We start from the raw sequence: 72,089 nt of genomic DNA on the forward strand, positions 1-72,089 counted from the left end.
TCCTAAATTACCTGAAAAGGAACAAGGATAAATTCCTGGTATATGGTGGTTCAGAAAAATTAGTTGTTGAAGGTTATACCGACACAAGCTTTCAGACAGACAGAGACGATTTCGAATCGCAATCTAGATATGTGTTATGTCTGAATGGAGGAGCGTTCAGTTGGAAAAGTGCCAAGTAGAGTACAACTGCAGATTCTACGACCGAAGTCGAGTACTTAGCAGCTGCTGAAGCGGCTAAGGAGGCTCTTTGGATTCATTAGTTCATTGGTGAACTTGATGTTGTACCCTCCATAAAGGTCCAACAGCTCTCTATTGTGACAACAATGGAGCTATTTCTCAGGCCAGGGAGCTAAGGGAACATCAGATAGTCAAACATGTCAAATAGCGGTTTCACATGATTCGAGAATGGAAATCAGAAGGTGACTTCAGAATTTACAAAGTTGGAATGGATGACAACGTAGCCGATCCACTTACTAAAGCTTTGCCTTAAGTGAAGCATAACAAGCACGTTGAGGCAATGGGAATTAGGCATGTAGGAGACTGGATTTGATTTCCCTGTTTAGTGTTTTAGTTAAATTTTGAACTCTTAATGTATGACACTACGAAAAATCATTCAAGTTTTGGAGTAATTTAAATTTCATGCAATATTTTATTACTCCGTCTGCTATTTAATTGTGGTTTATGATTAAATAATGAGTTCATTCGATTCTTGGAATATTCAAAATAGGGTATCAAGACCAGTCTTGATAAGGAAACACCTATTAAGTGAACATTAAATATTATAATCAAAAATTTTCCCTAATTGAGGTCATTTAAACGATGGACGATTAATGACCAATTGAGATTAGTGTGTAGTTTGATTTATAACCCTGTTTCTTGTGCTACGAGGAAATGATTGTCATAAATAATTTGCACATGTATTGGTTTAGAACCATACCGGATCGACCTATGAGAATACTTTAAGAGATTAAAAATCGTCATAAGTATAATTCTCATTATGGCTATCGGAACCTATTTCCTTAACCATGAGTATTGTGAGTTCTCTTGTTTTAGTACTAGTCCGTTTTGATGTTGTCAAACGTCTGCCGTAATAGGAGATTATAACAGCAACACTCGGGCGGCTAGGTACTATCTGTAAAAGGAGCTACATTACAAGACTGGGAATGTCCCCCTACTTAAATAGGGAAGATGTCTTTGTTATATACAAGGCCTCTCGTAGAGCGAGACTGTAAAATGCATGGTCGTGCTGGAATGGATTTTAGAAATCATCTGTTTATTGAAAGTCGGACATGTAATAGAGAAACACTTCTGGACGTAATAAGGATGACATAATAATCTTACCTTATAATTCATGAAGAGACATTAAGCGACAAAGGAAAAAGGTTGTACACTAAATGCACACTTGTCCGGAAGGACAAGTGGGAGATTTAAAGGAATGGTGTCCTTCAAACAAGTGTATTATTCTCCTGGTGGAGATCGTCCAACACATCATGTCACCTTTCCAGGGTAATAAACTTCAGATAAGGTTTCACAAAAGCTTTTTTGAATAACTCCCCGTTCTCCATCTCGAACCACGCCGCTCTCTTTTTCATCAACCAACTCTCTTTCGAATCAGCTGGGAGCAATCCGTCTCTCAGATAGGAAATAATTCCATCCATCCAGGTTGAGCTTCTATCAATGGTCCGTACTGGCTCGGCATCATTGCTCCTCTTTTCCTTACTTCTCAAAACAGTTATCTAAGAGTATCACATGATGCCGAGGATGCTAAATTGGAGAGGGCGTCCGCTTGATTATTAGACGAACAGGGAACTTGTTGCAGAGTAAAGTGCTCTAGGTTCTCGATCTCTTCTTTAACCATGTTCAAATACTTCATCATAGCCGGCTCCTTAGCCTCATAGTCACCATTCACTTGGCTGACTATTAGCTGGGAATTCGAGCTCATATCATTCTTTGTTGCTCCTGTCGCCTTACACATTCTAAGATCGGCCATGAGAGATTCATACTCCTCCTCGTTGTTAGAGGCTTGAAATTGAAATCTCAACGCATACTCAAACTTGTCTCCTTCGGGAGACTGACAAAGAAATCCAACACCGCATCTGGTCACTGTTGCGCTTCCGTCCACATAAACCATCCATATTTGATCCTCGGCGGGCACGCATCCCATTTGCGGGGGTGCGCCACATGCTGCACGGGCGTGCCTCCTTGCCCGCGCGGGCGCACCTCTCTGGGTATTTGTCTTGCTCGGTTTTTGTTCGCGCCTCATTTATATATCTTTGTAATCCAATTTTTAGGGATGTTTTGAGAGGAAGTTTCATTTTAGATTTAGATCATAATTTTAGCTTAGTTAGGAGCTTCTCTCTCTAGTTTTTAAGGTTAGTTTTGAAGTAGATTTTAGAGAGAGAAAGTGAGTAATTTCAATGGTGATTGAGAGATTGAAGATTCAATGGTGATAATAGTGTTGAAGATCTTCTCTATTATCAATGAGCATTTTTAACTCTATCTCATTTTATTGCTTTGTTTAATATCCTTGTTAGTTTGGATTGATTTTGATGTTTGATGCTTCATTAGTGTAGTTGTTCTTCATATATTGTTGATTCTTGATTTCTTTAGTTGTTTGTGACTAGATGATGATGTTTGAGTAGTTGTTTGGCTAGGGATAGGGTGAAACTTGTTTAATTGATTGGTTGTGCTTAATTTGGGGATTGTGTTGATTAATTGTTGAGATTAAATTGATAAATGGAAATTTGCATGTGTGTAATTCGGTTAGGCCTTGAGAATTATGCTAGATTGCATTGTGGTTTCTAATGACACAGACTTTTGATTTAGGAATTACAATTGTCGATTGAGCTTGATTAGTGATGCTCCTAGTTAGAGTCTCTCGTAGTTGGCGCTAGTTTGACCTCTAGGAGATAGCTTGTTGACTCTTGTGATTGAGCTTGCCATTATTCTTTACAAGGTTTGACTTGCATATATTTTTGAGTTGCTACAATTGTTATAATTACTTGTTGATCCCCGTTCCTAGTGTTTTATTTGTTTGGTTCTTCGTTTTGTTAGTTGGTTGTTGTTTACCTTTAATCTTAGACTTCGACCTAGCTTAGGCGCATAATTGAGAGCGCTTGAACATTACCGTTCCTTTGGGTTTGACCCTTGACTTGCCTCTATACTAGTATTTAGGTTGGTTAAGTGTTTATAAATTTAGTTTGACCGAGGGAGGATTAGTTTCAACGACCTAGTTCACCCCTCATCAAAATGGCGCCCTTGCTTGAGTCTAGGTCTTTATTATACTTTTAATGTTTGAGTGTTTTTGATTGCTTGAGTCTAGGTCTTTATTATAGTTTTGTTTTATTTGAATTGATTTTTGTTTGTTTTGTATTAAAATGAGAAATACCTCGTTTCCTTAATTTAAGAATGAGCCATTTTGGGTGTACTTTAATATACAAGAGAAATTAATTAGTTACCATGGTTATGATCTTTGGGAGGCTTGTGGGCTTTGTTATCATAATTTGAATAAGAAAACTAGAGACATTGTTGAAAGCAGTTTAATGGTAGATTTCGGGCATTGTCAATTGATGATGCTTGGGACTTTTATGTATGGTTTGCTAGAGATAGTTATGATCGTGGTCATGGTTATTCAAATGCTTCTATTGATGATTGTTATGGTCCATGTTCCATGAATAATGAATCTTTCAAGCCTTCTTGTGCCCCCATTCCCCATTTTGATGATGCCACTCATATCTCTAATGTTGATCCTCGCATGCTTGCACATAATTCTTTCCCCCATGATGCTCCTCAATGCTCTTCATCTTTCCAATCTTTAGGGTCTAGATTTTGTTTTCCTCATAATCAAATTCGTGGTTCATTGAGAGAATGAGAGATGAATTTTAATTTGGAACCAATTGAGATGAGACTTTCAGAGATTATGAGAAACCAAATGGAATTATTGGAAATGTTGGAAGAGAGTAATGAGGGTGTTCTTAGGAAGGATAAGGATATGGAGAGTAAATTGTCATCGATGTTGAATGTAAATGAAGTTTCTACCACTTTGGTAGATATGGAAGATGATGATGATGATTGTTTTGAGAGCACCAAGGTGTGCGAGGAGGATGTTAGAGAGCCTATGAGAGAGGAAAAGGGTATGCAGATGGATGTTCCAAAAGAGAGTTTGCACTTTTAACCTCCTTCCAAATTTGAATTTCGTTCCATTGATCCTTTAGATGGAGTTTAAGAGAAACTAAAAATGTTTGCTCCTCGTAATTTTGAGGAAACGTTAATTCAAGTTAAGAAGGATGAGACATTGCAATTTTTGAAGCGTGGAGAGGTTGTGAGGATGAGAAGGATGAAGTAGTTTACTTGGGAGATTAAATGTTTGAGGGTGATGAGGACCAGGAAGTTTTGGGTGTTGAAAAACCAATTGATAAGTCAATTCCCATATCCACCTCCCTTCATTGTTATCTCATTCCTCCATTCTATCTTTAATTTTGAAAACCAATCTTCTTTCACCCCATCTCCTTTGAATGATGACCATGGTTGCTTTGAGGGTGAGGCCTTGAGCATAGATGATTTTGATGAAGAACAGGTTCCATATGATAAGGTTGAGGAGGTAGAGCTTACTTTTGAAGATTATGAAGATGAGAGTGAAGTGTTTGGTGAGGTTGAGTCTACAACTCCTATCTCAAATCTTAAACCATTGCCTTCATCTTTCACCTTTAATGATCCCTTCTCTTCTACAATTTCTATCATTGAGAATGGTGAGGCCTTTGTAGAGGGAGATTGTACTTGTCGTGTTTATTTTGAGCTACCTCCCAAGTTTGAGCCTCAAGCCTTAGATGAGATTCCTTTGAACCTTAATGATGATTTAAAGCTTTTGAGAGCTCATTTAGGGTGTGAAGTTTATGAGGAGGGTGTGATTGAGAATAAGCTAAATTTGAATATTGACAAGTTGGAGGAGAGCCCTTTGGAAGTGAGTTCATTGAATTAGAGAGCTTGTGTTTCAATGGATAGTGATGTAAGTGAGCAAACAATTCCCATTTCTTCACCTTACACCTCATTTTCAAGAGAGCTTGATCTTGTTCCCTCATATCTCATGTTTGTAGGGAATATTTCAAGCATTATCCCTAGCTTGAACCCCACTTTGATCATACACTAAATTACGGTGGCGTCCAAAGGGAAAGAAGATAGAGAAAAAGAGTCGCAAACAAGTTTTAGGAACTTGTAAACCGTTCACGAGGTGAAGGTTACACCCCTTAACGATCCAGGAGATCGTCAACTCCAATAGGTCTGGAACCATGACTGGTAGTTCGGGGATGAAGGTACAAATTAAACCTAAAAGAGATTAAACCCGCCCTAATAATAGGCCTCTAATTTATTCTGATCGCATTCATGTGCGCTTTCTGACTAACATGCAATCAATAGAATTAACCCTAAACCTATTTAATTTATGTTGGTTGAATATTAAATGCACAAATAAATCTATTATTGGCGATCACTTGAATTCTAATAAAACTAACCCTAAAGAAGATTATTAATTATCTTATTAAGCGTGATTACAAGTACAAATTCCCTTTAAACATGCATAAAAGGCGTGATCAAGCAAAAAAAAAAAAAAATCAAGCAACATAATAAAAATCAAAACAATTATAATAATCATAACAATAATAATTAAAATAATCATAATCATGTTAAATCATAATAATAGCAAGACCCTAGCCATGATACTAACAAGATTAATAACAAACTCTAGCATGTTACTAAGCAATAAAAATCAAAGCCTTAACCCTAACATGATACTAACATGAATATTAAGAAGAGAATAGTGATAGGTTGTTATAAACCTGTCAAAAATAAATTCCTAACAAAACCAACTAACAATGTAGTAGGGTAAGTAGGGTCGAATCCATAGAGAGATGGTTATTCAATCTAACTTCAAAGGTATGGAGATATAAAATATATCACGAAATTGGGATAGAAAAGTAGTCTAAATTAAAATAGAAATAAAACAATTAATAAAGATACCTAGGGTTATGGTTCACCATGTTTATAGCTCTAAATCTATCAAATATCAATAACTCAATCAATCAATTATCTAGAGCAATTGCTAAGCCTACTGTCGGGTCTTAACTCTCTCAATTCAACATATGCAGTAGGGTCGCTAACATAATTAGAATTGCTAATTGTAAGGAAGCCTCTAAAAGTAAGATCTTTCGATTCAAACTCTTATTAACATGAATTAATCAAACAATTGATCAGGTTGCAAGATTAACAATATAACACTATCAGTTAGAGAAATGAATAATCAAAATATTAAAAAATACCAATCAAGATTTATCATATAATCATGGATTCCCAAACCCTAGAAATAAACTACTCAAACAGGGAAGAAATAATTAAAACTAGATCTAAGGAATAAAACATAATTAAAAACAAGAAATAGAAATAAAATACTTCTTTCAATTCTTTTGGCTTTTTCAACGAATTACCTATAAACAAGCTTTTTTTTTCTCTTTTTTTTCTTTGCACCTTCAAGTAACACTTCTCAACTATAAATACAACTTTTTTTTTCAATCTTTACTCCATCATGTTTTGCATAAATTGAAGCTTGACACACAAACGACACCACATCAATAAGCTCCCCAAGCTAGATAAACTTGGGAATAGTAACCAATGGGGCTAAAGAGGCTTGTAATGTAGCTATATATCAATAAAAGGGAAAGGCAACAACATGGGTGAGCAAAGGGAACAAATATATCTAAATATCATTCGAAGGCTACCTAAAAAAATGGCCTTTATCATATGCGGCATGCGTGAATCATAATCAAATTACTAATAAAACTCAAGCCAAAATCATTGAAATAACAAATTGCATCAATCACAAAAACACAAAGTAAGGTGACCTAAGAAGAGAATTGGCTAGCTATACTTGATATGAGACAACCAATCTTTCCACAAACCATTCAAACACAATGTCAAGTAGTTAGCAATGTATAGCACAGACCGAGTAAATTTTAGAATGATAACTAAGATCAAAAGAAGCTCAAGAGAGTCAAATCAAATCTGTACACGGTTCGAAGTCAAAATATGAAAAATAGACACAAGTATGCACTATCAAAAAAACTAAAAAAAACTAAGAAAGCAATACATTGTTTTTTGTTGTATGTAAACTCCCACTCCTAATCAATGGTACAAACCATACAACACTAAAAACCAATAAAAACTAAACTAAAACACAACTAACATGCACAAAGTGATGATTATAATCATCCTCCCCCAAGCTAAACATCACATTGTCCTCAATGTGAACAAAGAGGAACTAATGAATAAATAAGGGAGAGGTACAACTCACAAAGGGGTGGGTAAGCGAAGGGAGCGTCAAATGTATAGACATCTCCACCACAATTGGTAGTTGTAATTAGGTAGCCGACGTAGCCAAGGAGCTTGTTATGTCTTTACCTAGCAATAAAGTTCAGATAATCACTTGAACACACATTAGCATTTTTATTTAAATAACCAAAAAAAAAGAAATAAAAATAGGAAATAGAAAAAACAAAAAAAACCAAAAAGAAAATTGGGTTGCCTTCCAATTAGTGCTGGTTTTTAAGGTCCCGCACGACCCTACTCAATTCGTCAATCGGAAGAATTCAATGCCTTGAGTAACTTATTATACGCCCCTGCAAACATATCATTGAGCACCACATATGGCTTGAATATAGGCACACCAATCTTGAAATACAGGGGGTTAGAAAAATCAGAAGAAAATTAAAAGAAAAAGAAGAGTAAGAAGAGGAGGAATAATCAAAAATAAAAAGAAAAGGGAAATAATTTACAACTTCTCTCTACTTGCTCTTTGGGCAATGTAAACCTCTTTGAATGAACATCAAGGTCCACTTTTCCACTATCATGCAATGGAGATATTTTGATAAAGTTAGAGCAATAAAGCATAGAGGATGAATTCACAAGTTTAAGACTCTCTACACATGGGACAGAAAGGGAAGGTAGGATTGGCTCAACATCCATGAATTTACCATTATTAATAGAACCCTCTTCCATAAGCATATCTACACAAGAGTCTGTAGCTTGAATTTTCATAACTAATGGTTTCTCAACTGCAAATTCATCATATAACAGTTCATCATTCTCAAAAATATCTAGCACATCCACTTCGTTCTCATCTTGAACATCTATTAAATCATAAACGCTCTCTTGAAAATTTTTTATTCTTAATCCACCCTTCATTATAATCATAAATGTATGGTAAAGCATTAGATTTTACAATCGAATGCACTTCAACCTTGGGAGAGGGATTTGGAACATGCATGAAAGAGTTATTGTAAGAACAAGAAGAGGCATCATGATCATATGAATGGCAATGGGGACAATAGCAAGGGGATGGAGTATTGGTCAAATTAGTGAAAGAAGAGAAATTTTCTAGAGTTGGCTTAGCATACAATATCATCTCCCACTCATATGTATCTCTAGCTAACCACTCAATAAAATCCCAACCAAAAGATTCTTCACCACACATAGACTACATTATAAACCTAGTTTCTTCATTTAGACCCTCATAAATCACTAAGCACATATCTCATTCCTCAAGTCCATGATTAGGACCAATAAAGTCACTTAGCCTATAATAATATCTCCAAAACACCTCATTCTCAAATTGTGGAAAATAAATAATAGCCATTGAAATAAATCCACAAAACAACAAGGGAACTTGCAAACACAAGAATATGTAGAGAAAATAGTCTCACTAAATAAGAAGCTAAATAAAATTAAGCCGTTTCCCCGGCAACGGCGCCAAAATTTGATAGGTTGTCGTAAACCTGTCGAAAATAAATTCCTAACAAAACCAACTAACAATGTAGTAGGGTAAGTAGGGTCGAATCCATAGAGAGATGGTTATTCAATCTAACTTATATAGTATGGAGAAACTAAACCATATCACGAAATTGGGATAGAAAAATTGCCTAAATAAAAATAGAAATAAAACACTTAATAAAAAAACCTAGGGTTATGGTTCACCATGTTTATACCTCTAAATATATCAAATATCAATAATAATTAAATCAATCAATTATCTAGAGCAATTGCTAAGCCTACGGTCGGGTCTTAAAGCTCTCAATTAAACATATGCAGTACGGTCGCTAACATAATCAGAATTACTAATTGTAGGGAAACATCTAAAAGTAAGATATTTCGATTCAAAATCTTATTAACATGAATTAATCAAACAATTGATCAGGTTGCAAGATTAACAATATAACACTATCAATTATACAATTGAATAATAAAAATATAAAAAATACCAATCGAGATTCATCATATAATCATGGATTCCTAAACCCTAGAAATAAATTACTCAAACATGAAAGAAATAATTAAAACTAGATCTAAGGATTAAAACATAATTAAAAACAAGAAATAGAAATAAATTACCTCAATAAATTGAAATGATAAACCCAAGAATCATCCACAGATGAATCCATGGAGATGCCTCGAGAAACTAGGGTTCAAGAGAAAACTAAAAAGAATGTAAAATAATAAAAGATATAAAAGGTATAAGGGAAAAATAATATCCCTTGGAGTATTTATATTATCCTAAAACTAATCTAAAGATAAATAAATAAAATAAAATCAGAAAAATTGCAATTACATATGTCGTGATATGATTGGTCGCCGAATAAAAGAGTCATAGTTGATGTAGGTTGCCTCGGTGTCATGGGCGCACAACCCATCGCCCGATGGGTGGTCGCTGGTCGAGGGCTGTAATAAAGATGAAGCTCGAACATTGCTCGATGGTTTTCCAAAGGCCTGATCAGTTTCGAAGGCTGGTGTGCGTCGCAACATGGCTGGTCACTGGACTGGCAGATTTGCATGACCAACTTCAAATGGTTGTAGCTCATTTTATATGAATCTTATGGAGAATTGCAACCTATCATTGGAAAGATATTCAAGTCTAGTTTCCAATTCAACTTGAATAACCTCAATACAATTTGTAGAAATCAAGTTATGATCATAAGAGTGGACAAAGGTCAGTTTTACCACTTTGTAAAATATCGTTTAACTTCGTTTCCAACTCAAATTCGATTCCGAAAAGTGCATAACGATCATTGTGGATGCTTAAATCATTCCTCATGCATATAAATCTTAAAATCAACATTCACAAACATGGTATCTTTGATTAATTAACTTGATTTGTCGTCTTTTCATCCTTTCATTGTCCGATTCTTTTAAAACCACTTCGAAAGCGTTCAAATATCTTTAGAAACTACATGAAACATTAAGAAAACACAAACAAAGCATAATAGAATACAAAATGGACAACTTACGCAATTGCGACCTAAAAAGCGACAAAAGACTCAAAAAGTAACTTTAAAACAAGCATAAACGTGCCTATAAACTCTATATAAATATGATTTATCAAATAGGAAGCATCGCAGGAATCACAATTGTCATATTTGATATTAGAAATTATAGTAGTTACCCTAAACATGATACTAGGAAGATCAAAACGCCCTAACATGACATTAGGAATCAAAATAACAACCTAAACATGATTTCTATATCATAATATCAATAAATCAATTAAAGCAATTACATGGATGCCTCGTATTTCTTTCTAATAACAAAATACACGCGTTAGTAACTTAAAGGAAAATATAAAATCACAGAATTAAATTAAATAATCAAAATAAGGAATTAAAGAAAGTTTAGACTAGATTTGGGACCAAACCCTTGAAAATCAAACCTTTCACGTCTAGGGCGAAGGCAACTTTGAATTATGTTAGGTGTGTCTAGAGCTAATGTATGAGGAATTGTGTTTGTAAAAGGCTAGGCTTAGAAAAGAGAGAGAAAATCAAGATAATCTTGAAGAGAGTTGGTGATAGAAGGAATTAGAGAGAATAAGAAATTATGAGAATTGATGATTAAAAATGGAGGTTTTAGGAGGCTATTTATAGAGAAAATCAGCCAAACGCATAGAAAAACAAATCAGAGTTTCGACGAGAATAAAACACTATTGGCGCCAGACGCTAGACATTATCACTAGGCGCTGAAGGTTAGCGCCAGGCGCTAATAGCCGTTTTCACACGTTTTCTTAATTTTGATAAAATTTAGCCGTACAGAAGGGAAAAATTGTATTTTCCTTAAAAACACTTCTTTTATTCTGATTAAAACTCTAAAAAGTCATCTAAATTCAATTTATCAATGCTAATTGAATTAGGAATGAAAAGAACCTTCTAGAACAATCTAGAAGACTAAAATCAATTCTAATTGCATTAGGAATGACAAATCATATTAGGCCCTCCTCTAGATCATTGGACCGCATATAAAGATTAAACCCGGCCCAGTTTAGTAATTTGGCCATAACTTCCTCATTATTCATCGGAATTGGGCTTATAATATATCGTTGGAAAGCTCTTTTCAAGCCCCATCCAACTACACCATTATTGGACCCTTTCCATGGACCAAAAAAAACTGTATTGGATGTTTTCTTAAAAAGGTTTTCAATACAGAGAGAAAGAAAAGAATTAAAAGCTAAATCGCAACACTAGACTTTCCACACTTTAACTTCATTCGATTATGATTCGACGTGAAAGGTACTCATCACTGGGCATGGTTTTGGGGTGACACAAATGGGTGTCCGCAGAACCCCCCACTTTGACTGAGTTTGGAGAAACGCAAGTTTCGAAAACAAAAGTCAAAGTAGCGATATGGACGGAGAATGATTCAGAACGTTCTGCGATCCTAAATCATTCTTGTAACGCCAATACTTGCAAACTAGTGTTAGTAAAACAAATAAGAGAGCTAAGAAACACGTATCTTGCACCGTCGAGCACACGTCCCTAGAAGTAACTGATTTGTTGTTGTTGCAATGATGTTGTTGTGACAACCTTCCACAAGCCAGGGAACGCTATCTTGATTTTTTGATGTTCACTCGTCTATGAACAATAGAGCTTTTTTTTTATATGTCCACGTGTCTCTGAACAAAGAGCTTCTTTATCTTGAATCATAGCGACAACCTTCCCAATCATAGCAAAAGTCGCCGAAGAACACCTCATCACGAATCGCCCTTCTCAAACTCGATGAAAACCTCCATAATCTTAGAGAATGTCGTTGAAGACCGCCCATCTCGTGCCATCTTCTCGAATCTTGGTGACAACCTCCACAATCTTAGCGAATGTCGTCGAAGACCGCCCATGTCGTGCTAACTTCCCAAATCTTTGTGACAACCTCCACAATCTTAGCGAATGCTATCTAAAATAACCTCTCCACAATCTTAGCGAATGCCGTGGAAGACCGCCCATGTCGTGCTAACTTCCCAAATCTTTGTGAAAACCTCCACAATCTTAGCGAATGCTATCTAAAATAACCTCTCTTGAAGTCATCCTCAATTGTTGCGATAATATTCCGAAGAAAACTACTGAATACCAACGCTTGCCGATCCTTAAAGCTCGCTTGAAATTTGCTTTAGCCGGTGCGTCGGTGCTTTTGCTACTCGTAAACCACTATGTCGGTGTCTTGGATTGTGAGCCTGTATGTCGGTGCATCTCAACCAGTATGTCCGTGTTTTGAATTGTATGAACCATTATGTTGGTGCCTTTGCTGCTTATCAACCACTACGTCGGTTCTTTTTGATGAGCCAATGCTCAGGCGCTTTAAGCTAAGTGAGACGATCATTCATCAGGTCAATCACTTATTGCGATTGTAATCAAGCCGACTACTTAATCATGTTAAATTGCTTATAGGGGCTAACTGGCATACCAAGGAACCTGAAATTGCATAAAGAGGTTGAAATAATTGCTCTGAGTTGTTGACCGTTGCTGTCGCCGGTGCAATGCCTCTGGCGCTGCGATTTGGCTCTGTCGCAAGACGCTGGGATCTAGCGCCATGTGCTGAAATCTGTTTCCAGACGCTAGATGTTGTCGTCTGGCGCTGGAGTAGGGTCTTCCCTATTCTGCTCTTGCTCCCGCTGGGATGCACCTGTATTTATCTTTGATTATAGAACTTTGTTAATCTCTTAATTATTTTAAAGTTGACCTAAGTTTTAATGTCGCTTGACTCATTGACTTGACACAACTCAAGGTATAAACTTGACTCGCTGTGATTGACTCAAGGTTGACTTTACTCGAAGTGAAATGACACATATGACTCGCGACCCATGTGTGCATTGTATTGTGATCGTGCAACTCAAAAATTCAAAAAAGTAAAAATTTTCCGTCATCTTTGTGGAGGGTACCAACTTTCTCCCTAAAAAGAAAGCCGCAAAGTTTTTGAAGGTTCATGTTGAATGAGCTTACTCCGTTAACGTTGTCTCTCATAGTACAAGGGTTGTAACATCTTAGACTATCTTAGTTAACTCGATAATGAAAGTATTTAGGTAACTTAGGCGCAGAGGCTAAGTACTTCATACTTTGTGATGCAATCATGATTGATGAGTGATATGCCAAGGCATGCTTCAACGTTATGTTAAGATTTCATGACAAAGGGTTCCTAAGGGAAAGTATATTTGGTCATGTATCGGTGCGGTGTGTGAAAGTGATACTAAAGTTACGCCGTAAGGGTTAAGTGTGTGGGAAAATATTACTTCAAGAAGAGTCAAATTATGGTGACCCTTTAGGCTAGTTAAGCTAATGATGTAAGGATCAAGCCCCCTAGTCTATCTCTAATTAGATAGGGATGAGCATAGGAGATCCCTAGATATGATCAATTATGAGTGTAAAAATTAATGCATTTTTATTGTGGACGCACCTCGATATGAGGTTGCCTACGTATCCGTTAGGAATCAGGCCGAACGTAGCTCTAGCCAAACGTCGCACAAGTGTGTGTATACCTCAAAAAGGTCTTTTTAAGGGTTGTAACGTGGTTAGGCTAAAGGTTGAAGAAGAAGGGGATAAAAGGCTCAAGACCCTAGATAAGCCCCCAAGGTGTGCAACCTTGCTTTTGAATCTTTATACTTTTATGCTTGAGGCTTTTGACTCATTTTTAACTCTCTTTCTCTTTTGCTTTAGAATTTATTTTATTTTTTAAGTGTGGGCAATCCCGATCATGCGGTCTATCACTCACTTGGCATTCATGTTTCTCAGGCACGGTACCGAGAACTCGATAAGAGACACAATCTGAGACGTGTTCATATCAAAGACATGTTCATGTCAAAGACATTGGAACACTTACCCTTTTATACACTTTTATTATTATTATTTTTTATTATTTGCTATTTTAGTCACTCAAGCTTTTTGAAATTGCATAAATTGCACACCATCCCATTCCAAGGTTAGGTAGATGTAGGTTGAAAACTAAAAGGTCCATCGTTAGACGAGGCTCAAAGTGGTTTATGAAGAAAGGATTGTAAATTAGAAAGGTTAAAGGCAACATGATGTGGCTACAAGGGGTGCCTCAAATCATTGGTATACCTTGTGCTTAGTTTGACATGGATTCTTTTTATTATTATTATTTTTTTTTTTTGATGCAATAATCATATGTAAGGAAATAAATGATCCTTTAATTAGAAGGAAAAAGGAAAAAATTATACAAAATGAATCTAAGTAAATAAAGGTGCCTATGCTAGACTTATTGGGGAAAGGGTAAATAAAGGAAATAGGAAAAGAAGAGGTCACGAAATCTCGTCGTTGAAGCTCGCCTCTTATCTTGTGTCGTTTGCTTTATCATCACTCGCTCTTCTTACTAGCTGGAGGCATGGGAAGCTTATTATTTTCGATCAAATGTTGAATAGCCTCCTTTAGCGTCCAACAACTCTTAGTAATATGACCCCTTGCTTGGTGATATTTGCAATGTGCATCTGGATTCCAACTAGGCAATCTCTTTTGAGGGGCAGGATCTTGAATAGGTCCAATGGGAGTAATGAGTCCCTTGGCATGGAGTCGATCGAAGGTAGTATCGTAGCTTATCCCAATGGGGGTGAAGTCTTTCCTTAGTTGCTTCTTAGGTCCTTGGTTATCCATGGCTAAAACTTCACTGAGATCATAGATACTAACATTGTTACTAGAGTGGGCGTTTTCGGAAGAAGAAGGATTGTTGTTCTTCTTTCCTTTCCAGCCACTGTGGTTACTATTGTTAGTAGCTTTTTGCTTTGTGAGGTCATCTTCGATCTCGATTCCGATGTCATAAACGACCTTGAAAGTATTCAAATTATGTTGATATTTTAAATTCTTCTTGAGTTGCCATTATCTTCTTTGCTTTCCTCTTTTGACGAATCGGTTCATCGAAAAGTAAGTCTTGAACAAAGGTGTTGTCCTTCATTAATCGCCCTTCTCTCCTTGACTAAGTATTGTGGAAAGGGAAATAAGGGTTATTGACTGTTAATTATTTGACTCAAACTCTACTCAACATGCAATGGATCGAAGAAGGTAGAAAGAATGAAAGTTGTGATATGGAGAAAGATGATGTATATGGAGAGATATGAAAAATTAGGAGTTGAATGTACCCCAACTCAAATGACCGAAAAAAAAAACCGACTCATACATGAACCTAAGACATGTTCATGGTGATATATACTCAAAGTGTGTGCTAAGACTAACGAGTGTCATTAGTGTAGGTGACATAATAAGACTCTTGTGTAAGACCATGTGGCTAGCCTATGTGACTAGAATAAATTAAGGACTTAACGAGGTATTATTATTAATCGAATTGTTTAGAAAACTGTTCAATTAGACTTAAGGTGATGACTCAAGAAAAATGCCGAACTGTCGCCAAAACGACAGGACTGGCGCCGTACTATGTAATGTAGCGCCAGACGACAGAGCTGTCGCCAGGCTCTACACTCCACAGAGTGGCGCTGGAGTCCAAATCTCGGCGCCATTGCTGGAACGTTGATTCGAGACTGCTTTCGGTATCATTACTCTACAGGGTATGCCTAATGTTGTACTAAGTCAACTCTGATTAAATTATTAGACTTTAATTACTCAAATTAGTTAGGAAAAGTTTTTTTAGTCATTAATCAATTTATTTAGTCTTAACACAAGTCAAACAAACGGTTAGGAAAAAAAAACGCATAAAGTATGCACAACAAATAATGCACAGTTAGTCAAGTAGGCACGATATGATGCAATGAATTTGCAACCTAACCATGGCTCTAGTTCTCTAAAGTTCGGGATATGGGTTAGTCAAAGAGGGTTCATGGTTAATTGTCCAGATGCAAAGCGCGGAAGCCTAACCGTGAAGGGTTGGTGCGAGTGGATGGGACACCGCGAGTTAAGAAAAACTCGCTTCCATGGTTTGGAGAAATCAACATTCTCGGATGTACCCTTTGTTGCACAGAGCGTTCAATAAGATAGATGGAGCATGATTTCCTAAAGGGTTATGTCCATATGTAGAACACATATGGGTTTTAGAAAAGTGAGAAAAACTTAATCAGGAAGTAGGATCGAGCAAACAGTGCTAAAAACTGGTCAAAATTAGAACGCATATTTCTGGCACGGTATTGGAAGAACTTGGCGCCAACCAACAGAGAGACCGGCGCTAACGATTTGGCTTTGGCACCTGGCGACAGAAGCTGTCGCCTGGCGCCAGAGTCAAACTAGTGGCGCTAGACTCTGTTTTCTGACGCTAGTTCCTACATGCCTCAGCAGCTTTCTGTGCTCGATAAAATTTTCCATTTTTGCGCAGCGTTATTTTGGTCATGGTTGTGAAAGATATTCCTCAAATTTCCTACTTGTAAAAATCATATGATTTAACTCATTACAGATGGTCTTACCAACGAGATCTTTTTTATTCATATGACAAAAATATTAATGAAAATTACGCACATGAAATACTTAGAACTTTTCGAGTCTCATCCACTCATTCTAAATCATTGCCGATATAAATTTCAGGAATTAAAATATAAATCCTTCCTAGTGGAGTCGCCAAAAACTGTAGGGAATATTTCAAGCATTATCCCTAGCTTAAACCCCACTGTGATCATACACTAAAGTACGGTGGCGTCCAACAGGAAAGAAGATAGAGTAAAAGAGTCTCGAACAAGTTTTAGAAACTTGTAAACCGTTCACGAGGTGAAGGTTACACCCCTTAACGATCCAGGAGATCGTCAACTCCAATAGGTTTGAAACCATGACTGGTATTTCGGGGATGAAGGTACAAATCCAACCTAAAAGAGATTGAACCTGCTCTAATAATAGGACTCTACTTTATTCTGATCGCATTCATGTGCGCTTTCTGACTAACATGCAATTAATAGGATTAACCCTAAACCTGTTTAATATATGTTTGTTGAATATTAAATGCACAAATAAATCTATTATTGGCGATCAGTTGAATTTTAATAAAATTAACCCTAAACAATATTGTTAATTATCTTATTAAGCGTGATTACAAGTACAAGTTCCCATTAAACATGCATAAAAGGCGTGATCAAGGAATAAAAAATAAATAATAATCAAGCAACATAATAAAAATCAAAAAAAATTATAACAATCATAATAATAATAATTAAAATAATCATAATCATTTTAAATCATAATAATAGCAAGATCCTAGGCATGATACTAACAAGATTAATAGAAAACCCTAGCATGTCACTAAACAATAATAATCAGAGCTTTAACCCTAACATGATACTAACATAAATATTAGGAAAATAATAGTAAGCATCGCAGGAATCATAATTGTCATATTTGATATTAGAAATTATAGTTGTTACCCTAAACATGATACTAGGAAGATTAAAATGCCCTAACATGACATTAGGAATCAAAATAACAACCTAGACATGATTTCTATATCATAATATCAATAAATAAATTAAAGAAATTACTTGGATGTCTCATATCTCTTTCTAATAACAAAATACACGCGTTAGTAACTTCAAGGAAAATATTAAATCAAAAAATTAAATAATCGAAATAAGGAATTAAAGAAAGTTTAGACTAGATTTGTGACCAAACCCTTAGAAATCAAACCTTTCACGTCTAGGGCAAAGGCAACTTTGAATTATTCTTGGTGTGTCTAGAGCTAATGTATGAGTCATTGTGTTTGTGAAAGGCTAGACTTAGAAAAGAGAGAGAAAATCAAGAGAATCTTGAAGAGAGTTGGTGATAGAGAGAATTAGAGAGAATAAGAATTGATGATTAAAAACGGAGGTTTTAGGAGGCTATTTATATAGAAAAACAACCAAATGGATAGAAAAATGAATTAGAGTTTCGGCGAGAATAAAACACTATTGCGCCAGACGCTAGACATTAGCGCCTGGCGCTGAAGGTTAGCACCAGATGCCAAGCCTTAGCGTCAGGCGCTAATAACTGGCATCAAGCGCTAATAGCCGTTTTCAGGAGTTTTCTTAATTTTGATAAAATTTAGTCGTACAAAAGGGAAAAATCGTATTTTCCTTAAAAACACTTATTTTATTCTGATTAAAACTCTAAAAAGTCAAGTAAAGTGAATTGATCAATGCTAATTGAATTAGGAATGAAAAGAACCTTCTAGAAGAATCTAGAAAACAAAAATCAATTCTAATTCCATTGGGAATGACAAATCATATTAGGCCCTCCTCTAGGTCATTGGGCCGCATATAAAGATCAAACCGGACCAGTTTAGTAATTTGGCCATAAATTCCTCATTATTCATCGGAACTGGGCTTATAACATATCGTTGGAAAGCTCTTTTCAAGCTCCATCCAACTACAACATTATTGGACCCTTTCCATGGACCAAACTAAACTGGATTGGCTGTTTTCTTAAAATAGGTTTTCAAAACAGAGAGAAAGAAAAGAATTAAAAGCTAAACAGCAACACTAGACTTTCCACACTTTCACTTCATTCGATTATTTTGACGTGAAAGGTACTCATCAATGGGTTTGGTTTTGGGGAGACACAAATGGGTGTCTACAATGTCATTATCTTCTTTTCTCATATCCCCTCCTCTTGAAGGACCTTTAGTCCCCCAAGTTCCTCATTTGATGACTTTTGAGGACAATGGTGGGATTTCCAACCAAAAATATTTTGTTAAGAAGAGTATGCCTTCTTCTTTTTCTTTTATTTCTCTTCCTTTTTCTTATATTCTTTTTTTCCCTTCTCCTTTTCTTCTTCTTGGCATTCCTCTTCTCAACCTCGTAGGTGTGCACTAAGCTTTTTTCATGGCACATTTTCATGTGCATACTTGCTTTCATATGAAATGTGTAGTAGTGCATTTGACAATCTCTTGCAATCGTTGCAATATTATTTACTAGAGCGGTCAATATTGCATTCATTATATTTTCTTGGGAAGTAACCCGTGTTTTATTGCATTCATTATATTTTATTTTTAGAATAGATTTTCTCTCATGGAAATGTTTGTGTGCCTTTTTCTAGGTACATGACTTGATATACTTTGGTGCTTCGATTTGGATCAAGAATCAAGGAAGTTTAATCCTATTTTTGCTGCATATGTAAGCAAGGTACAATTCTTGAGGAAATTAGCTTTAAAAGGTTTAATTGGGTCATTTGCGCGTATTTACACCCACATAATATCCGGTAATATCATTCCTTTGTCTTTCTCAAGTGGATGATGACTTGTTGGATATATGTTGGTTTGTTGGATTGATCTTCTTGTTTCCCCTCCCATGGTTTCTATGATTTATGTTTAAGTGTACTGTCTCATTCAAGCTTGGGGGAGGGTATTCTATCATGTTTGATGGGATGTTGATTCATATGTGCTATGCCCCTTTGTATATGTATTTCCATGTTCTATATTTTGAAAAACTCCAAAAAGATTTTTGTTTCTTTCAAGGAAAATATGCAATGTGTTTCGTTTTAGTCTTGTTTTGGACATAATACTTTTGGACTTGTATAGTTGAATTCTTTTCTTCTTAAATGGTAACGGTGTGCACGATTTGAGAGTATGTTTGGATGATTCTAGGATAGAGTATGCTAAGGTAGTCGTTTAGAACTATTGGGACCTTGAAGCCAGATTCTATTTGTGTTTGAAAATTTACAATTTCTCCCTTTTATTGAATTTGAAGCTAATAAAGTTTTTTGCTACAACCATGTGAGGTTTCATTGTTTTCAAGCCTTCTACATATTTTTCATGAGCCGCATGGATCCTTGACTATTGCGGACCTAATCTTGAATCTTGACTCAAATTCTCAAACACAAGACCGGACCGTCTAGGGAGGACAAAGGCATCTTTTCGAGGTGGTAATTTTTCTTTTCTAGGATAATCTTCTTTATCTTTAGTTCATTAGGGTTTACATTTTCCTTCCTGCTAACCATTTGAGCCATTTCCCTTTTTTCAAGCCACATCTTTAGAACTTTGAGCCTTTTGTTTCTTTTTGTTCCATTTTTGGTTTTTGTGAAGTAAAAGATCATGTTCTTGGAGTTTGTGGTATATATGTATGGATATTGGTTCCTTTTGTAAGCAAGCTTGTGTTTTGTGTATATTTTGTGAATAATGGAAAATGAATGATGGAAAAAGCGGTCCAAAGTTTAAAAAGGCAAGGACATAATAAATGCAAAGTTGTAAAAGCCGTCCATAGTCAAAAAAGGCGAGGAAAATTGCTTTGAAAATATGACAACAACAATAAAAAAAATAAGTGAAAATGAGAAAATACAAAAATATTTTGATGTGAATTATTCTCCCTTTCTAAGCATTGAGGACAATGCCTCCTTTAAGCTTGGGGAAGAAGCGTTTACGCTTTTTGTATATATGTTTGTGAGTATATCTTTGAATAAGCTTGGGGGTTTTTGTTTGTTTTTGTTTGGTGACTACTTGATTGTGACTCTAAGAAAGGGCCCGTTCTTTGCTTTATTATTAGGGATACCACCAAAATTTTAAATTCCAGCCTACCCTCACCCTTTTTCCCTTACGTTACAACCTTTGGGAAAGCCCTTTTTACCTAGAGGTTGAGTCACATATCGGGGGAGGGCATTATGAGTTAAAGCCTAAGAAGAGGGGATGCAAAGTAAAGATGTCGAGAAACCTCAAATATATTTGTTTTTCCGGTTCCTTCAGGAACTATAGAGACGCTCACTAAAAAGTAGATTTGAAGATAATTGGGAGAATATGCTAACATGTTTTGAGATGAAGGTGAATTGCGTTTCATTAATTCTCTATGCTTAGCATGTCCTATGTTTCAATCAACCTTAGATATCTTAGAACGTGCACTCCTTTACTTGTTTAAAAAGATTTTCATTCATTTATGCTTGTACATTTGCAAAAAGTCCTTTCATGAATATTTGTTTGGGTTTCTTATATTTTGGTTTCTTTTTCATGCTTTGCCTTATTTGTATTTTTACGAGAGTTATAGGTTAATCTCTTAGGAAACCTTTACGAGAACATCACTCGTCCTCTAGGGCAATCTAGGGGTTTAAATGGCTTGTCTTTAGTTGCTAAAATTTACCGTGATTCCTTCGAAAGTGAGTTAGTGTATATTCTTATCTCTTCTCTTCTTTTTGTTTATTTGAATAAGATAATCATTTCTCCCTTGGTTTTGTTTGCTCGACGACGAGTAAAGGTAAGCTTGGGAGTATTTGATGGGTGTCATAAATGACACCCATTTGATGAGCAATTAAGTTGTTTTCTTCCTCTTTTCATAGCTTTCATGCTCAATAAATGCCTAGTTTTATGCATTTGGTCTTGGTTTTACCTTTCCTCTCTTATTTTGAAGCTTTTGTATTTTGTTGGTTTTTCAACTCTTTTCTCCTTTATTTGCTCTATTTTCATGGTTGAAGGTATTGTACGAGGTCCGGGTCTTGATAATGGTGATTTAACAAGGTGGAAGATGCTTGTAACACCCTAGAAATTCCTTTCTTTTAAAATACATGTTTTGCCCTATTTAAAAATTTAAATAGGAATATCTAAGATATTACCGCCACCGTGAAAACGGCTAAGGCAACCATCAAAGGCACACAACGGAAGACTAATTTTAAAACCATTCAATACAAGTCAACTAATGAAAGTAAAGTCAAAACCAAAGTCAAACGAAGTAAAATAAAACAATCCTACAACTTGGAACCATTATAGGCCCTTATTAAAACCAAACTAACTTTAAAACTTTTGCGTTAGTCATGCATGATAATATTATCATAAATAATTAAAGCACTAAACACATCATATACTTATAGGAAATAGCATGATTCGCTCTTCACTCATGCCCATTCATGAATATGCTTCATCACCTGAAAACCTCCCCTCTACTTGTCCCCACTACTCACCATTAGAAAATGGGTCGTCGTGGGACCAAAGTAAAGACATGGCCAAACAAACAAACACACACAATCAGCAAAGCTGAGTACATAAGCGTAATTAAACACACTAACATGCTTTCACCTATCAACACACACTTACCTCATTGCACCCGTTTACAAGCACACACAACAATCAACAAGACAGATTAACTAGACACTAAATAATTCAATTAGCGTTGAATACACATCGAACGGGTTTCCAACTATCCTCCCCCAAATAAATTGAGGTTAACTGACACGGGAGCTAACCGTGCCAGCGACAAAACCACTCAAAGGTGGCGGAATTCCTGCGCATAATAATAAATAAAAAGGAATGTACAACGTCCTGTACTCCATTAGAAGTTATGGTTAAATATAAAACTCCATAACTCCCCCCATTGTTCATACTCAAGGTATATACGTTCCAAGAGTTTTGGTGCGTAATCTCTTTCACTTTACGTTATTTACGCGTTATTGGACTTGGTGATAACTCTCAAAGCATAATAAATCAATCAACAATAATTATTCAATCAATCAAACACACCAATTTAATTCTTGAATAATTAGTTACCACACATATTATTTAATGTTGAACCCCTTTTAATTCTACCTCAGTGTCAAAGACACCTTAAACGCATAAAGCGCCAAAAATCCTATCCCTCGGTGTTAAAAACACCTTAAGTGCACAAAGGCACCAACATACAATTTATTCCTCGTGTACATAGACACTTATATAGCTCCTTCCTCATGCTTAAGGCATCAATAAAAATTATTTGAACCATAATAAAATTCATTTTCAATATTCCTAACATAATTAAACATGTAGTTTAATTAATCATGCATTCTAACATTCCATAAATAAAAGTGTGGTTCAAACACAACATGCTCAAAATATAATTTTCCAATCCATAGACCATCACAAATAATTCATGCATCACAATTCAATCACCAACACCATTAATTCACAATTCCATACATAAACCTTAGCATGATACTACTTGTAATTGGTTGAAATCAAGCCTAGCATGATTCTATATCATCAAAATATGCTAAGTACACAAACGTACCTCAAATAAGCTCTTAAAATATCGAGTACTCTACAACAATTCTCGAACCAAGTCTCCATCATAAAGGGACAATAATACTATATTAATTACCCTTGTATACACAATTTTCAGCAACTTAAACTCACTTTAAATAACTTCTAATAATCTGAAAATTATTTTAAAACCCCTAATTAAACTCCTTTTTAATGGATAATCACACCCTTTTTTAAAAAATCACAATTATACTACTTTAAATAAAATTCCAACATTTTAAATTAATCAAAAATCCTTTAAAAATTCATCAAAATACATCTTTATACTTAAATTATCCATAGAAACATTAAATTATCTCTTACCCTTTAAACTCAAGGATAAAATTTAAAGCATAAAAAAAAACTTCGTAAAAAATTAAAAACTGCTCGAAAATCGTATTTAGAGGCTGAATTTGGCCACGAGATGGTGGTTCTCACTACAAAAGTAGTGAGTCTTTCTTAAAACGTTGTTTCCACACGAAAAACACTAAATTTTTCTCTCAATCGGAGGAGTTCAGAACCTGATCGGGATTAAAACATGATTAATATTAACGTACGAAAATCTAATAATTAAAACATGAATTTACGTGTTCAAAATAATCTGGAATTAAGTTAAACTAATAAGTAGTTATAATAACCAAAATTTCAAAACATCATAACTATAAAAGACCTAAATAAATTATTCATAAAAACTCTAAAATCATGATTTTCAATAATTAAAGAACCCTAGGTTATAAAATTTACAAAATCTGAAAGTTATAAAGTTTAATCATCAAAATACAATTTGATAATAATTAAATTAATTTCAAACAATAAAATCATAACCCATAAATCAATAATTATAATTACACAAATTAATAAAACAAAGGAGAGAGAAAATAAGACTAACCTTTTTGTGTGGGAAATTTTTGGAGATTCATGGGGTATTTATAGAGTAGAGATTGTAGGGTTAAATTTGAGCTTATAAAAATTTGGGCTTGAGTTATGGGATAGGGCTTAAGTTATGGGTTTTGGAATGGCTTCAGAGTATGTAGGAATAATTTACATTGCCCAATAATTAATAAACGTTTGGCCCAAAACTTATTTTTATTTTATAAAACTTTATATTTAAAATACTTAACCCTTTAAAATATTTAATTAAAATACTTGAGCCCTTGACAATACATTTTATTAATACTTAAATACTTTATAAAAATACATACAAATACGGGGTATTATAGTCTACCCCCTTAAAAGAAGCTTCGTCCTCGAAACTTAGGTACTAAAACATTAAAAACTCGTTTAAAGGAAATAAATACTTAAAATCTCAAAAACTTTTCTTAATACTTTTAGTTGCTGTACTTTTGTGATACTTGCTTTCTACCTCATCTATTCATTCACACACAAACTAGTGTGTAAAGTAACCAACTTGCTGACCTACTTACACAAAATAATGTGTAAGATAACAACTTTACTAACAAACTTACACAAAATAATGTGTAAACTATTAGACTATCTTACAAACTCACACTAGCATTAGTGAAAGAATCAACTTTGGTAATAAACTTACACATCTTAGTGTGTAAAATAATCAAACTTATCAACTAAATCAGTGTAAAACAGATGGAAAAGCACTTTAAAATGCCAAAATTATGGAAAAAGCGAGTAATTCTATCGCACTGTACCCCCTAAAAGAAAACGAGTTACGCCCCCGTAACTCCACTTAACTCAACTTTAGAATCATGTTGATCTTTTCTCATTCCATCCTTGGTAAGATCATAACACTTCTCTGTATGCATTCTTTGTTGGAACCAAAATTCTTAGTAATTCCTTACTCATTATACCAAAAATAATCAAATTTCCATCTATACTATCTTTCACCCATCCTCTAGTCAAAGTATGAAGCACTTTGATATTCGAACCTTTGATTTGTCTAGCTTGTTCATGATCAAATTGGCTGAACTCAATAGATCTCTTTGCAACTAGATACATCAAAGAGAAAATGGTGGCTTATAACCTCCAAATTAAGGCTGAAATAAAATCAGAATTAAGAGAGTGTAACTCCCCTTAATTCACGCCCATCCAAGCAGCAAGTTGGAGATGTATTTCCTCTAATATTCACGCCCAAATTCAAACAGCAAAGAAGTGTAACTCCTCCTTGGTTCAAGCCTTGAAATTAGCTTGAATGTATGTGGACAAGGGTGTACTTGGACACCCTTTAGTTGCTCTAAAAGCTGACTGAATTAAACAGCCAATTGAAGGCTGGAATTAAGGCTTAAGATGCTCCAATGTTGACTGATATCAACGGCCACTTGAAGGCTGAAGTTAAGGCTTGTAACGGCTTGTAATTCCTCTTTAAAAACTGATTGTAACTCCCAAGTCAAAGCTTTGAAATTCCTTGTAAAATAATTTCGGATTCGAAGCTTAAATGGCTGCCATTTTGATGTATCTTTGCACTTGTACTTTTGTGTGAATGTGACAATATTTTTCGAACTAAAATCAGCAAAAAATAACTAAGAAAAAAATATAACTAATTTGCAAACTTAAAATGACTAAAGTTTACAATTTATTCAAAGCATAAAAAGAACTAGAATAAACTAGTTAATAAGAACAACAAGAAATTCAAGGGGTTGAATATCTTGCTGCCCAAGGATAGAATGCATAGTACCAATACATGATGCTACATCTTGAACCGAAGAAATGTCCATAACCAAGTTGTTAGGCTTGGCTACAACATTCCCCGCTTCTTGAAAAGAGTTTGCCCTCAAACTCGGCAACTCTTCAAACTCATCATAGTAAGGTAATAAATCAGCCACATTAAAGGTGCTAGAAACACCATAATCTCCGGGCAACTCAACTTTGTAAGCATTATCATTCACCTTTTTAACAATAGCAAATGGACCATCACTACGAGGACTAACCTTGGACCGCCTTTTGGAAGGAAATCTTTCCTTTCGAAGATGAATCCAAACTAAGTCACCGGGCTGAAAACGGACCTTCTTTCTTTTCTTGTCATAGTATGCCATGAGGGTACTAAAATTCTGCACAAATCTTCTATAGAAAGAAGCAAGTCCATGAAAGCTTCGAACTTGTTGAATGGTTTGTGGCGTGGGCCACTCACGAATTGCAGCAACTTTCTTTTCATCAACTTCAATGCCTTGTGATGAGACTTTAAAGCCAAGAAAAATAACTTGGGAAGTGAAGAAATGACACTTCTCTAAGTTCCATACAATTTCTCACGTTCAAGGGCTTCAAAAACCTGTTGCAAGTGCATAGAATGCTCTTCTTCCTCCCTACTATACACCAAAATATCATCAAAATAAACTACAAAAAATTTACCCATGAAAGGTTGCATAACCTGATTCACGAGGCGCATAAATGTAGATGGTGCATTACACAAACCAAATGGAATCACAAGCCACTCATAGAGGCCCTCCTTTGTCTTGAAAGCGATCTTCCATTCATCTCCTTCGAAAATTCGAATTTGATGATAGCCACTTCTCAAATCAATTTTAGAGAACACTTTAGAACCATGCAAATCATCAAGTAAATCATTCAACCTTGGAATAGGAAACCGGTACTTGATAGTGATTTTATTGATTGACCTACTATCAACACACATTCTCCATTATCCATTCTTCTTAGGCACAATCAAAGTAGGACAAGCACATGGACTAAGAGACTTACGAATAAGACCCTTGGATAGTAATTCTTCCACTTGCCTCCTAATCTCTTCGGTTTCTTTTGGAGTGGTTCTATAGGCTGGTTTGTTTGGGAGCATTGATCTGGGAACAAGATCAATTTTGTGTTGTATGTCACGTTTTGGGGGTAGGCCATGGGGAATGTCTTCGGGGAAAACATGGGAAAAGGTTTAGAGAAGAGGGGTGAGGAGTGGGTGTAGTTCTTTTTGTGTCGGTGGGGAAGGGGTATCAAGTTGGCTTAAAATGAATTGTTTGTGAGCTTTATACTCATGCAATTTTGATTTTATGAGAGTGGTAAGGGAAGTGGGGGGTGTGGATATGGGGTGGCCGTTTTTTAGGTTTAGAGGGGTAAGGAGTATTTTCTGTCCATCCTTAGTGAAAGAATATGTGTTTTTATACCCGTCATTCATCACACGCCTATCAAATAGCCAAGGTCTACCAAGTAAAATATGATATGCATCCATAGGCATAACATCACACCATAATTCTTCCTCATAAGTTTTACCAATGCTAAATGATAACAAGACTTGTTGTGTTACTTGAATCCCTTTACCATGATTTAGCCATTGAATCACATAAGGATTAGGGTGAGGGACGGTTTTTATTTTCAGCTTGTCTATCATTACTCGTGAAGCTACATTGGTACAACTACCTCCATCAATAATCAAGGTACATACCTTACCACCAATGGTGCAACGAGTGTGAAAGATTGCCTCACGTTGCAAACTCCCTTCTTTGCCAATCAGATTGCTTAGTGTACGTCGAACCACCAAGCATTCTCCTTCATCCGGTCCAAGACACGCATACTCATCATTCTCCTCAAGGTTGCTGTCCACTTCAATTTCTAATTCATCCTCCTCTTCATGCTCAATCAAAGTGACAATCCTTTTATTTGGACAATCACTAGCCAAATGTCCAAGGCCTTGACACCGAAAACATCTTCTTGGGGCTGGTTTTGGGTTGGAATTTTGGGTGTTTTGTGAAGGTGGTTTAGAAGTAGGCTGATTGGATGTGGGTTTGAAAGGTGGAAAATTGGATGTTTGCTTTTTTTGGGGTAATGAGGTCTGAGGTGCAAAACGTGATGATTCACTTTTGCCTCTTGCTTTTTGTTGCTGCTCAATCTTATGTGCTAAGATAATGAGCTCTTCCAGGGTGGTGTAAGGGTGTAGTTCAGCCAGATTGGCTATTTTTGGGTCAAGTTCTCCCAAAAAGCGCACCAATGTTTGAGGTTCATCTTCCTCTACTCCACACTTCATGACAAATCCTTCAAATTTCCTAGCATATTCTTCTACTAATTTTGTACCTTGTTTGAGGTTGTGGAACTTGGAAAAGTTTTCTTGCACATAGTATGTGGGAAGAAACTTTTTTTTCAGCATCTTTTTCATCTTGGTCCACGATCTCACTTTCTCTTTGTCGTGCCTTTCCCTTTTGGCACACACACTAGCCCACCAAGTTGAGGCATATTTTCTTAACTTCAAGGCTACAATCTTCACCTTTTTTTCTTCCGGTGTTTGCTTGTAATCAAACACTCTCCACCGTTCTAAGCCATTCTACAAACTCATCAGCATCGAGTTTGCCATCATACGCCGGGATGTCAGCCTTAATGTCATTATTAGGCCGTAACCTTTCTCTTTCATGAAAAGGTCTATCATTGTGATTGAAATTAGATTCACTCAATTCTTCATCACTATGATTGGGTGAACCCTCTTTTTTATGGCGCAACTTAGTAGAAAAATCTTTTAACTGATCTTGCAAATATTGCATTCGTTGCTCCATATCTTCTTTCTCTTGTGCAACCGTATTGACATATTCTTGCCAATTAGGGGGTGGGATGTTGGACATGGTTTGTGTTTGGGGTATGTGTTTGGGTATCTGTTTGGGGTATGTGTTTGGGTATTTGTTTTGCTAGATCTTCCTCCTTCTAGCGCCAAATGTTGTATATTTGGAGTAACACTCGAAATACACAAGGGATAAACCAAGGGATAGATAAGGCTAAAGAACCAAAGGCTTCTTGGATAAAGTCACACCACTAAGAAACGTTTTGGATTCCTAAGATCACAAGACAACTAGTAGCCTAAACTAGCTAACTAAGCAAAGGAAACAAAATTCCAAATCCAAGAATTTCAGGTTTTTGTTTCTAATCCAAGAAACGAATGTAGGACAAGTTTTTTGTTTGAATAATCTGATTTTTTCATTCACATTTGCTTGCTATTTATAGTAAACAAGCATCCTTAAGTACAAGCTAACTAAAGTGGCTGTTCAGCTCACTTGTTACACACCTAAGCTAAAGCTAAGTACAAATCAGCTTTTGTTGTCTAGATACATTAATAAAAGAAGCCTTATTTAACTAGATACATTAAAGAGAAAATGGTGGCTTATAACCTCCAAATTAAGGCTGAAATAAAATCAGAATTAAGAGAGTGTAACTCCCCTTAATTCACGCCCATCCAAGCAGCAAGTTGGAGATGTATTTCCTCCAATATTCACGCCCAAATTCAAACAGCAAAGAAGTGTAACTCCTCCTTGGTTCAAGCCTTGAAATTAGCTTGAATGTATGTGGACAAGGGTGTACTTGGACGCCCTTTAGTTGCTCAAAAAGCTGACTGAATTAAACAACCAATTGAAGGCTGGAATTAAGGCTTAAGATGCTCCAATGTTGACTGATATCAACGGCCACTTGAAGGCTGAAGTTAAGGCTTGTAATGGCTTGTAATTCCTCTTTGAAAACTGATTGTAACTCCCAATTCAAAGCTTTGAAATTCCTTGTAAAAGAATTTCGGATTCCAACCTTAAATGGCTGCCATTTTGATGTATTTTTGCACTTGTACTTTTCTGTGAATGTGACAATATTTTTCGAACTAAAATCAGCTAAAAAGAACTAAGAAAAAATATAACTAATTTGCAAACTTAAAATGACTAAAGTTTACAATTTATTCAAAGCATAAAAAGAACTAGAATAAACTAGTTAATAAGAACAACAAGAAATTCAAGGGGTTGAATATCTTGCTGCCCAAGGATAGAATGCATAGCACCAATACATGATGCTACATCTTGAACCAAAGAAATGTCCATAACCAAGTTGTTAGGCTTGGCTACAACACAACTCATACCTTTAGTTAATGTTCTTTCACAATGACTTATGAAAATTGTCTTATACTTTACCAAGGTCCGATAATATGCCAAGTTATTTGCCACTTTACCAATTCTATGCAAATTCATATATATTTCTATATATTTTGGCTCAAATTTTCTTTCTTATCAAAATTCATCTTTTGTCTTATGGGTTACACTTTCAATAACACTTGTGGCTTGTCCGTTGTTTAACTTGCACTACTCAGATCAAATCCATTCATGTATACTTTTCTTGCTTCGGTCACTAATGTTCCCGAACATAGTGAGCTTTCATGGTTCTTTTATTCCAACCTCAAAATGTTGCCATACCAATGCTGGCTTGTATGGTGACTTTGTTACATCCTTTTCTGAAATTGAATACGCTTGTTTTCTGCATAAATTCCCCTATCAAATATTATTTCGCTATTATACCAATAAGTGGAGGTTGTAATCGTCTCAAATGTATTACCAAAGTTCTCCAGTATACCTCCTTCTAGGATTTTGAAAGAAACAAGGAATTTTTATCTGACATGATATTTTCAGGAACTCCATGTAATCTCACAACGAATTTGATGTAATCCTTCGCAAGTTGCTTAATCTTCGAAGTCTCCTTCATCGGGTTTTAAACATGCGGACTTAGACAATCTATCCACCAGAATCCGAATAAATTAATCACTCTAAACCCTCAATACACCTTTACCAAATCATTTTTGCAGCTTGTCCTTTCCTGGTTGTATTTCACTTTCCTCCCGTTATATTTCCTTTAAAATTCTTACTCTTACAAAGTATACTCAAGCTTTTATCTCCATGAATATTAAATTGACATATCCTCTTACAAATTTGATCAAATTCACACTCTCTACTTGATTTTTTTTTCGTTATTTCCTCGAATATTGTTGGTCTCATGCTGTAGTTACCCTAACATTTTTTTAACTTTCCTTTTCCAACATTTTTGAGGAGATTAATTTCCTTATTCTCCCTTAACTTTAACATTATTAGCAATGTATTTACCCAATACATTGCTTCCCTTTCAATGACATTGAATGTCTCTTCCACGGTCCTTTATCAACTCCAATAATTTCTTGTTACATATTTAAATCCTTATGTGTGAGAGTCTATCTCAAACTTTAAACTTTAAAATTCTTTCACAATTAATCATTAATTAGCAAAGTTATTTCACACTTATTACTTTCCATGAACTTCCAATTATTCTTCGCCAGGGCATTCACTTGTTAATAATCCTTTTGAATCAATCAAAATCTTCCACACCGTTGTCCAACTTAAACCTCAACAACAATTGTTTTGGCCCGGAGTCCATTATTCACCGCTTCAATCCCTGTTACATCAACATTTCCTCTTATAGCAAGGTTTCCCAAAATGGTCCTTTCTCAATCACAACTCGCACTCGGGAAAAACTTGCATGCATTTACTTCTCTCTAAGCATCAACACATTTTATTACAGATGTTCACATCGTCCTTTCCTTCCCATTCTTAGAATTCAACAAAATACCTTCAATGAAAATACTGAATTCCATAAGTCCATGGAAATTTTAGGTGATTCATTATCCCAGAAGGCAAAAATGAAAACTCGAATCGTCCAAACCTTGTCATAAGCGCCAAATTCTAAATATCCTCTTTCGAATATTTTTACTTAGTAGTTATATCCTCAAGTCAAATCTCGAAATTATATTTGCTCCTTTCATTTGATCAAACAAATCGTTGCTTTAAATCAAAGGATAATTATACTTTTTTGTCACATTGATCAATCCCCCATAGGAACTTTACAGACACTTCCATTCCTTTCTTTAACAATTACATGCGCTCTCCAAGGTGATGTAACCTTCTTTCAATGACTTCAATAGTATCTTTCAACTCCCGTTACGCAATGCAACATTAACCCTTTCTATACACGCAAATATGTCCATATAATACCTCCAACTTCACTTAACCTTTATATCCTTGCTTATATTTCCCATGCTTACATCTTTCCTCCAATTAAATCCATAATCTTTCTTCTAGAAACCCTTGAATAAATCTCGTGACCCCTAAATAATCTCAACTTCAATCACCTCATATACAATCCTTACTCAAGTTACTTCAACACATCTCAATCAAATTCATAAATCTTGTCATAAACTCTTTCTCCTTTATGATATTTTTACATCCATATTTCAATATTCTCAACACTTTCAAGTATACATCGTCTTTCATAATTCAAATTTCCTTAAGTTTCAAGAGTTTTTAAAATTTTTTATCATATCCAAAATATTCCTTAAAATCTCTTTAGCCATTTTGTTGAACTTTCGCCTACCTTCTTTCTTGATTTGAATCCTTATCTTTATTTTTTATCTCACCTTTCTTTTAGCTAATATATGAATTGATTATTTATAATTCAATTCAATCAAACTCCCAAAGACTTTATGTCTTGAAAACCACCCTTAAACTCATAGTTCGCCATCTTTCAACTCATTCCCTTAAGTTTAAAGAAATATTATTTTCTTGAATACCGAGAGATCTTAACAACTTGGAGTACTTCTCGAAACCAAGTAATCTTTTCATTTCCACTTAATTAAACCTCACTATCTTTTCTTTCTATCTGCATGAAAAACTGGTAAAACTTATTTCGGGTTTGTTATCTCAAACATCTCCAAATAAGATCGGATGTATTCATAACTTGTTCATACCCACTAACATGGTAAAAATCAAATCTCTCCAGTACTTACCATACAAACTTTTATTCACTCTCAAATTCTCAAGACACAAATTGTTTTTAAACAACTTAAAAAAATCTTTAACTCAATCGTCAAAACTTCAGGAATTGATCTCCCTTTGGTATATATATAGTTTTCACTTCTTAACACCATCTTGTTTCACCTTTTCCCACTATGGGATTGTTGGTGGTTATATCATCCTTGCCTCCTTGGCAATCTGTCAAGCTTGCCTTACTACCTTGTTCAAATAATTCCATTACTTAAATTGCTTCTTGTTACCATACTTTCTTGATGATAAAACTGGTTGCTATATAGGTTGGGTTGAAACACTTAGCTTCCTCTTATTCTAATCAACTAACACCAACCACTAAACTCAATCAAGAAACAACTATCATTTAATTCGAATTAAGGTTTGAGGTAAAAAAAAATTTATGTCCTCATTCCCAATAATTTGAAATACATAAAATCTTGATTGATAAACAACCAAAATTCTTATACTTAAACAAACAATCAAAAATAAGAAAAATAAAAAAATCCCCATTAAATGCTACTCACAAAGGGAAGAAAGAACTTAGTAGCTTTTGGAAAACAATAGAAATCATAAGGTTGCTGAACAACTCTAAAAGATTAGGTGAATAAATTCAAGAATTTTCTCCAAAATGATAGCATTGCTACCCAAAATGACTCCTTGAAGAAAAATAATTATCCTCATATCCCAAGTGAAAGAATAAATACTCATAACTCCTAAATAACATATGTCAATATTCTCAAGGTTGAACATGTGACAATGTATTTAAGGTCCAACATAACAAGAGTCCTCAATATTCCAACAAGATCATAACTTCTCAAAACTCCAACCATATATTAAAATATATATGCTCAATTCTCCATCCCAAATTAAATAACTTTAATCATAAGAAATGATAAGTCACTAAGCTTAAAATGTCAAACTTCAATTGATCCGCATTGAGTATCCCTCAACTCATATAATAACTTTCATCATTACTCATCTCTAATAAATTCCTATGCTCACCTCATTTGGGCTCTTGTTCAATTTCGATTCCAATTCAAACTCATACTCAAAGACAAAACATATTCCTCAGAATAGATAATATCCCAAATGATTTCATCCTTAAGCTCCTTAACCATATGCATTAAAATCAATCTCTTTATCCTTATAACTTGGTGTCTCCATACACAAGTGTACAAAACTCAAATTACTCATTTTTAATATCTAGACAACGTATCTTAACAACAAATTATCCCAAAAACAATACTCACATTCATGTGATGATGTGCATCCAAAATTTCTTCGAAAATACATCTCAAATAAGACCATTGAAGCGAACCATCCTAACATAAGCATTTGAACTCTCAAAATCCTTAACATTCCTCAAAATTCTCATCATAGAAACTCACAGGGTATAGGTTTAGGGATCCTACAAGAAAACGGGATTAACTACAAATAGCAAACCCTTCCCATAACCATATAATACAGTTCTTGCAGAAAATTAAGTTCAATGTTCAATCAAACAATCTTGATAGCTCGCATATAATGATTCACATATTACATGTTGTCATCAATAAACATTTAGTCATAGAACAAGCTTGAACACCTCTTAAAAAAATATATATGCACATAGGAAAGAAATTAAATTCTAGCCTATATGCCCTTTCTTCTCCTAACCAAGCTCACCAATATGCTTATAAAAGCTTTTAACACATATTTCTTACCTCAATCCTTGCTTTCCTACAACATGAACAAACTAAAAATATTTTTGACCGCTTATTTTTATTTATTTTTTTTAAAGAAATTCAAAAATAAGCTTTGAAAAAGACCGAAAAATTTTCGGCTTTCTTAAAAAAAATTTGGACATCCTTAATAAAAAAAATTCGGATGTTCTTCATAAAAAAAATTTGGTCATTCCTAAAATAAAAACAAAAATAAAATTCAAAATAATTTAGTTTAACACCGTTTAATTAAATAAGCACTTAGCCAAGTTTTAAAACAAAACACTTTAAAATACATTTTTTTTGCTTTAGTGGTAAAAAAATCTCAACCAAAGTTCTGATACCACTTTGTAACACCCTAGAAATTCCTTTCTTTTAAAATACATGTTTTGCCCTGTTTAAAAATTTAAATAGGAATATCTAAGATATTACCGCCACCGTGAAAACGGTTAAGGCAACCATCAAAGACACACAGCGGAAAACTAATTTCAAAACCATTCAAAACAAGTCAACTTGAAAAGTCAACTAACGAAAGTAAAGTCAAAAACAAAGTCAAACAAAGTAAAATAAAACCATCCTACAACTTGGAACCGTTGTTGGCCCTTATTAAAATCAAACTAACTTTAAAACTTTTGTGTTAGTCATGCATGATAATATTATCATAAATAATTAAAGTATTAAACACATCATATACTTATAGGAAATAGCATGATTCGCTCTTCACTCATGCCCATTCATGAATATGCTTCATCACCTGAAAACCTCCTCTCTGTTTGTCCCCACTACTCTCCATTAGAAAATGGGTCGTCATGGGACCAAAGTAAAGACATGGCCAAACACACAAACACACACAATCAGCAAATCTGAGTACATAAGCGTAATTAAACACACTAACATGCTTTCACCTATCAACACACACTTACCTCATTGCATCTATTTACAAGCACACACAACAATCAACAAGACAGATTAACTAGACACTAAACATTTCATTTAGCGTTGATTACGCATCGAATGGGTTTCCAACTATCCTCCCCCAAATAAATTGAGGTTAACTGACACGGGAGCTAACCGTGCCAGCGACAAAACCAATCAAAGGTGACGGAATTCCTGCGCATAATAATAAATAAAAAGGAATGTACGACGTCCTGTACTCCATTAGAAGTTATTGTTAAATTTAAAACCCCATAAATCCCCCCATTGTTCATACTCAAGGTATATACGTTCCAAGAGTTTTGGTGTGTAATCTCTTTCACTTTACGTTATTTACGCGTTATTGGACTTAGTGATGACTCTCAAGCATAATAAATCAATCAACAATATTTATTCAATCAACCAAACATACCAATTTAATTCTTGAATAATTAGAGTGACCACGTGTTATTTAATGTTGAACCCCTTTTAATTCTACCTCAGTGTCAAAGACACCTTAAACGCATAAAGCGCCAAAAATCCTATCCCTCGGTGTTAAAAACACCTTAAGTGCACAAAGGCACCAAACATACAATTTATTCCTCGTGTACATAGACACTTATATAGCTCCTTCCTCATTCTTAAAGCATCAATAAAAATTATTTGAACCATAATAAAATTCATTTTCAATATTCCTAACATAATTAAACATGTAGTTTAATTAATCATGCATTCTAACATGCCATAAATAAAAGTGTGGTTCAAATACAACATGCCCAAAATATAATTTTCCAATCCATAAACCATCACATATAATTCATGCTTCACAATTCAATCATCAACACCATTAATTCACAATTCCATACATAAACCTTAGCATGATACTACTTGTAATTGATTGAAATCAAACCTAGCATAATTTTATATCATCAAAATATGCTAAGTACGCAAACGTACCTCAAATAAGCTCTTAAAATAACCGAGTACTCTACAACAATTCTCGAACCAAGTCTCCTACATAAAGGGACAATAATACTATATTAATTACCCTTGTATACCCAATTTCCAGCAACTTAAACTCACTTTAAATAACTTATAATTATCTGAAAATTATTTTAAAACCCCTAATTAAACTCCTTTTTAAAGGATAATCACACCCTTTTATTAAAAATCACAATTATACTACTTTAAATAAAATTTCAATATTTTAAACTAATTAAAAATCCTTTAAAACTTCATCAAAATACATCTTTATACTTAAATTATTCATAGAAACTTTAAATTATCTCTTACCATTAAAACTCAAGGATAAAATTTAAAGCATAAAAAAAAAAACTTCGTTAAAAATCAAAAACTGCTCGAAAATCGTATTTAGAGGCTGCATTTGGCCACGAGAGGGTGGTGCTTACTACTAAAGGTAGTGAGTCCTTCTTAGAACGTTGTTTTCACACGAAAAACACTACTTTTTATCAAAATTGGAGGAGTTCAGAACCAAATCGGGATTAAAAGGGGATTAATATTAACGAACGAAAATCTAATAATTAACACATGAATTTACGTGTTCAAAATAATTTGGAATTAAGTTAAACTAATAAGTAGTTATAATCACCAAAATTTCAAAACATCATTAATATAAAAGCCCTAAATCAATTATTCAGAAAAACCCTAAAATCATGATTTTCAATAATTAAAAAACCTTAGGTTATAAAATTTACAAAATCTGAAATTTATAAAGTTTAATCATCAAAATACAATTTGATACTAACTAAATGAATTTCAAACAATAAAATCAAAACCCCTAAATCAATAATTATAATTACACAAATTAATAAAACAAAGGAGAGAGAAAATAAGACTAACCTTTTTGTGTGGGAAATTTTTAGGGATTCGTGGGGTATTTATAGAGTAGATAGTGTAGGGTTAAATATGATCTTATAAAAATGTGGGCTTGAGTTATGGGATAGGGCTTAAGTTATGGGTTTTGGAATGGGTTATTCCAATAAGAGTATGTAGGAATAATTTACATTGACCAATAATTAATAAACGTTTGGCCCAAAACATATTTTAGTTTTATAAAACTTTATATATTTAAAATACTTTAACCCTATAAATTATTTAATTAATATACTTGAGCCCTTGACAATACATTTTATTAATACTTAAATACTTTATAAAAATACATAAAAATACGGGGTATTACAATGCTTTTGGAGCGAGCTTATGGCAGCTGGTAAGCTCAAGATGCAAGGAAGTGGATTATCCAAGTTCTAGCTCATGCGCTCTCAAGCCGTGCTGTCATGAAGATGGGTTGTTGAACCCACTATCAAGTGCTTTTTGGGACTTCCACTCTTACTGTTTATAATCATCACGTTGCGCGTTCATTCGAAGACCTCAGGGAACACACGAAGCAGCGAGAAAGATCGAAAAAACCCTGATCAGCGCGGGCGCGCATCCCATTTGCGCGTGCGAGAAAACCATCCGCACGGGTGTGCCTCCTTGCCCGCGCGACCGCGCCTCTCTAGGTATTCGTCTTGCTTGGTTTTTGTTCGCACCTCCTATATATATCTTTGTAACTCGATTTATGGGAAAGTTTTGAGGAAGTTTCATTTTAAATTTAGATCATAATTTTAGCTTAGTTGGGAGCTTCTCTCTCTAGTTTTTAAGGTTAGTTTTGGAGTAGATTTTAGAGAGAGAAAGTGAGGAATTTCAATTGTGATTGAGAGATTGAAGATTCAATGTTGACAATTGTGTTGAAGATCTTCTCTATTATCAATGAGAATTTCTAACTCTATCTCATTTTATTGCTTTGTTTAATATCCTTGTTAGTTTGGATTGATTTTGATGTTTGATGCTTGATTAGTGTAGTTGTTCTTCATATATTGTTGATTCTTGATTTCTTTAGTTGTTTGTGATTAGATGATGATGTTTGAGTAGTTGTTTGGCTCGGGATAGGGTGAAACTTGTATGATTGATTTATTGTGCTTATTTTGGGGATTGTGTTGATAAATTGTTGAGATTAAAGTGATTAATGGAAGTTTGCATGTGTGTAATTCGATTAGTCCTTGAGAATTATGCTAGATTGCATTGTGGTTTCTAGTGATACGTACTATTGATTTAGGAATTGCAATTGTCGATTGAGCTTGATTAGTGATGCTCCTAGTTAAAGTCTCTCGTAGTTGGCGCTAGTTTGACCTCTAGGGGATAGCTTGTTGACTCTTTTAATTGAGCTTTCCATTAGTCTTCACAAGCATTGACTTGCATGTATTTCCAAGTTGCTATAATTGTTATGATTACTTTTTTATCCCCGTTCTTAGTGTTTTATTTGTTTGTTTCTTCGTTTTGTTATTTGGTTGGTGTTTACCTTTGATCCTTAGACTTTAACCTAGCTTAGGCGCATAATTGAGAGCGATTGAATATTACCGTTCCTTTGGGTTCGACCCTTGACTTGCCTCTACACTAGTATTTAGGTTGGTTAAGTGTTTATAAATTTAGTTTGACCGAGGGAGGATTAGTTTTAACGACCTAGTTCACCCGTCGTCACCAATCTAGGTAGTAATATTGCCGAATGAAACCAGGGTCCAGCAACTTTTGTACTTTGGCTGCGGCCACTAGATTCCTTTCTTCCCCGTAATTCCATTTCTTCTGATGGACAAGCTTAACAAGTGGATTAACACGTAGCTTATGCACGTCCAGGTTTGGGCTAATACCCGGAATTTCACTCACTTCAAATGCAAACACATCTTTGAACTCCCTCAGCAGCTTGACTAGGTCGTGCCTACCTTGACTCTCCGTTCAGGTTGATCAGAATCCAGTGATCCAGGGCGAGTGATAAGCCTTCTTATCATGGGTTGAGAGAAGCATTTTAGGGTGTGTTTTGATGCTTTATATGTACTTTTGTTAGCTTTTGTGAGTTTTGGGCTGTGATCTCACTTATGTGCAAAAGGCGGGATTTATGAGTATAAGTGAGTGAGTGAGCTCGGGAACCAATGAAGAGTTATGTAAGAAGGATGGACCTTGGCTCGTGATTTGAGAGTTGTGATGGAGCATGGAAGAGCAAGGAAGAAAGCTTGAGGAAAAGGTGAAGCAAAGCAAGAAGAAGAAGCAAGGAAAGAAGGCAAAAACAGCAGGAACCGCTGCCAGGGCCGCTGGCAGCTGGCCAGAGCCGCTGGCAGCGGGTATACCAGAGTGAGGGGCTGCCAGAGCAGCTGCCAGCGGGTCCAGAGCAGCTGGCAGCGGCTCTGGCAGAAATTCGGGTTGTTTTGGTTAATTTTCAGCAATTTGGCTTTGTTTTGGCTCGTGTTTTAGATATTATTTTATTATTATTATTGTGTTATGTTATTAAAATATAGAAACATATAAATAGCTTAGTTTTAATTAAGTTTTGAGAGAAGAAAAGGAGAATTAAGTTTTGAGAAAAAAAAAGCTTTCTAAGGTTTTCTTGGAATTTTCAGAATTCTTTGTTTTGGAATTAGAATCCATGGAAGCTTAATCTTCCGGATTCTTGGTTAAAGATTGAAGCTTTTAGCTACGAATTGTGAGATCTTTCTTCTCTTAATATCTATTGAATATATATTGTTCCTTGAATTAATTTCATGATTTGCTTTAATCAATTGCTAGGTTAGAATTATTGGATTCGCTTGCATCTAATTAATCTTTCCAAAGTAGCAACTTTAGGTTATTGATGCATGCTTTTGGTTGATAACTTGAAGAGGGAATAATATTATTGAAGAAATTAGACCGCTTGTGTTAATTTATTCAATCCTTGTTGATTTCTCCGTTTATTTTCTTCTTGTGGATAATTTAGAGCGCTTGTCTTGAATTGTGCATTGGAAAGGGTTAGAAAGGAGCGCTTTGCTATTTCTAACTATTTATGAGAATTTAGAATCTAGGAATTCTACAACAAGGTGTTCAATAGAGCTTGATTGAGGAGACTTCTATGATCAATTTGTATGTTCATTAGTGGATTTCGCATAACCAAGACCGTTCTTCTCATTGATTACCTATTCATTACGTTCGTTGTTCTTACTTAGTTCATTTATCATCATTGCTCGTGAAAACCCCCCTCGTTACTTAGGTTACTACCGTCCTAGAGTATTTCCACTTAGGTTTCCAGTTATTAGTCCCTTTTTCCCTGTGGATTCGAACTCGACTTCCCTAACTACGTTTATTTGCAGTTAGCTTAGTTGTGATATTTTTGGTTGCATACGACTGAGGCACACCAGCGAGACTAGGTCGTTGAAAAACTAATCTACCCTTGGTCAAAACAAAATTTATAATCTCTCAACACACCCCTACACAAAGCATAGAGTAAGTCGAGGGTCGAACCACTAGGAATGGGAGGTAAATGCTAGAGTTAAAGCTAAGCTATTTCGAAGCAAAATGAGGTGAGGTGTGTCTATTCTACCAATCAAACAATCGATGTGAAAATCAAACTTATCAAGTACTAGGGTATGGATCCACATAAAATCGTAATAAATTCAACTAATTGGGATTGGAGATGAGTAAGTCAAGTGTTGCGAAGGGAAATCGATTAAGCAATCAAGAGAATATGGTAGGCTAATCTCCTAGAGGTCAAACTAGCGCCAACTACGAGAGATTGTAGCTAGGAAACTTGCAAACCTACTCAATCGAAAAATGCAAGTCACAAATCAATTTTCCGTATCAATGTGAACCTACAATGCTATCTAGTCTGAGAAACTTAGGTTGATCACTCCTAAATTGAACGCACACATGCACTTGATCAATCAACCAATTTAATCACAACATCAACTCCATCAATTTCCCCCAATTAGCACAAATCAATTACTCATTTATGCTTCACCCTTTCTCAAGCAAGAAAACTACTTACTAATCATGGAAATCGTCATCAAAACTAAACTAAGCAACAAATTCATTATCATCGTATTAATCCAAAAATATACCAATACAAAAATCAATCAACATGAAAAATTAACAAAGAAATTGAGTTCAAAACAAAGATTGCATTAAATTAAAGAGATTCTTCAAAACTTGCTTCAACTCAATGGATGAAAAACACTTAGAATCGTCAATCTTCAATCAAGAACTTCTCTCTCTACAAACTAGAGTTTCTCTCTCTAAAATTTAACCTAATTCTATTCTAATTTCTGAAAAATTCAACTCTCTCTAAAAATAGAAAGCAAATCAATATATAGTAAAACTAAGTAAGAGAAATTAGTTAGGTCGTCCCAAATACACTAGAACACGCGCGGCCACCTACAAGAGAGAGAGCGGTCACACAATTTTGGGTACGGAACAGGGACCTGAGAAGGTGCGCCCGCGCCCGAGAGAAGCGCGCCCACTCCCGACAAAGGCGCGCCTGCGCCACCAAGCCGCGCGGCCGCGCCGTAGCTGCATGCGCCCGCGCTTGGTAACAAGGCAGCCATCTTCCCTATCATCCCGATGCTCGTCGTGAGTTCCACTTAATGCTCTTGATAAACACGGAACCTTGCAGTTTCTAAACTCCATGTTTTTGGGTTCAAGACTAGAAATCATGCCCCCACAGCTTGAGAGCACAGCTCAAGGTCTTTAAGAACTTGCACTTCTCCATGCTTGAGCTTCAAATGGAGACCACTTGGCATCCTAATTAATGCTAAACTCGGGAAGATTCCTCGAGAAACTTGGATAACGACCTTAACCTGAAAAATAAAGGAAAACAAGCAAATAAAAGAGAAAATAACAAAATAAACCAAGAAATGCATAAAGAAATAAATCTAACTAAGAAAATGCAAACTAAAAGAAATAAAGAGTAAAATCAAGGAAAAGATAAGTAAAGCCTCTATAGAAAAGCATGAAATTCATACCAAAGAGAACCAAATGAGTGCCATAAATGACACTCATCGAATTCCCTTATGCTAAAATTTTGCTCGTCCTCGAGCAAAACAAAGCAAGAAAGAATAAGGATGAAAAACTTATTCAAAGAGAAAAAGAAAGACATAAGACGGGAATATACACTAAGACTCACTTTCGAAGGAATCACGGTTGTTTTTAGATACTACAAGCCCTTTAAACCCCAAAGTCTCCTATGAGGACGAGTGAGGTCTCGTAAAGGTTTCTTAAGAGTTTAACCTATAACTCTCCACCAACATACATGAGGCAAACCATAAAAAGAAAAGTAAAGAAAGAAAAACAAAATTGAAACCTTTACGAATTAGACTTTACAAAATGATCACATTTCAAATGCATAGACATCTTTCTTAAGCAAATAGGGGTATGCACGTTTCAAGATATCTGAGGTTGATTGAAACATAGAGTATGCTAAGCATAGAGAACTAGTTATCACAATTCACCTTCATCCCGTTCAATCTTACCGCGTTCTCCCTATAGTCTCAAATCTCCCTATAATGAGTATCTTAATATCTTCTCGAAGGAGTCGGAAAAGAAATACTTTTGGGCTACACGACGTCTTGACTATGCAACCCCACTCTTTAAGCTTGATCTCATAATGCTCTCCCTCGAAATACGACTCAACCCCTAGGTCGAAAGGTCTTTCCCCAAGGTTGTAACGTAAAGGGAAAAGGTTAGGGGTAGGCCAAAATTTTAAAATTTTGTGGTACACCTTGGTTATGAAGCAAAGATTGGCCAAATCTCAACATCAAAATCGAGAAGTCACCAAACAAAAAGAATTGTCCTCAATGCTTGAAAAGGGGAAAATAATCACAATTATATATACAAAAAGTGTAAACGCTTCTCCCCGAAGCTTAAAGGAAGCATTGTCCTCAATGCTTGAAAAGGGGAAAATAATCACATCAAAATATTTTTGATTTTTATCATTTTCAACTTCTTTTTTTTTATTTCTTATTTATGCAGAACTTCAAAGCAATTTTCCTCGCCTCTTTAAACTTTGGACGGCTTTTACAACTTTGCATTTATTATGTCCTTGCCTTTTATAAACTTTGGACGACTTTTTCTATCATACATTTGTCATTATTCACAAAATATACACAAATTACAAGATTGCTTACAAATAGAACCAAAATCAAAACTTATAAACCACAAACTCCACAAACATGACCATTTGCTTCACAAAAACCAAAAATGGAACAAAAAGAAACAAAAGGCTCAAAATTCTAAAGATGTGGCTTGAAAAGAAGGGAAAAAACTCAAATGGTTAGCAAGAGGGCAAATGTAAACCTACGAAACTAAAAATAAAGAAGATTAAACCTAGAAAAAGAAAAATTATCACCCCGAAAAGATGCCTTTGTCCTCCCTAGATGGTTCGGTCTCGTGTTTGAGAATTATGAGTCAAGTTTCAAGATTAGGTCCGCAATAGTCAAGGATCCACGCCACACATGCAAGTTATGTAGAAGGCTTGAAAAATGAAGAACCTCACATGGATGTAGCAAAAACTCATTATAGGTGTCAAATCGACCATAGGAAGCAACTACCAACATGCCACAAACAAGTAGAATCCGGTTTCATGATCCTCCTAGTTCTAGAACATGCTATCTTAGCATACACCTATCAAGAGTCAACCAAGCATATTCTCAAACCATGCACACCCATACCATTTAGAAAGATATTCATTCAAAAGCAAAAATCGGTTGTATATAGTCCAATTCAAAAGAAAAGCAAAAAGATGACAAAAAAGCCTCAAAACAAACCAAAAACAAACCACAAACAAAAAGAAAGAAAAATAAAAGATAAGAAAAGGAGAAACATAGTTAAAGGAAAAGAAGGAAAATAAAGAATGGAACGAATATGCAAGTAAAGCGTGTAATACCCAATCGACAAACAAGTGATCAAACGACAACATCGTCAATGATCCCAAACACTCTAGGTGTTAAAAGCATCCATCCTCGAACCATTCAACTTTCCCTAAAACAAATCCTAAACTATGCATCCAAGAAAATAAAAGAGAAATAAAGAAAAATAAAAAAGGTCTCACCGGATAATCCAAGCAATGCGAAAGAGTAAGAGAGAAAGCAAACGCAAACCGTTAGGATACTCCATGAGCAATTGCAAGAATAATAAACTAAGTGAGAAAAATAAAGCTATACACAGAAACAAAATTGTTAGTAACTTCCAAACAAAATCAGTGCAGCAGAGACAGAGAATCAGAGAGCAGAGAGAAAAATCATACTATTAGAGAGCAATGAATCATGAGGAACACATAAATCAAGAACTAAATTATGAATATATCATCAGCAGCAAAAATCAACAGACAGACAACAGAATCAAGAAACATCAGCAGAATACTATCGCAGGGAAATACAGCAACATAAATCATCAGTAGAGAAAGACACCAGGGGTGAAAAGAAGCCAAAGTGAACTGAAGAAGCAAGGGGGAGACAAAATAGGCGCAGCAGACACAAGAATATTCGCCCAAGCAAAAAATGAGCTACCCCCCTCCCCCCAAGCTAAAACCAAGCTACAAGCTGTAAAAGAAACAAAAGAAAAGCACGTAAGCATAAAAGGGAGGGTAGCTAATATGGTATCACTCAGCACTATGGTAAGAGGTAGAATGAGCACTCACCAACATCATTAGAAACCTGGATAGAAACATCATCCATGAGCATAGGACACTTACCCTTAAACCCCCTTGCCTTCTTGGCTCTATCCCTAGCAAAGAAGTGGGACCAATCATCAAGGATCGGCTCGCCCGATAACCCCCAACGACCAAAAGTTTCAGGAGAAGGAAAAGGGTTAAGGTTTGCCGGATCATAAGTGAAATCACATCCACCCACCCTCTTATAATCATAAGAGGTCGGGGAGTTCCCTCTAATAGCATGAGGAGGTACATTAAGCCCTTACCAATAAGGGTAACATAACCTAGGGCCTACGATCTCATCAAATGGCTCCCACTAAGGTATGGGTCCCTGTTGGACCTGTAGGTAAGGATAGTTAAGATATGGTTGGATATCCCCTCTCATGACATGGAAATCATAGAATTGTCTAGCAATAAAGTCATAGCCTAATACAAAATCAAACCCCAAAGGTGAACAATTTAGAACATTCTCTATGAAATCAAATTTCGCATGCAAAAGAGACAAGTCAATAGAAGAAATAGTAGAAGGAGAGGGAGTAGTCGAAGATGAACCTTCCCGGGAGGATTTACCTTTCCGGGATGAAGATGGAGCAAGAGGAAGATAAGAATTATTCCGGAGGTTAGGCAATGGAGGTCTCTTGAGGGCTTGATCAATCGGCACCTTGTTAGGTCTCCATGGAAGACGGGTGTCCACACATCTAACCATAGCCTCGGAATGAGGGATAGGGCACCAATCCGTAGTCCTTGTAACCTTCCAAATGAACAAGTTTGCTTTGGTGGTGCGCTCCAAAAAACGTTAATTAATCATGGCATAGATGCTTAAGAAGTGGTAAGGAGCTTTCTTCCTTTTTATCATGGATTGAGACAAGCGACTCGAGCATTGCTTCACACTTCTTGTTAAGAGAAAGGATGAAGATGGTAATCATAAACCCCAATTGGATACTTCCGGAGAGATGGTCATCATCTCTTATATCAAGGAAACGGTCAAGCAAATGCAAAGAGAAGTCGATGATCGCTATCCCCTCTTCAAATGGCTTATCCGCTAGCCATAACAAACTTAATTCCTCTCGACAAACAGCACCAAGGGATTCCTAGGAGAAGAAAGCATATGTGAGGAGTCGGCAAAAATACCTCAAGGCCGCATGAATAATCGACGCCGCCTTAGAATATTGAGGACTATATGAGTCCTTGACATAATAAATATGCCTCCACCACTTGAATTCACTATAACTGTTATCATGTTGAAAAGTATTAAATACCTCATACACACGAGGGACATCCTCACTAGGAGTTGAAAAATTGTAGACCTCATCAAGATAGGAAAGAGGCACCGAATGATCATTGTTGAAAACTTGAAAAGAAATTCTTTTAGAAGTTTTACCTTCCAAATACTCCTGAAGGACCTCAAGAGAAGAAAGGAATTCGAAAGTAATTCGAGAGTAAGTAGGAGCATGAAGGCTTAGGAATTCCTCTAACCCCAAATTTCGAGCCAAAAATTTCACATCATCGTTGATACCCAACAAAGTAGTCGCCGACGAATCATAAAATCTAGTAGAAAAGAATGTCCGAGTTGAAAGCTTGGCAAATCTCTCCCAATGCTCTTCCTTTGTGAATTCAATTCCATAAGTCTCTAAAATGTGTGAAGGAGGAGGAACCACCTCCCTATAGGTAGAGCATCTAGCTCTTTTTGCTCATCGAAGAGGAACCATTCTACACACATAATTAAAAAATGTTCTAGTGAGTAAAGATTATGAGTCACAAATATGCATCATGAGCAACAACACTCCAAACCATCATCATAAACAAACTATGCACACTTACATTTCCAAATCAATATAATCAAACTATAATTTCAACCAAGGTGGTGCCAAAAATATAGAATGGTCAAGCAAAATCATCCAATACAAGTTCATATAATCACCAAAATTTCATCATTAACACAACAAATGAAGGAAATAGTAGGCAATTTGCATACAAATATGAGGCTATAACCAAATCAATCTAAACACTCATGAATAACCAAGGTAGAAAATTTATCAATAGTATTAATAGAAATGAAGAAATCATACCATATATTGATGAGAGTTTAGAAAGAGAAGGAACACAAAGCACTAGCAAACACAATTATGCCAAATTGCAAGCAACAAACCCCAAATCAAAGGTGTACCCAAAAGTCCCAACTTTATGAAAGAGAAAATCACAATGAAAGTGTAAGAGTAGTATTTAAGAGTAATAAACAACTAAATGAAGTGAAAAATGGTGAAATTTCAGTAGTAGAATGAAGGAAAATGGTGATGATGCTTGAACAATAACCAAGTAGAAATGAAAAGAAAATAAAAGAGAGAAAAAGAGAGAAGTTTAGTGCGTTAAAAGGGGCATCAGCAGGGGGTGCGCGGCCGCACCACAAGGCTGTGCGCCTGTACCATAGGGCCGCGCAGTCGCGCGCGCTCGCGTCCTGCTGGGTATGCTATATTCCGAAACAATTCTTGTGAGCACATCGGTGAGTACATGGTAAATGATAATGATAAAGGTGGAAGCAAGCAGTTTCTAAACCCCTAGAATGTGGGTTTAACACAAGAATTTTATGAGCTCACCATTTGAACCCACTAAACTTCAACTTTTAAGCATACTTCCAATTCACCAACTTGAGCACTCTCTCTTCAAAATAGGCACCAAAATTGTTGGAAATCCGATCAAAACCACCTAAAAATACAATCAAGAAAAAGAAATCAAATAAGAATAAAAACAACAAAAAGAAAACAAAAATTAAGAAAAATAGAGAAAATGGTTAGAAACTCGGGTTGCCTCCCGAAAAGCACTTGTTTAAAGTCATTAGCTTGACATTATCCACCCTTGAAGGTGGATAAAAAAGATTCATATCATGGACAACTCCCACAAAAACTCCATCATGGTAGCGCTTGAGCCTATGACCATTGACTTTGAAAGTTCTTGAGAAATCCAAAGGATATATTTCAACCGCACCATTGGGAAAGACCTCTTGAACAAAAAAAGGACCACTCCATCGAGACATTAGCTTGTCGGGAAATAATCTCATCCTAGAATTGTAAAGGATTACTTTGTCACCAATATTGAACTCCTTCTTCACAATTAGCTTATCATGCACTTCCTTAGTGCAAGTTTTATACATGCTTGCACAATTATAAGCATCTAATCAAAGTTCTTCCAACTCATGGAGATCAATCCAACGTTGCTCACCCGCACTTGCCAAATCGAAATTGATTTTCTTTATAGCCCAATGAGTATGATGCTCAAGTTTGACCGGAAGATGACAAGACTTCCCATAAACCAAGCGGTAAGGAGTAGTGCCAATAGGAGTTTTAAAAGCCGTTCTATATGCCCACAAGGCATCATCTAGCTTATCCAACCAATCCTTACTATTTCTTGCTACCATCTTCTCAAGAATCAATTTGATTTGACGGTTATACACTTTGACTTGCCCACTAGTTTGAGGGTAATAGGGGAGCCCGAAACGTTGATTAACTCCATGTTTCTTCCACATCTTGCGGAAGGCACTATGCACAAAATGAGATCCATTACCACTAATAGTTGCCTTTGGGATGCCAAACCATGGGAAGATTATCTTCTTGAACAACTTCATTGCTACCTTATGATCATTTATAGGTGAGGCGATAGCTTCCACCCATTTTGACACATAATCGACGGCAACAAGGATATATTGATTCCCATATGAAGTAGGAAAAGGACCCATGAAGTCTATTCCCCATACATAAAAAATTTCCAACTCTAGAATGGGTTGTTAGGGCATTTCGTTTCTCTTTGAAATGTTTCCGGTGCTTTGGCATCGGTCACAACTCTTGATGATGAGTTTCATTTATGGCACTCATAGGGTAGTCTTTTAGGATGATTTCATCCCTTTTTCATTCTTACTTCTCTTTTTTTTGGTCCATTTTCCTTTAGTTCATATCTTTCCTTCTTTCTTTGTGTTATTCGTGTTTTCTTCATATTTTCCTTTTATTTGGCCCTTTTTCCCTTTTATACCTTTCCTTTGTTTGCTCTTTTAGGTACCTAGGAGTTGTCTTTGCAAAGGGATCAAAATGAGCTATATTGAAAAAGCAAGGAGGAAGAAATCTGCTCATAGAGGGTTTGGAGAGGGCTTGGAGAGGCCTTGGAGAGGGCGTCAACCTTTGCCAGGTTGCCGCGGGCGCGGGTCCTGACGGGATTATTTGGGGAATAGTTTTTTTTTTCTAAGTAAGGGACCAAAGAGGTTCCCGTGATGGCGTCTAGACCGAGTCTAAACCGGCCTACAACACTTAAGCACTTTAAAGAAAGAACACACACAAGACAAGAGACAAGCAACGACTGAAATACTTTATTGATTTCGTGGCTTACAAATTACAGGAGTTTCCCTCTCTAGAATCTCTCCCTAGAACTCCCAAATTCGATGCCCAGCAAACGAATGCCTTAGCCTATTTATAGGCACTGACTACAGCCCAGTCAGATAGGATAACTGCCCACTATGCCCACTACACCCATGATTTTTTAACTACCCACTACTTGGATGCTTACTTGGATGAATTTGGACCTGTCCATGTAGTCAAAGGGGTTATCCACGTTTTGCATGTTCTTGTAACCACCTGGTAACCGTCACATTTCACTATGCCATGCTCCTATATTTTAGGAGACATGCATTAGTGTGCTTATGTGGCACTTCAACTGCCTGGCCGATGTAACCGCCTGATTAGCGTATCCGCCCACTCCCTTAGTGCTCCAATTTTCAAGGGCCCCTAAGTGAGTGGGGTAACTTCCTCATGACGTGGATTTATATCTTTAGAATAACTACCCATGTCCATGGTTACACCCCACCACCCTTGGCTACTCCTATTTTATAGGAACCGCCTTCAGGTGTGACTTAACCGCATTCCCGATTGCCCACGTCAAGGTCATGGTCAGGATAACCGTTAGCCAACCCACTAACGTCGTGGTCCTATATTTTAGGAACCATATTTAGCCCTTTTGCCACCTCATCATAATCGTCCCTATAATTTAGGGAGAGTGGTACAACGTGGCTGGTTACTGTTTTGGGTGTTTTTGTCCCTCGGGAGAGTTACGTCACAAAGATTGGTCCGGCTGAGCTGTACCTGCAAAACAACGGAACTGTAACTTGAAAGGGAATAAAGAGTACGGAAATTTAGGTGGGGATCTGCTTGGATTCCAAGCTTAGTTGTTTCCCTGATGAGTGAGAATGTCGGTGTAATAAATGATTCAATGTGTGTCCCCAAAGTGGGGAAATATCTCCCTATTTATAGGGTCATTCGAGAATGTGCCCCTATCTAGGTCACTTGACCTAGATTTTAGTGGGTTGCGCCGTTTTAAGGCGCTTCTTGGGATTTGGGCCCTTGAAGGCCGCCATTTCAGAAATTTATCCAAGGGGGCCATGTGTCAAGGGGATATTAAGCCACGTGGGCCATCCAGAACTCGACACATTGCCTCCTCTCATTGGTCCACGTGTCTAGGGTATTTTTACCCTAAACATTTGCCCCTCACAGGGCTCACGTGCGTATCACGTGGGGCCTGTGACACGTGTCCACCTATCAGAGGTGAATAGTAACGGATAGTAAAATTTAAATTTCAAACAAGAATTTTCCCCCCGTTTTCACCTTCTATAAATAGAAGTTTACCCCCCCTTTTTCTCTCACCTTACTTCCATTTGACTTTTTAAAGAGAGAAAGAGAGAGCTTTTAGAGAGTGATTCTCTGCCTCTGTCTACGTCATAGTATTTTCGAGGTTCCGTGAGCTAGCAGTTCAACGCCCGGTTTACCAACTGTAGCGGTTTTCAGATTATCAGAGTTAAAGTAAGGTAACCGACTGTACCATTTTAGCTTTTCTCTTTTCCAACTTGTATGCATTCTTTCTCCGCCTGTATAAATAGTTTTAGAAAATAAAAATGAGTTCTCAATCTACACACTCGGCACTTCCTAGGACACTCAGCCGGTCCTCCGGGACGGCTGAGTCTAGAACAAGGGGTGCCTTTTCTGGACTGTCAGAACCGATGTGCTCATCCCCGAATTCCTCCCTCTCTTTGTTTGTGCAGGACACAATGGCCAGAACAAAACAGACGGCCAGAAGGTCTAGGAGCCGGCGCACTATATCAGTGCCAGCCGCTGAGGTTGTCCAAGACGGGGAACAGAGGGATTTGGAGGAGAGTAGGTCTGATGAAGAGGCTCCCTCTACTTCCGGGAGCTCGGGGGTACGAGAGTTAGGCGGCGAGGAAGCCGCCTCCTCTAACGGAACCGGCGATGCCGAGGCCGGAGAAGGGTCAAGGGCCTAATCTTCCAGCTCTGACCAAGATAACTTTGTGGCTGACTATCAGCAGCCGCCTAAGGTCACCGACAACCCCAACCCCAAACGGACTAGGATGCTGCCGGGTAACATTGCCCTAATAAAGAGCGGCTTTAGGGCTTTTAAGGAGAAGCACCCCTTTGGAAGGGGATGGGACATCATCGTTCCGCTGGCTTACGCAGTAATGGCCTGGAGCGATGACATTGATAACGCATACCATTACTTTATTTGTTACGAGGCGGTCATCGAAGCCGGTCTCCGGTTCTCCCTCCACACCGGGATTAGGAAAATCCTGAAGGGGTACGATTTAGGAGTTTGGCAGCTCACCCCTTACTCGTGGGTGAATATTTTAAGTTACATCGCCGCTTGCGAGCTCCAGAATATAAATCCCAGTTTCTCCGCCTTCGCTTATATGCATTATTTTAGCAAGGACCCAGGCGGCCGTGGGGCATGGTATATTTTTACTACCTTGCCCCAATATTTGATGAGTTTGGACATAGTGTCCAAGTGGTCCGGGTGGAAGGACAAGTTTTACTTGATTTCTTCCCCAACTCTGAGGCATAACCGGACACTACACCGGTACAACACAAAGCTGGCTCTTCTAGGCAGGAAGTTCCCTCTCCCGGAGCTGTCTACTAAGGCCTGGGAACAAATAATGGATCCGGGATTTTTTGAGACCACAACCGAGCCAATGGGGGATGGGACTCACATTATAGTTCCCAAAAACTGGATCCCGCATCCGAACTTCTTCAAGGACGAGTGCTTCTTGTCCGCCTGCGGGTTGAGTCCAATGTTTCCCAAGGGTAGATTACCATACATCCGGAGTATTTATTATTTTGTTATTTTATTAATACAAACTTTCCATAATTTCTTCTAACTTGAATTCTATTCATGTAGCCGACGCCTTGAAGATGTTTGATCCGGCGAAGACTACGGCTAAATCGGCGGCGCTGCAGCGCAAAGAGGTTGCACTTGCCATGAAAGCAGCCGTCGATGCAAAAGAGTCAAAGGAAGGCGGGGTAAGATTGCCTGACTTTATATATGCATATATACATTTTTTTTACTAAGGCAATTTGTCGGTTGGGTATACTTAACCTTGTTCATTTCTCAGGAATCTGCAAAGCGAGTGCCACGATCCTTCTCCAAACTTCTCAAAAGGCAAGGAGAGGATCTGGAGAAATCTCCGGCTGCGAAGGTTTAGACACCCATTTGTGTCTCCCCAAAATCAAACCCAGTGATGAGTACCTTTCACGTCGAATCATAATCGAATGAAGCGAAAGTGTGGAAAGTCTAGTGTTGCGGAAAGTTTTTAATTTCTTTTCTCTTCTTTTTGTTTTTGAAAACTTATTTTAAGAAAATAGCCATTCCAGTTTGGTTGGTCCATGATATGGGTCCAATAGTAGTTTAGTTGGATGGGGCTTGTAAAGACCTTTCCAACGATATATTATAAGCCCCAATTCCGATGAATATTGAGGAAGTTATGGCCAATTTACCAAACTGGGCCCAGTTTGAGCTTTATGTACGGCCCAATGATCTAGGGGAGGGCCTAATATGATTTATCATTCCTAATGCAATTAGGAATGGTTTTAGTCTTCTAGATTCTTCTAGAAGGTTATTTTCATTCCTAATTCAATTAGCATTGATAAATTGACATTTGTTGACTTTTCAGAGTTTTGATCAAAATCAAAGAGCATTTTCGAGGAAATTATATGATTTTATCCTCCAGTACGGTAAACTTATCGGATTTTCAAAAACGCGTTAAATTTAAGCTTGGCGCCTAACCCCAGGCCTTGGCGCCTGGCGCTAGCCATTGGTGTCTGGCGCCAGCTAGCCAGGGTTGGCGCCAACTCTGTTTTCTGAGCGTCGGACTCTGTTTTGTTTAATTTATCTTTTTGGCTGATTTTCTTTATAAATATCGTATTAAAAACTCCGTTTTGATTCATGATTCATCATTCATCATCAATTCTCATCTACATTCATTCATTCATCACGAATTCTCACGAATTATCATGTACAACCAATTCTCACCAACTCTCATCAAGATTTTCTTGATTATTCCCTCTCTCTCTCATTTTCTAAACTAGCCTTTTCTCAAATACAAAATTCTGCATTCGCAAGATCTAGATACACCTAGCCATATTCGAAACTGCCTTCGCTCTAGACGTGAAAGGTTTAATTTCTAAGGGTTTGGTCCCAAATCTCTATTTCAATTATTTAATTTGATTGTTTGATTATTATTTTCCTTGAAGTTACTAACGTGTGTATTTGGTTATTAGAAAGAGGTACGAGGCATCAGAGTAAGTGCTTTATTGATTTATTGATATTATGATGTAGAAGTCATGTTTACATTGTTATTATTATATTCCTAGTATCATGTCTAGGGTAATTTTAATATTAAATATGATTCTTGCGATACTTCCTATTTTCTTCCTAATATTTATTCATGTTAGGGTTAAAGATATGATTTTTATTGTTTAGTGACATGCTAGGGTTTGTTATTAATCTTGTTAGTATCATGCCTAGGATCTTGCTATTATTATGCTTTAATATTAACATGAACATGATTATGATTATTATTATTATTATTTTGATGATGATTATTAATTATTATTCATGATTATTATTTAATATGTGGCTTGATATTTTTATTGCTTGATCACACCTTTTATTACATGTTTAAAGGGAATTGGTACTTGTAATCACGCTTAATAAGATATTTAATAATCTTGTTTAGGGTTAATGTGATTATAATTCAAGTGATCGCCAATAATAGTTTACTTGTGCATTTAAATTCAACCAACATAAATAAACAGGTTTAGGGTTAAACCTATTGATTGCATAAAGTAGAGCCCTATTATTAGGGCAGGTTAAAGCGCACATGAATACGATCAGAATAAAGTAGAGCCCTATTATTAGGGCAGGTTCAATCTCTTTAGGTTGGATTTGTACCTTCATCCCCAACCCCTTATTTGGTTCATGACCTTATGGAGTTGACGATCTCTTGGATCGTTAAGGGGTGTAACCTTCACCTCGTGAACGGTTTACAAGTTCCTAAAAAAACTTGTTGGCGAATCTTTTACTCTATCTTCTTCCCTTTTGGACGCCACCGTACTTTAGTGTATGATCACAGTGGGGTTCAAGCTAGTGGGATTTAAGGCTTGAAATTATTCCCTACAGAAGGCCGCTAGAAAGGTCCCCCCTCCCAAGACAAACTCTGCTGCCAAATCCGATCGTCGAACGACCGGAGGAAAATCTCCTGCTGCGATGAAGATTTTGAGCGAAAGCTCAGAACGCTCACAGCAGAAAACCGCCGGATGCCTCTACGACATCGAAGGGTGTCGAGCTAACGACCAACTTTGAATCAGAGTAGACGTCAATTTTAGTTGCCCCTGCTGCCTAACACATGCGGATTCCGGCTAGTAGGGCTTCATACTCCGCCTCGTTATTTGAGGCTTGAAACTTAAACCGCAGTGCATATTCAAATCTGTCCCCCTCAGGAGACTCATATATAATTCCTGCACCGCTGCCGTTCTTCATTGAGCTCCCGTCTAAATACACTTTCCAAACCTGGTGGATGTTATCCGGTTGCACCGGTCGTGTCATTTCAACAATGAAGTCGTCAAACGCCTGACCTTTCACTGCCTTTATAGGTTCAAAAGTGATTTCACAGCAGAAAACCGCCGGATGCCTCTACGACATCGAAGGGTGTCGAGCTAACGACCAACTTTGAATCAGAGTAGACGTCAATTTTAGTTGCCCCTGCTGCCTAACACATGCGGATTCCGGCTAGTAGGGCTTCATACTCCGCCTCGTTATTTGAGGCTTGAAACTTAAACCGCAGTGCATATTCAAATCTGTCCCCCTCAGAAGACTCATATATAATTCCTGCACCGCTGCCGTTCTTCATTGAGCTCCCGTCTAAATACACTTTCCAAACCTGGTGGATGTTATCCGGTTGCACCGGTCGTGTCATTTCAACAATGAAGTCAGCAAACGCCCGACCTTTCACTACCTTTATAGGTTCAAAAGTGATTTCAAGACTTTGCATTTCAATAGCCCATTTCAACATTCTGCCGGATGATTCCAAGGTAGACATTGGCCGCTTGAGGGGCTGGTCGGTGTAAATTACCACCGGATGGGCCAGAAAATACGGCTTCAATTTCTTGAAGGCCATATACAGAGCAAGGCAAAAATTTTCAACCATGGGATACCAGAGCTCAGAATTTTTTAGAACATGGCTAATGAAATAGACCGGGAGCTGAATGCTGTCTCTCTCAGCAAGGAGAACAACACTGAGGGCATGATATGAAACGGGTAGGTACATGTATAACACCTCTTTAGGCAGTGGACTAACAAGCCTTGGCAAAGAGTGCAAGTGTTCTTTCAGCCGTTGAAAGGCCGCCTCAGCATCATCCCCCCCCCCCCCCCCCCATTAAAATCTGGTCTTCTTCCTGATTGCTTGGAAGAAGTAAAGGCATTTGTCACCTGACCGGCTGAGGAACCTCCCCATTGCCGCCAGGCAACTGGTTAGTCTTTGCGCTTCCTTGACAGTGCGGGGTGACTTCATGTCAATTACCGCATGTATCTTCTAGGGGTTAGCCTCTATCCCCCTTTGATCAATCAGGAATCCAAGAAACTTCCCAAACTCAACACCAAAGACGTATTTCTTAGGATTTGACATAACCTTATGCCGCCTGAGTGTGGTGAAGGTTCTCGGAGATCAGCAAGGTGATCCGCCTTCTGCTTGGATTTGACTATCATGTCATTTATAAACGCCTCCACATTCCTCCCAATTTGATTAATGAAGACCATGTTAATCATCCGTTGAAATGTAGTCGGCGCATTTTTCAAGCCAAACAACATCACACTGTAATAAAATAACCCCTGATCAGTGACGAAGGCCATCTTCTCTTGATCTTTCTTCCACAGGGGTATCTAATGGAAGCCGGAGTAGGCATCCATGAAACTCATCAAGGCATGCCCGGCTGTCGAATCTACCAGACTGTCGATCTTAGGAAGCGGATAACTGTCCTTAGGACATGCCTTGTTGAGGTCTGTGTAATCAACACACATATGCCAGGTACCATTCGGTTTCTTTACAAGCACAACATTCGCCAGCCATTCGGGGAAATTACATGGCCGAATGAACCTAGCGTCCAACAGCTTTTTAACTTCGGCAGATGCCGCCTGACTTCTTTCCTCGCCGTGATTTCTTTTCTTTTGCCGGATGGGCTTCTTTTTAGGAGTCACGGCGAGTTTGTGGACAACAAGATTCGGGCTGACGCCTGACATATCTTCCACTTCAAAGCCAAAGATGTCTTTGATTTCCTTCAGCAGGAGATGCAGATTTGCACCCAATTAACATGATCAGCCATCCCAACCTTAACCGTACGCTCCGGACATCTGTCGTCCAGAGGTATATCAATATGGTCTCCAGCCGGTTGGGGACGGAGCTCTGCTGACCTCTCCCCGGTCAGTGATTGCTATTTCTTCTCTTTTTTCACCTCCACCAGCAGCGATGCCTTTCTTTTCATTTTGGCTGCTGGTGGGGTTGGGGCTTGGTCGGCATCCTTGACATTATCAAGGTCTATTGGTTCCTGGCCGTCTGGGGCCACAGTATCCTTGACGGCTGAGAGATAGCACCCCCGGGCTGATCCCCATTCAAGGAACCAACAGAACCGTCATCCCTCTCATACTTGACGAGCATGAGGGAAGGGATGATTACAGCCTTAGCTTCGTTGAGAGTTGGCTGGCCCAGAATAATGTTGTAGGCGGTCAGCTCCTTAACGACCAAAAACTTGACGACCAGGTGTCGCCCTTTTCTTTTCTCATCCAGCCGGATTGGTAAATCAACCCTTCCGATTGGGTAAACCATTCCACCCCCAAAACAAACTAAGGGGTGGGTAACCGAATGAATGCTGCTGACATTGTATTTCAGCTTTTGCAGGCACCAGAGGCTGATGATGTCTGATGAGCTTCGGGTGTCAATAAGGATCCGTCCAACCAACTGGTTGGAAACCTTACACTCAATGACAACCGGGTCGTCATGCGGACGGCGGACGCTGCCCCTGTCCTTCTCAGTGATCAGGACGTCTAGGAAGGAGGAGCCAGCAGACGCCTGCTCATCCTCATCTTTTTCCATATTTTGAAGATGGCTCTTGGTGCCCCGGATGGTAGGGCCACCGCATGAGAACCCGCCTGCTATTGTGTAGACCGGCTGCTTGTTAGTGTCCAAACTACTAGCAGGCTGGGGTGTCTTAGACGACTGCCCCAGATTCTTCTTATTCCCCTTGGAGTTAGAAATGTAGGACTTTAACATCCCCATGTAAGCTAGACGGTCCAACGCCCGTTGAAGGCTGAAGCAGTCATTGGTGTCATGGCCAACTTTCTCATGGTATTGGCAGAATTTGTTTTTGTTCCTTGATTGAATAGAACTTTTCATTGGATTTGGCTTCTCTTGGGACAGCTGGTCCTTAATTTCCATGAGGATGGAGTTGCAGTCCTTATTAAACTCGTACTTAGGAACATACGGTTTAAATTCTTTCTTATTCTTCTAAGACGGCTGGTCAGAATCACTAACCGTCTACACTTCTTTTCTTTTCTTGCTCTCTTCTTTCTTCTTGGCCGGCTGAGTAGGCCGTTTGTCTTTCTCTTTGTCAGAATTCTTGGAGTCCGAATGATTACCAGGCGAGCAGAGGTCGGTTGCTTAAATATAGCTTTTCGCCTCCCTCAGGGCCACATGTAAAGTTAAAGCCCTTTTTCTGACTAGGTCGAACTTAAAAGTCGTCCCGTCTCTCAGACCCTTGAAAAAGTTTGTAAAAGCTACCTCATCAGAGAGTCCTTGGATCTGAATTCTAACAGATTAACCGCCTAACATAGGAGCGCAACCCTTCTCTCTCCCCCTGTTTAATGGTGCTCAAGTCAAGACTTGTTTTCTTAGAAAGGATGTTCATTGAGAAGTTGGAAGCAAACAGGAAGGCAAGCTCCCTGAACTAGTGGGATTTAAGGCTTAAAATTATTCCCTACAAAAGGCTGCTAGAAAGGTCCCCCCTCCCAAGACAAACTCTGCTGCCAAATCCGATCGTCCAACGACCGGAGGAAAATCTCCTGCTGCGATGAAGATTTTGAGCGAAAGCTCAGAACGCTCACAGCAGAAAGCGCCGGATGCCTCTACGACATCGAAGGGTGTCAAGCTAACGACCAACTTTGAATCAGAGTAGGCGTCAATTTTAGTTGCCCCTACTGCCTAACACATGCGGATTCCGGCTAGCAGGGCTTCATACTCCGCCTCGTTTTTTGAGGCTTGAAACTTAAACCGCAGTGCATATTCAAATCTGTCCCCCTCAGGAGACTCATATATAATTCCTGCATTGCTGTTGTTCTTCGTTGAGCTCCCGTCTAAATACACTTTCCAAACCTGGTGGATGTTATCCAGTTTCACCGGTCGTGTCATTTCAACAATGAAGTCGGCAAACGCCTGACCTTTCACTGCCTTTATAGGTTCAAAAGTGATTTCAAGACTTTGCATTTCAATAGCCCATTTCAACATTCTGCCGGATGATTCCAAGGTAGACATTGGCCGCTTGAGGGGCTGGTCGGTGTAAATTACCACCGGATGGGCCTGAAAATACGGCTTCAATTTCTTGAAGGCCATATACAGAGCAAGGCAAAATTTTTCAACCATGTGATACCAGAGCTCAGAATTTTTTAGAACATGGCTAATGAAATAGACCGGGAGATGAATGCCGTCTCTCTCAGCAAGGAGAACAGCACTGAGGGCATGATATGAAACAGGTAGGTACATGTATAACACCTCTTTAGGAAGTGGACTAACAAGCCTTGGCAAAGAGTGCAAGTGTTCTTTCAGCCGTTGAAAGGCCGCCTCAGCATCATCCCCCCCATTAAAATCTTGTCTTCTTCCTGATTGCTTGGAAGAAGTAAAGGCATTTGTCACCTGACCGGCTGAGGAACCTCCCCATTGCCGCCAGGCAACTGGTTAGTCTTTGCGCTTCCTTGACAGTGCGGGGTGACTTCATGTCAATTACCGCCTGTATCTTCTAGGGGTTAGCCTCTATCCCCCTTTGATCAATCAGGAATCCGAGAAACTTCCCAAACTCAACACCTAAGACGTATTTCTTAGGATTTAACATAACCTTATGCTGCCTGAGTGTGGTGAAGGTTCTCGGAGATCAGCAAGGTGATCCGCCTTCTGCTTGGATTTGACTATCATGTCATTTATAAACGCCTCCACATTCCTCCCAATTTGATTAATGAAGACCATGTTAATCATCCGTTGAAACGTAGCCGGCGCATTTTTCAAGCCAAACAACATTACACTGTAATAGAAAAACCCTGATTAGTGACGAAGGCCATCTTCTCTTGATCTTTCTTCCACAGGGGTATCTAACGGAAGCCGGAGTAGGCATCCATGAAACTCATCAAGGCATGCCCGGCTGTCGAATCTACCAGACTGTTGATCTTAGGAAGCGGATAACTGTCCTTAGGACATGCCTTGTTGAGATCTGTGTAATCAACACACATATGCCAGGTACCATTCGGCTTCTTTACAAGCACAACATTCGCCAGCCATTCGGGGAAATTACATGGTCGAATAAACCTAGCGTCCAACAGCTTTTTAACTTTGGCAGATGCCGCCTGACTTCTTTCCTCGCCATGATTTCTTTTCTTTTGCCGGATGGGCTTCTTTTTAGGAGTCACGGCGAGTTTGTGGATAGCAAGATTCGGGCTGACGCCTGACATATCTTCCACTTCAAAGCCAAAGATGTCTTTGATTTCCTTCAGTAGGAGGTGCAGATTTGCACCCAATTTAGCATGATCAGCCATCCCAACCTTAACCGTACGGTCTAGACGGCTGTCGTCCAGAGGTATATCAATATGGTCTCCAGCCGGTTAGGGACGGAGCTCTGCTGACCACTCCCCTGTCAGTGATTGCTATTTCTTCTCTTTTTTCACCTCCACCAGCAGCGATGCCTTTCTTTTCATTTTGGCTGCAAGTGGGGTTGGGGCTGGGTCGGCATCCTTGACATTATCAAGGTCTATGGTTCCTGGCCGTCTGGGGCCACAGTATCCTTGACGGCTGAGAGATAGCACCCCCGGGCTGATCCCCATTCAAGGAACCAACAGAGCCGTTATCCCTCTCATACTTGATGAGCATGAGGGAAGGGATGATTACAGCCTTAGCTTCGTTGAGAGTTGGCTGGCCCAGAATAATGTTGTAGGCGGTCAGGTCCTTAACGACCAAAAACTTGACGACCAGGTGTCGCCCTTTTCCTTTCTCATCCAGCCGGATTGGTAAATCAACCCTTCCGACTGGGTACACCATTCCACCCCCAAAACAAACTAAGGGTTGGGTAACCGAATGAATGCTGCTGACATTGTATTTTAGCTTTTGCAGGCACCAGAGGCTGATGATGTCTGATGAGCTGCCGGTGTCGTTATGCAGACGGCGGACGCTGCCCCTGTCCTTCTCAGTGATCAGGACGTCTGGGAAGGAGGAGCTAGCAGACGCCTGCTCATCCTCATCTTTTTCCATCTTTTGAAGATGGCTCTTGGTGCCCCGGATGGTAGGGCCACCGCATGAGAACCCGCCTGCTATTGTGTAGACCGGCTGCTTGTTAGTGTCCAAACTACTAGCAGGCTGGGGTGTCTTAGACGACTGCCCCAGATTCTTCTTATTCCCCTTGGAGTTAGAAATGTAGGACTTTAACATCCCCATGTAAGCTAGACGGTCCAACGCCCGTTGAAGGCTGAAGCAGTCATTGGTGTCATGGCCAACTTCCTCATGGTATTGGCAGAATTTGTTTTTGTTCCTTGATTGAATAGAACTTTTCATTGGATTTGGCTTCTCTAGGGACAGCCGGTCCTTAATTTCCATGAGGATGGAGTTGCAGTCCTTATTAAACTCGTACTTAGGAACATACGGTTTAAATTCTTTCTTATTCTTCTAAGACGGCTGGTCAGAATCACTAACTGTCTACACTTCTTTTCTTTTCTTGCTCTCTTCTTTCTTCTTGGCCGGCTGAGCAGGCCGTCTGTCTTTCTGTTTGTCAGAATTCTTGGAGTCCGAATGATTACCAGGCGAGCAGTCGGTTTCTTGAATATAGCTTTCCGCCTCCCTCAGGGCCGCATGTAAAGTTAAAGCCCTTTTTCTGTCTAGGTCGAACTTAAAATTCGTCCCGTCTCTCAGACCCTTGAAAAAGTCTGTAAAAGCTACCTCATCAGAGAGTCCTTGGATCTGAATTTTAACAGATTAACCGCCTAACATAGGAGCGCAACCCTTCTCTCTCCCCCTGTTTAATGGTGCTCAAGTCAAGACTTGTTTTCTTAGCAAGGATGTTCATTGAGAAGTTGGAAGCAAATAGGAAGGAAAGCTTCCTGAAACTATCGATGGACTCGGCTGGGAGGTTGCTAAACCATTGCTGGGAAATGCCCTTCAACGTAGCCGGGAAGCATCGACACCAAGTGCCATCATCAAACCCTTCTAAGTACATGAGGTTGATGTATGCCATGAGGTGATCTTCCAGGTTGGTGGTACCGTCATAGGTACCTACCAACACATTTTTAACCTTGGCCGGCTGTGCCGCCTCGGTTATCTACCAGGTGAACGCAGAAGGTTGTTCAACCAGGCGGAGCAGACGAAGCTGTCAGTCTAGTGGCTGGACATTGTTATATACCGCCTGACCTCCGAAGAACGCCGGCTGCATGAAGTAAGGTGGATACTGACCGTAGACCTTAGAAGGTACATACGGTGCAGTCCTAATCATTTGAGGGCCAGAATGGATGGTATCACCACCTGTCTGGCTCTCATGCAAGGAAAGTGCATTCCCTACAGAAGTATTGTTGAAGCGTTCTGGAAAATTTGATGTAGAAGCCGACTCAGAAAACTGTTGATTTCTCTTGCGAGTGATTATCTCCCGGGCCCCGAGAGTTGATTTTTTTCTTCCCAACGACTGTTGAGTTCGGCGGGGATTGTTGGTATTCCTCTTAGGTAGAAGAATTTTGGACCAATCAATGGTCCCGGCTGCCTACTCCTTTGGATGAGGAGTTGGCTGCCGATCTCTGACTAACTTCCCCTTTTCTAGAGGAGTCTTCTTGGCCGACTGACCCCTACTTGGGCCAGCGTGGCTCTTAGTGATCAGATCTTTGATTTCACCCCTGAAACTTGTCACGAGCCTTATGAGTTCGTCTCGGGTGACAGGAGCTGATCCTGCTACCGTGTGGGGTTCCCCTTCCGGCTGCCCAGGAGGTCGATTTGTACCCGCCTGAGTGGCACCTCGCTCCAGAGTGTCTTTAGGCCGGATGCGCTTGGTTATTAGAGAGCTATCATTGGCTGTATAGGTTTCAACCTGAGGATCTTCATCCTCCTTGTTTGTGAAAACTTCCGGGCCATCGCCCAGATGCTTAAGGGGTGGTACAGACTCTTGAACCATCTTCGAGGTACTCTCCCCACAGACGGCGCCAAATGTTTTTGGTGTTTTTGTCCCTCGGGAGAGTTACGTCACAAAGATTGGTCTGGTTGAGCTGTACTTGCAAAACATCGGAGACTCTGGGTGGTTGGAGCTCCGCCTCCAAAGATCAAGTTAGTAACTTGAAAGGGAATAAAGAGTACGGAAATTTAGGTGGGGATCTGCTTGGATTCCAAGCTCAGGTGTTTCCCTGATGAGAGAGAATGTAGGTGTAATAAATTATTCAATGTGTGTCCCCAAAGTGGGGAAATATCTCCCTATTTATAGGGTCATTGGAGAATGTTCCCCTATCTAGGTCACTTGACCTAGATTTTAGTGGGCTGCGCTGTTTTACGGCGCTTCTTGGGATTTGGGCCCTTGAAGGCCGCCATTTCAGAGATTTATCTAAGGGGGACATGTGTTAGGGGGAGATTATGCCACGTGGGCCATCCTAAACTCGACACGTGGCCTCCTCTCATTGGTCCACGTGTGTAGGGTATTTTTACCCTAAACAGTTACCTCGTATAACCGCCCACCATCCGCCACTACCTAGCCAATCCCTAAATTTAAGGCAACCGCCTACCATCATGGTGACTAGGCGTAACCGTCAAGGAGTCCCTACAAAGTAATCCACCAAGGAGAGTTTTGTCGGGTTAGACCATCTACAAGCCAAGGTCGTTCATTAGCATCGAGCATGTGGCCATGCAAGTCCATGGTTTTGTCGAAGGCACCAAAGACATCGTTGACCCGGGCCGCACTCGTTCCTCCTTGCCGGAGTCACTATGGTTACCACCATAGGGACACCCTAACATGATCACAAGAGCATCCCTTAGCCAAACCACGCACCACTAGCAGGCATGCACCGTACTAATCCCTCAACCTTCGTTGGTCAGCCCGCATCCCTCCTAGCTAGGACTACCGAGTCGGTTTGTCCTATTGAGTGTCAACCATAGCCATCTAAGTGTGTTATGGTCTCCATGGGCTATCCTATGTCCAAGACCATGCCCAAGGTCCCTAGCCTTAAGGCGACCCTCAGGTCAGCCCCTAACCCTTGAGTGAGCACTCGCCCCCTAAAGATCTTTATTTAGCACTAGCCTTGGAATACTAGTGAACACCCAACTGACAATAGCACAATAATGGAATCTCAAGTCCGATCCTTGAACCCAACCTTGGCCCTTAGGCCATGTATGTTCTTTTAGGTCCTAATAAGTCCCCTCAATAAGTATCAAAGGTTGTTATGCAGTTTTTCTCGACCAAACACTCCGAGGATCTTTTAGTGCGCGTGCTCAAATAATGGCCATAAGCCTTAGGCCTAGCTGACCCGTGCTTCTCCAGCACCATGGTCTAAGCACCCGGAGGTCATCCCTGATAACCTCACATGCCTTAGACATGGATGTGAGATACTCTAGCCTCATTTGGCTCGTTCTTCCCGAACCGAGCGCATACTTGCTCGTATAGGCAAGTAGGATTTCAAAGGCCTTGCGCGCCTTTGCGGGGTGGTCAACGCCCTCGCCTAGGTCGACCCAAGAGTCACTGTGACAAACCTCCCCCACCCAAAATAGCTTGACGTCCTCGTCAAAGATTGAGAAGGTAGATCACCGCGTGACCTAAGCTTTGCAAGCACAACGCCATCACTCAATCCGGGTCTTACTCCTAGCCTCTTTTGTTAGAGGTTCTTAGTCACATTGTTAATCCCTATGATACTTTCTAGTATCTTCCTTGGATCATGAACTTCCTCTACTCAGGGTTGGCTGTGCCTCGCACTCCTAGCCTTCTTGACACCCGGTTGGGCTACCTCGCAGCACCAACTTGTACTTAGGCAAAATCATAGATCCATTCACATTACGCTCGTTTAAAATTCCTTTAAAAAGCCGGCACGGAAAATTTTGGACTTGCTCTCATTTCTCCCGAGTGCAATTTCATAGGGTTTATCCCTCCCATAGAGCTTATTTCGAGATGATTCACATCTCACCCAAAGGTCACCCCTCGCTCGGGTAAATACCTTAATGGGTGGAGTGACGGCATACCCTTGCCCTTCAGTCGCTTAGAAGTGCTCATGTTCCTGGGGATCCACATGCAAGCTATATCACCAAGACTTTTGTTAGCCTTTGCTAACCTTGGCTCAGTTGACAGCAATCGTCATTGCTCCCCAACCGCCTCGCAACCAATCGCATTGATTGCTGGTCCATAGACTGACTCATTCTCAGAGTGATTTCTTTACCATGGTATTAATTCATTGTTGAGTTTACTCAACAATTCTCATCTTCTCATGAGAAACTAGGGCAGTAAGGTCTCACTACTCCACTAAATTTGTGAACATGTCTTGAGAAATCCTTCGCACACGACTCAACTAGTCATGGTGATGCCTATGAATGTAAGGCCCTCTTAGTTCTTCAAACTCTATAGGCTTAAGACTCGAACATTCCCTTTGATCATAGCAACCTTCCTTAATTTGCATCCAAATTTTAGGTGATCGAAGTCAAGGTCACTCCCTTCACATCCCAAATCACACACGATTGGAGCATATTTCTAAGGCGATTTGCATAGAATCAATAAAGGTGTTGCCTTGAGCAACGTTTGTGGCATTCCACGACTGTTCGATTCCACTAGCCAACCGAATTTGAAAAATCAAATACTCAGACTGACCAGATCACATCATCATTCTCATAGCATCAATTGAAGATTTCGAACAGTGTTCACCTCAACGCTATTACCTTTGCGTTGAGCACACAAGCAATCCAGCTTGCTTCTCTAGCCAGCCTTAGGTTCAACCTAGGTGCCACAGACCCTTTTAGGTCATCAAAGGGAGCCCTCACCTTTGATCTGGGGCTTTACGGTGCATCAATGGTTGTTACTCAGACACAAGAGTAACACTCTTGGCGTAATTTCATTTACGTACACGCCCTGGAGCCAAGAAATGGTATCACGTACAATAACTTTCTTACCCAGCCTATGGGTTTCCCCGTACCCAACCCTTCGCAAGGGTGATCCGAAAAGTCTGACGTGAGAGTCACTCTCTTGTAGTGTCCTAGACTTCAAGTCTAACATGGGTGCAATGCCCCGGTTGCAAGGATGCTTACCGTCATCCTCCTCTTACACTAAGAGGTTCCCAATAGTTCATCCCAGAAATTTCGACACTCGGATCGATATGGTTCTAAACGACCATATGCCCAACTGCTTGGGGTCTTACGAGGTTTTCCTTGGCTTGCCCCCTGCTCCGAGCCAAGTTTGCAAAATTTCACAATTCTGCCAATCTGTTGTATTGGAAAGGGTATTACCTTATCGTCAGCATCATTCCTTTGAGAGCCCCACCGATTACTTCAAGAATCAGGCGTAACCCCCAGTTTTACTGCCAACCATTATAGAATATCCCCATTCTGGTTGGAATTCTCAAAGGACTAAGTGTGCCTCGCAAGGAATTCTGATGCTACTAAGGGTTCACCGACCACCTCTTCCATATTCCTTACACTTGCATTGTTTCAAGTCGGTTTTGTGAGTGGAGTGGAACCTAGTGCGCATCTCCAGATTAAAATCAGTACATCGATTTAGAAAGTGTGTCATCGCACAACACACCATGACTATGGAAACAAGCAATGTAATGGACTAAAACACAACAAGTCTTTTCATTAATTAGAATATTTACAATAGCATATTTGCAATCAAAGTAAACGAAACTAATACTGAAATGAAAAGAAACATAATAACCAACTTCTAGCATGACTAACATAAATCCTTACAAAGGATATTTTTCAGCAATCCGGGCCAAAGGGACCGAACTCAGGCTAGAGCTTGGCATAATTAGGGGTGGTCGGGTTATACTCCGGCGATGCACAAGTAAGGTGGTATTCTGGTGATGGAATCACCATATTCCCCTCATCATCGCTGAAATGATACCCTTCTAACTAGGAGAGCCCTCTGATCTAGCAGGAGCGTCATCCTCGCTCTTATCCTTAGAATCTTCAAGGTTGACCACCTCCACGGCCTTGGTCGCTACCTTAATGAGGTTGGCCACCTGCGCCAATTTCTTGGACCTTCCCTTAAGCATAGAATCTTCCTTGCTTCTTTGCACCGGAGGGTCCTCGATCCAACCACCTTCATGAGAAACAAGAGCATTGCAAGGAACAAAATTAGTCACTGAGTCCACCTCTAACTTTGGAGAGGGGATTTGTGAGATGAAGTTGCTGCTAACATCCCAGACGCGGTGGCACCACTACTCCATGACCTCCGCCTGGCGGTCGTCCATGGAGAACATCTCCCCAGCCTTCACTTGGTTCCACCAAGGGGACCATGGAACCTCAAGGTTAAACCCCAACTTCTCGCTATTTTCCTTCACGAGGGTCTTTCACTGGCTAAGAGATAACCACAGGTCGCTCGAATGTAGCACCTCTCCTGTAATTTGTAAGCCATGAAATCAATAAAGTGTTTCAGTCGTTGCTTGTCTCTTGTCTTGTGTGTGTTCTTTCTTTAAAGTGCTTAAGTATTGTAGGCTGGTTTAGACTCGGTCTAGACGCCATCACGGGAACCTCTTTGGTCCCTTACATAGAAAAAAAAACTAGTCCCCAAATAATCCCGTGACAATTTGGTCCGACCTGCCGGAAAGGCGAGTTCGACTTAAGCAAAGCAACAAGATGAGACCTCCTGCCTCTCAATTAGAGAAGAAATCGTGGTTAGTGTCGAATCCGACGGCTTGGAAACTGACCTTCACAAGAGATCCCTAAGGGCGTGTTGGTCAGTCCAATTGCTGCTAGACCTCTACGTGCTGCTTCTGGAGAGTCGAGTGGGTGGCCGTGGGCGCGGGTTGTGTGCACCAAATTAGCCAAAATCGACCAAGAACTCACCACAGTCTGGCCGCGGGCGCGGATATACTAGAGATAGCGCTCTAGATTAGGGAGTTGCCCAGATAACCCGTGGAGTTTATTATGGGTTCCGTACCCATTCTCCCGCGGGCGCGGGATTTCGTAGAGAAGGCGCGATGATCCTATTTTCCTTCTTAAGCCATGAAGCTTTGCAAGCAGCCGCAACAAAAGAAGGTAAAGGTGTGCCTATGGTAGAGCTCAAACCTCTACCATCACACCTTATGTATGAATTCTTAGGCCCAATTTCCACTTACCCTGTAATTGTTAGTGCATCCTTGAGTGAAAGCCAAGCTCACGCGTTATGTTGTGTCTTGAGAAAGCACCAAGGTGCTTTAGGCTATACTATTGATGATCTTAAGGGTATAAGCCCCACTTTGTGTACACACCACATAACGCTTGAGGAAGGCACCCTTCCTTCTATTGAACGACAAAGAAAGCTACATTCTCAAATGGGAGAGGTGGTGAAAAAAGAGATCACCAAGCTTTTGGATGCGTGAATCATATTCCCCATCTCAAGCTCTAGGTGGGTCTCTCTCGTTCATGTCGTTCTTAAGAAGAGTATGACCCTAGTCAAGAATGAGAGATGTGAGCTCATTCCGACTAGGACGGTCACCGGTTGGAGGATGTGTATAGACTATAGACGTCTAAATACATCAACCAAGAAGGATCACTTTCCCCTTATATTTATTAATCAAATGCTAGAGAGACTAACAAAGCACAAGTTCTATTGCTTCCTTAATTGCTATTCGGGATTTTTCTAAATCCCAATCCACCCCGATGATTAAGAGAAGACAACATTTACATGCCCCTATGGGACCTTTGCTTCTAGGAGAATGCCTTTTGGCCTTTGTAATGCCCCCGTAACTTTCCAAAGGTACATGATGAGAATTTTTTGAGACATGTTGGAGGAAGAAATGGAGGTGTTTATGAATAACTTCTCTGTAGGTGCGGTTTCATTTGAAGAGTGCCTTGTGAATCTTGAGAAATGTTTGGCAAGGTGTGTGAAGGTTAATCTTGTCTTGAATTAGGAGAAGTGCCACTTTATGGTGGAGGAAGGAATAGTGCTTGGACATAAAATATCTCATAAAGGAATAGAGGTGGATAAGGCCAAGATTGAGGTTATTGAGATGCTTCCACCTCCGGTGAATGTCAAGGGAGTGAGATCATTTTTGGGACATGCGGGTTTCTATAGAAGATTCATCAAGGATTTCTCACTCATTGCCAAGCCCTTGAATGATCTTCTTCAAAAAGATGTTGAGTTTGTGTTTAATGGTAAATTCTTGGAGGCATTTAATAGGTTGAAGAAGGCTCTAATCTCTACCCCTATTGTTCAAGCCCCGAGATGGGATCTACAACGGAAAAGGAATTCTTGGCCATTGTTCACTCTTTTGAGAAATTCCGGTGTTATTTGTTGGGTTCCAAGACCATTGTCTTCATGGATCATGCGGCTCTCAAGTATCTCTTTTCCAAGAAGGAGTCCAAGCCAAGGCTGATTCGTTGGGTGCCTGAACTACAAACTTTTGAAATAGAGATTAGGGATAAGAAGGGTTTGGAAAATGTTGTGGCGGACCATCTTTCTCGCCTTGAGGGTGATCAAATTCATGATGATGGTTCACCAATTAAAGATAAAATGCTTGATGATGTCTTGTATGCCATTAAGGTAAAGGAACTCCCATGGTATGCTGATTTGGTAAATTTTCTACCATGTGGGGAGTTTCCACCTTCTTTCTCCAAGAACCAACGAAAGAAACTCAAGAAGGAGGCAAGACATTACTTGTGGGATGATCCCATCTTATATAAACGAGGGGTTGATGGCTTGCTTAGGCGTTGTGTTCCGAATGAAGAGGTGCCTAGTGTTCCACAGATCTGCCATTCGAATCCTAGTGGTGGCCATATGGGTGTTCCCAAAATAGCTACTAAGGTTCTTCAAAGTGGTTTATGGTGGCCACATCTCTTCAAGGATTCATGGGGCTTTGTCAAGTCATGTGACCGATGTCAAAGAGTTGAGAATATCTCAAAGCGGAATGAGATGCCTCAACAACCTATTCTTGAGTTGGAGGTGTTCGTTGTATGGGGGATTGACTTCATGGGACCATTCCCATCTTCATATGGGAATCAATTCATACTATGTTTCTAAGTGGGTTGAGGCCATTGCTTCCCCAACAAATGAACACAAAGTAGTGTTGAAGTTGTTCAAAGAAATCATCTTCCCAAGGTTTGATGTGCCTTAGGTGGTGATAAGCGATAATGATTCTCATTTTGTTCACAATGCCTTTCAAAAGATGTTGAGAAAACATGGAGTTCATCAACGCTTCGGCCTTCCATATCATCCTCAAATGAGTGGCCAAGTCGAGGTCTCCAATCGTCAAATAAATCTTATTCTTGAGAAAACGGTTTCAAGGAATAAAAAAGATTGGTCAGACAAGTTGGATAATGCTCGTTGGGCCTATAGAACGGATTTCAAGACACCTATTGGCACCACTCCATATCGCCTTGCCTATGGCAAATAATGCCATCTCCCGGTAAAGCTTGAACACTGTGCTTTGTGGGCAATCAAGAAGATAACCTTTGATTTAGAAAGTGCGGGGGAGAAAAGGTGGTTGGATCTACATGAGCTAAAGGAGCTTAGACTTGATGCTTACGATTGTGCTAGAACCTACAAAGCTCGTTCCAAAGAAGCTCACGGAAAGCTTATTGAGAAGAAAGAGTTTTGTGTTGGTGATAAAGTCCTCCTCTACAATTCAAGAATGAAGTTGTTTCCCGGAAATCTCATGTCAAGATGGAGTGGCCCTTTCTTGGTGAAAGATGTTTTTGCTAATGGTGTCGTGGTAATTTCTCCTTTGGATTCCTCGTCTTCTCTTAAGGTTAATGGTCATCGGCTCAAGGAATATTTTGATGGAGTGTTCGTTGGTCTTGTTTACAAAATGATTCTCTTCAGGCCACCTTGAATGGGTGGTAAACATCGAGCTAACAAAGTTAAACAAAAGCGCTTATGGGAGGTAACCCGGATTCTTACCTCTATTCTCTTTTCTTTCCATTCTTTTATTTTTCTTTGTTGATTTTTGTTCTTACCTTTCCTTTTGTTTTTGGTTTGTTTTGTAGGTTACCTTCAATCATCAAATATAGACTTAAAGTGTTTGATGAGGATGGCAAAAGAAGGATTTGGAGTGCAGGGGAGAGGGAACCCCGCGGGCTTGGAGAGGGCTCGGGTGCTCTTGCTTTAAAAAAGGGCAAAACCGATCAGGAACTCTCCGCGGTTACCCCATGGGCTCCCCGCGAGTACGGCAACTTTGGAGAGGGTGCGGCTTATTTTTGTCAAAAAAGATCAAGAACTCACCGCGGTCTGGCCGTGGGCTACCCACGGGCGCGAATAGACTGGAGAGAGCGCTCCAGATTAGAGACACTACGGCCCTCTGATTACTCTTTGGGAGCAGGGGATTCGTCGCGCCCTTGCCGCAGGTGCGGGTGTTGCCCAGACAGCCCGCGGAGTTTGTTATGGGTTCGGTACCCATTTCTCCGCGGGCGCGGGATTTCTTAGAGAGGACGCGAGTATCCTGTTTTCCTTCTTTGCGTATAAAAACACTAGTAATTCCTTTTTGAAAACTAACTTTTAGATAATTTTCATTAGCTTAGTTTTAGAGAGAGAAGTTAGAGAGAAATTCTTGGATTTGGATTTGTATTTCAACATTGGTTCAATCAAGTTTGGATTTCTTCATCTTCAATCATTAATATTAGTGAGAATCTCTTCTTTTAGTTCATCTCTTTACTTGTTTGTCTTAGATTCATGTTTGATTGTTTGATTTCCTTGGATTTGAATTTGATATTGTAGTTGATATTGTTTTCTCTTGATTTTGATTTAGAATGATGATGAATGCAATTTCTAGTGATTTGTTCTTGAGTTACACCATGATTAGTGAGTAGATTAGTTACTAGGGAGAAGGGGAAGCATGCTTGATTGATGATTTGTGCTAGTTGATGATCATTGATTGATTGAACGAATTTTTCACCAAATACTACTGAGTTTAAGCTTAATTCACCATATACCACCCAAAACTTTGTAATACACCTTGTACCACTCAGTTACTGTACATTAACATGAAATGCCTTTTTCCTTAACTGTCGTTAGTCTGCCGTTTGAGGGAATTTACCAATTTGACCTTATAAATCAAACTAGCACCATCAATAGGGTTGACTCCCACAAACATCACACTTGTAATTCGAAAAAATTGACCCCCCATTTTCCCTTTCCATTAAAGCGTCTCTCTGTTCTTCACCATTGAAGTTGATCCTCAAAAATTAATCCAAAAGTTGTAAACTTTCTTCGATCTAAAGTAGACGTTGCTAGCAGGACGATAATTAGAGCTTTTCGATTTAACACGGAACCTGGTTGGTGCGGTTTGAGAGAGGAAGTTGTTCGTGACTGAATTTCGCTCGAAATTCTCACCTGGGATGGGTTAAGCTTTCTAAAGGTAATATTCTTCTCATTGATTTGATTTTCGAGCTCTAATTTTGTTTTTTTTTTGCGAAATTGAGTTAGGGTTAGGGTTTATTCGAAAATGATTATGTTA

The sequence above is a fragment of the Chenopodium quinoa genome, unplaced genomic scaffold (assembly GCF_001683475.1).
Source record: "Chenopodium quinoa cultivar QQ74 unplaced genomic scaffold, ASM168347v1, whole genome shotgun sequence".
NCBI classification, from domain to species: Eukaryota; Viridiplantae; Streptophyta; class Magnoliopsida; order Caryophyllales; family Amaranthaceae; genus Chenopodium; species Chenopodium quinoa.